Genomic DNA, 72,089 nt, shown 5'->3' on the forward strand with positions numbered 1-72,089 from the left:
TTAGGACATCGCTGGGCAGCTGACTGATGGGTAAAGACTGCCTCTGTGCTTGACAGTTGGAAGAATACTGTTATTCCTGACACAAAAGGCAAGGTAGCAAAAGTGAATGCAAAAACTATACGGGGATTAATTTGTTAAATGTGCCTGGGAAGGTATTTGTCATAATTTTGATTTAAAGGGTACACGAAGAGATATTGGCAAAATTTGGGAAGTGCAGTGCAACTTTATGCTGAGCAGGATTTTTGCTCTTCAATGGGTCACTAAAAGTATATGAATGTGAGGAAATGAAATGTATTTTGTGTTTGATGATTTACAAAAAATATATGATAAAGTACATCGTCTTAATTTACAGAACGTTACATGAATATGGAGTTGAAAGTTGGATGCTAAATGGAATGCTTATGGTGGCATTAGAGGTATATTGGGTGGGGATGTTAATATGCCTATTTTTGTATGCAGACAATGCTGTGTTTCTGATTAAGAATCAGAATAATTTCCAGCAAATGTTAGATTGAATGATGTGAGGACCATGAACTGGAAGAAATTTTAAGACATGCAAAAGCTGCTAGAGAGAATGTGCTTCTGGCCACATTATTTTATATATATGTTAACCAAAATATTGCATGTCTTTTTTTATTGTATAATCACTAGTGTATTTTGTTGTAGTTGCTGTAACTTACCAATAACAAAAGGAAAAAAAACCCCTAAGAAATGTGTTGAGTAAAGCCGCTGACCTGCAAGGCGCCTTTGTGCAAAAAATTGTTTGCTGCCAGAGCGTGAAGTCATGTCATGTGGCAGCTGTGGCTTCCTGGCATTCTCCCTTTTCTTCTACAGCGCATGTGCAGACAAGTGGAGGAGTAACTGGATGGGGTTCTTCTCCTACTGTTCCCGTCATTTGGCACCCCTCATGTCATAGCACCTTTGTGCAGTGGACAACTTGTGCACTGGTTTGCGGCAGCCCTTGGTGAAAATGAATGGGTGCTGAAAATGGTTTGAATATAAAATGGAGTGTCCAGTACAAAAGAAATAGGTTGAGATACTACACTTGATCTTAGCCAAAAGACCGAGAAGCCTTCAATGATTTGGCATACTGTGGGCTTTCCTTGCCAGCGTTATCTGCTTCAGGACTTAATAAAACTGGTTGAATTGAAGCAGAGGATTTGAGATTTAGGTAGCCAAAATGATAGAACCAGTATTTCCCACCTCTTTTATAACATGATTGCGTCTCCTCCCTGGACTGTCCACAGACATTTCTTCAGTCCTGCCCCTCAGAGGAGACTATTTACTGTGGCCTGAATTGGGATGTTACCTATTAGGGCAACAACCTGGCTTTGGTCCCAGGCCTGGGCTTGATGCAATCATTGTTTGTCTGGGCCCCTCTCTTGTCTGATTTTTGTTACCTGTAAGATTATTTCAGTCTGGACTGTCCATTTGGTTTAATGTTTTTATCTGTTTTTATTTTTTCTAATTTTGTATGCTGCCCAGAGTGCATTAGAGTTTGGCAGCTTATAAATTCAATCAATCAATCAAACTGGTAGATATGCGAGTCTCCAGTATGAAAACCATGCTTGTTTTTGTTTAGACATGGAGATAGAATTTGTTTCACATGTGCTACTAAAATGTCGGTGCTAGAACCAATGGTGATTGAACTTAATACTTCCAATTGTTAACAATTTTAATTGCCATTGTAATCAGGAGGCCATTACCCTCTTTTTGGATGAGCACTCTTTGAAACCTCTAAGGAGGCTGCAAAATTTCTATCAATAATTATAGCTCTTAGAAGCCACCTGGTTCCTCCCTCAGGTTATCAACTGTTAGCTGTTAATTCTGTTAGCTCAGAATTTTCTTGCAATTATTGCTTCCTTTATTGTATTTGTGGTATTGTCGGCCTTTTTCTTCAGTTTGGTCTTGGAGTGTAAACAAATTTGTTTGTATGTTGAAATTGTTTGGTCGTATGGATGAGGATCAAAATATAAGACGAATATAAAAAGTGAACGGTTGAGAAGAAAATACTGAGAAAGTTATCACTGGCAAAAATCAATGACCTTGGACAAAGAATGGAGAAGTTTAAAGAACAAAGGGCAATGTATGATGTGTATGAATGCAATGGAGACAAAGATGGTTTTTAAGGGTAGAAAGATTTGGAGAATCACAGTGAATATTTTGGCGGAAACTAAATTTAGATGTATTTCTTTTTTCTTAGCTTATGCCCTCTCTCAGTAGTTCTTGCAGTAACAATGCTCTCCCCAAAAGTGAATAGCTCAATAGATGTGCATGTCAACTGATCTCAGTTGAAAGTGATTTCCTTAGATTAGATTAGAGTGAAGTGATACTCTTCTCTAGATCTGATTGATGTGTTCCTTTAAAATATATTTTTGGGAACATTTTAAAGACCTTGCAGTGGCCAAATGGTAGTCCTCCTACCTTAAACATTTACAACAATTGATTTCATGAATCCAGAAGATTGATTAGTAACTCAATTATTGTAAATGTTTAAGGATAGGCAGAAATGTAGAATGCTTATCTTTGGATATTTCTTCTTAAAAGTGAGGAGCCAGTTTGGATTAGAGCAACAGAGGGCTGGCTTATCTTGATTTTATCGTTTTCTTGATTTTATATGGAGAGCTCTCTAACCATGAAATTCTTATCTTGCATTTTATTGTTTCTCTGATGGTTCAGGAATATGGTAACTCTCAGGATTAACTGTGTGGAACTTGCTCCTTCAATACACAGCTGTTTTTTTTTTTTAAATAATCCACCCTCAAAATATTAAAAACACAACCTCTTAATTTTTGGTTTTATTTTTATTATATTATAAAGATTAGTTCTCTAACTGAAAGTATAAAAATATGCTCCCCCAACAACAGTGTGTGTTCTTAATAGTTTTATATGCAGAGTGTAGCAAGGAACCTAAGACAGAAGTAATTTCTGTTCAGTGAAGGAAATCCACAAGCGGTTGTAAAGTTAATATCAAGATAATAAACAAGCAGTGCAATGTTATAAACATAAAGCAGCTTTACATTACAAAACACACACGGCTTTTTAAATACAGGAATAGCACCTTTTACATAAATTGAGAAATGTAAACGTGGTATGTAGATTCAAGTATATAAGTTATACACACCCTCTCCCCCCAGCAAACACTTGAGTACCAGAACATGAAGGTTTTAAAAGCCCTGAAATCCTGCACAATTTAGTGCTGTACGTACGCACCTGTGTCAGTGTAAGCTATGGACCCCTTTTTCTTGAAGCACTTTTGCCATAGCTTTATGGAAATAGTTATTGGAATCACAATTACTCCAGCATCCTATCAGGCAAGAGGCTCTTGGTCATCAAGCTTCATTCCTGCATACAACAGGGATAATCTTGCCAGTGCCTTTGATAAAAAGAACAAAATACATTTCCCCTTCCTCTATGTTTGCCCTGGATTTGATTTGGCTTTCCTCCCCAGTGTACCATAGCCCTTAGGATCCCGCTTTTGCTCATGCCACGAGAAGACCTTCAGCCTCCTTATTAGACCCAACAGGTAGAAGCTGCAAGACCGACAGAGATTGTGCTACTGGTGCACTTAGCAAAGGTTTAAACAGTTCAAACGCAGAGGAACTTCCCATCTCTTCCCAGGAAACAATGCCCTTTACTGGTCCAAATGTTCATGGCAGCATTTCACAAGCGTTAATGCCTCACAGATTGTTCTATCTGAACCCAAGAGTTTTGCGAAGCTGGATGCCTGAATAAATACATTAACCGAAGGAAGCTGTGCCAGTGAAATTAGTTCACTTTCAGTTTCCTTGTCCTATGAAACCAACATAGCCAACTTGCCCAAGAAGCAGGGAACATGAAAGGATAGTCAATTATAAAACAAAATAAAACACATTGTCTTTTATATTTGAGAGCTTTAAACCAGTCTTCGTCTTTCCCTACACTGAAACAAGGTGGTGAGAGACTGATAAGGAACAGGCACATTGCATGGTCTGTCTGCTAATAGCAATAGTCTGCTCTGAGCCTACAGTGGTATTGACTTGACAAGCTGATGAACAGAAACGCAAGTTGCTCCTTGCTGCAGTTCTTGCTGCAAGCAGAAAACTTCATTCCATTGGGCCACACTTGAATGCACACATATGTACTAGGATAAAGGCACATAAACCTGCAAATTCTGTAGTGTAAAGTATTTTTTAAATTAACAGTAAATCTCCCAATACAATTTTACTGCTGAGATTTAAGAAATGTAAGTCTTATCAAATACCCTCCTTGTAAGGTTCTTACAAGGAAATTATGTTCTCAATTTCAGCTCCACTAAAACTGTTCATCTTTAACCTTATTTTGGTAATATATTCCATTATTCAAAATTAAACATACTAAAGCCATAATTCTTCCTAAAACTTAATGAAATGATATATCAGAAAATGTGTCTGACCATAAGAAACATACATCATGAATTCAAAGTCATTCTAGGTTAAAAAAAGCCATTTACTTGATTATAAACTCAAAGTAACATGATAATTTTTAAAATCCAGTATCTGTCCCATTAAGGTATTTTAATCTATTACGTTTTTTAACACTATAGTAATTACTTTGTGAATATGAACTGCCCTCAAGTGTCAATATCCTAAACTTGTGGACTACCAGTTAAGACGTATTCTCTATTTCTCCTGTTCTTCTGTTAATTAAAAAAAATGGTGCATTGATTAATTTAACTCATATTAGGTTGCAGGTCTTCCATCTCCTACATCATATGTTCCTTCTGACCTCAATGTCACTCATGCCATAAATACTGTGCTTAAAGTGTTTCTTAATGAACATTAGGCATATTAATTGTGGAAGTCATACAACTACACAATACAGTCACATCAGTCAAAGATAATTCTTTCAGTTCCTTTGGCAGAATTGCAGATAAGATGAGCTCTGTGTAATGCTGTAAAAGAAGTCTGGCTCAAGGATTGTAGCTCACTCATATTTAAATTAGGGATGAGCTACATTTTGAAGTAAACATTTTAGAGGCTGATGATTCTTGAAACAACCTGTTAGCCTCTACAGTTTTAGGAACAAGCTTTTGTGACAACTAACGAACTTGAACATTTTGTGCAGAAAAAAAGACAACAGAAACTACAAAGTTCATTAATACAAAAATAAGTTCACAGTCATTTTGGCCTTAAAGTATTTCCTGTGAGTACATTCGTTCATTACTGTAGATTATTAGATTTTTTTCTTAACAAGTGCAGGAAAAATTGTACATCCGTCAGTCGCATTCAAGTACTCTGCAAAAGTCTGCTTTGAAGTTGCAAATGTTTTTGACTAAATCAGACTCAGCAGACTACACTACTGTTCTTGCTGCCTGTCCAGTCAACCCCCCCCCCCCACAGGATAAATAGAGCCCTTGTAAAGAGTGTTCCCACTATTTAAGTGCTAGCCAGCCCCGCTCCCCAAGTTTTAGACTTTGGATCACAGTTAAACTCGCTCATATCACTGATACATTTTATTTTTTCAGCCCTGGAATAGAATTTGATGCTTCCTTATATCTGCATCTGCATAATTAGAATTCTAATCAAAATTGATATTTATACAAGTAGGGTGATTCATGAGGGAGAAAGTTAACAATAATGGGCAATGCACAGTGGGCAAATGTGCCTATGGAACAATATTTTAAAACATTTTTTCTTTTTTTAATGCAATAATTGTTTTTTCTGTAATAAGCAGAAGACTTTTCTAAGCTACCCATATTGCAGTAATGGGATGGATCAGTCAGAGCTTTTGCTGGAGATTTCTAATCTTCTTTGAACAGAACTTGATGTTCTGCTCTGGTTGCCTTCATTTTTCCGCCATATAAGAGGATCTTCTAGGCTGCCAGGTGTCTTGAAAAATGTTTCTTGAGTTGTTGGACGCATATTCTTAGGAGTTAGTGGAGTTGTAGAAGGCTATTCACAGAATGAGACAAAACAGTTTAACAGAGATTTTATATATCAACCCATTCCCCTCCCACTCAGCAAAACTTTTAGCATTGTAAGAAATGCTCAATCCCATAGAAATGAACGCAACACTGATTTGTTAGACTTGAAACAATGGAACAAAGTTCTTATTAGAGTAAATGATTTGAGAGGCCTTACTCTGGTGGTAGAGTGTCTTCAAAGACCACTGTTTTTGTGATTGTCACATTAATCTTGTATTAATGATATTGGGTTCAGTTACCGTATTTTTCCGTCAATAAGACGCCCTCATGTACAAGATGCCCCCCATTTTTCCAACCCAAAATTAAGAAATCAATATTTTAAAGATAGTGCAGAACACATTTTTATTTAGTAATTAGGTAACATTTACCTGATACACTCGGTGGGAGAAGGTCCAAACCGTCTCTCTGCAGCTCTATTTCCAGGCTCTTTTGCATAACTGATTACATTCAATCACGAGTGAAACTGCCAATAGCTTGTCTCTGCAAACAGACTTCCTCTAACTGGTTTGTTCAGCATCAGCTGACGTCAGTTACATAAGGCTCGTGATTGGAGGAAGTCTGTTTGCAGAGACAGTATGGGCAGTTTCACTCGTGATTGGAGGCTCGTGATTGGAGGAAGCCTGTTTGGAGAGTCAAGCTATTTCACTCGTGATTGGAGGCTAGAAATAGGAGGAAGCCTGTTTGCAGAGACAAAGTATGGGCAGTTTTGCAACTGTGCGGTTCTCTCCTCGGCTTACTTCCTTGAATAAGACGCCCTTCAATTTTTAGCGTAAGGATTTTAGAAAAAAGTATCGTCTTATAGTCGGAAAAATACGGTAATCAGTGACCTGATTCTGTATGCCATCTTTATTTCACTTTGGTAGGCAAGCTAGAAGAAGGAATACCTTATGGTTGAATATACAATGGAACAGACAATGATTGAATATACAGGAGGGCTTTTGCCTACCTTCAGCTGGTGTATGAATTATAACTGTTCTTGGAGCAGAAGGCACTGACAACACTCATTCATCCCCTTGTCATTTCATGTTTCAACTACTGTGACATTCTCTTCCTGGGACTGCTCATCTTGAAACTGCTGTTAGTGAAAATTCAGCAGCCTGTATATTGGGCTGCGACAACTTGGCATTGTCATGTAACACCAATAGTGTGGGAGTTGCACTAATTTCAAATTGGCTTATGGGTACAATTCAAAGTGTCGGTTATAACCATTAAAGTCCCATGAGGTTTAGGGCCTGCTTATCTATTAGATGTCCAAATCATGCCTGCAGGGTTTTCACCTCCCACAAAGTTTTGCAGGAAGGGACTTGGGAGTAAGCTTTTTCTGCAAAATTCCCCACTTGTCAAATCAGATCTGCACTCCTGCTTTTAATATTCAGAAAACATCTGAACCAACATTCAGGAATTGAGACATGAGTAGTCAGAGGTACCTGGGTGTGAAATGAGATTCTAATGATGTAATGTCTGTTCTATTAGAGCTGTGATTGTTATAATACAATTACTTTTGTTATGCTTTTTTATGATTTGTGTTATGGTTATTGTATTATATTATTTGTATTTTGCCGCTTATTAACCACTTATAATCAAAATAATTGAAGCAGCATTAAATAAATAAATAAATAAATAAATAAATAAATAAATGTTGATAGTTGACCATAGTGCTTGAGTCTTATAATGAAAACAGAATTATTTTGGTCAAAAATTATGAGCAGAAGAATTTGTCCTCTGACCAAGGATTCTTAAGCTGAATAATAAGAAGAAGGAGGAGGAGGAGGAGGAGGAGGAGGAGGAGTCAATAGGTGGATAAAAACGCCAAATCCAGTCTAAACATCTGGCTGACTGGGTGGCCAACAACACCGTCCCCAGCAGTGTGGATATATATGCACTGCAGAATGCATGGGTCCTAAGAATGAGGTATTTCAAATATGCACAACTAAATTCGAGTTTCTATCTTCATATATGAGTAAGCACCTGAGTGGAGGACTTATAATCAGAAACTCCTGTTTACAACATAACAAAATAAAATATTTAGCAATAACCCTATGAACTTTAGTTGGCAGATATGTATCACAATTTTGGAAATAATAGAGCATCTGGCTTAAGTAGATATTTTTTATGTATGTTGAATGTTTTTGAATGTTACCTCCTTGCTTTATAATAAGCTTTCCCTTCTCACCTGTGGTAATTTCAGAAGGGTGACTGGATGTCCCATGCAAATTGATGGGTCTGTTTTAACGGAGTTGCAAGCAGATCCAAGGAGAGTATTCAGATGTACAGCTGAATGAAACTGCTGGTGTGGTTCCAGTGTAGGTAATTGTGATGAATTTGGAGTTACTACAGCAGGGGTTCCAATGAAAACAGGAGGTGTAGAAGTCAAGCCAGGCATACTAAAATTCACACAAGTGACATTTGGGAAAGAGCCAGAAGATGAAGAATGAAGTTGGCTTGTTACTGCTGAGGAATAGATAAGAGGGAATGGTGCCAATGCAGTAGATGGAACCATCATACAGGGAACATTAAGTGAAGGCATGCGGCTTGAAGGTAGGCTGACAGGAGCAGGAGCTTGGTTGGTAGGAAACAGGAAATTAAAACCATTTAATCCTAAAACAAAAGAAAGAAAGAAAAGGTATCAAGTACAGTAAGACCCTGTCTTCTCAAGGATAAAGACAAAATAACAATGGTGTGTAAACTTTCACATTCAAAACTTTGAGCTCAAAATACCATCTGAACCTCACTGAATATCACTGGATGTGTTCCAACCTTCTGAGAAATAAAACACAGCTTCAGGCATGGTTGTATCAGAATTAGAACACTTCTGGAAGAGTTAAACTGAAATGTATTAAGAAATTCAGTTATATATCTGCCATATTACGAATCTACCTGGACATTTTTCCTCAATTTTTAAAGTGTTGATGGCATTTTATTGAAAGATCTCTCTAGGAATTTATGGCTGGTCTGAAAATATATTTTGGCTGAATGCCAAGTTAACATGCATGTTTTCAGTTTAGTCCTTACCAGCTGTAGGCTGTACGTAGAGATACTGTGGTAGAAAAGATGGTTTGCCATTTTCCTGAGAAGCCTGTTCCTTTTCTTTCAAGTTTTCCTTTAAGTCTTTACTCCTATATGGTTCTTCTTGGTCCTGGGTTTCTGTTATGGCAGTTTCCAGAATGTCAGAAGTCCCTGATTCAAGTTGAAAGCCTCTTTGTTGGTCAAGGGAGCTGCAGATGTTGTCTGGAGAAGACTTTGCATCTACTGGCTGAATGGTCTTCTAAAAAAAATATACACAAATAACCTCACCTTGGGATATTCATTATTGTGTGAGACTCTGCCACAAATATTCTGTATCTAGCCTTGAAAGGTTAAACATAGCTCCTATTGGAGTCTTCCTTCCCAACTTTGAGGAAACTTTCACAGAGGTGCTGGGCAACAGGAGTTTATTCATGGAACATGCAGAAAGGAGTAAGAGCCAATATTCCTTTTCTAAATAAAAAACCAGCAAAGATAGTCCCCATAAAAGATGACCATGTGATATATAAGGGAGATGGAATCTATTATTTCATAAACACAAGAGCTATTCTTTGGGATGACTCCATGAAATAGTTTTGTATGTGTTCTGAATTCCTCTTACCTTAGATACTACTAATGAAATAGGGCCATCTCTCTGCTCCAGGCTTTGTCTTTTGGCTATAGGTTCCTCTTCAGCTGGCGCTGCAGTGGTAGGTACACATTTTTGAGAACTCCGCTTGCGATAGTTAGCTGGAGATTTGGCAGTTTCTGTTGAGCAGGGTGAAATGTGGCCCTCCAGGTCTTCACTTCTCTTTTCTGGAAAGCTTTCCCTTGGCTGGCTTTCATGAAGTTTGCCACACAACATATAAAGAGATGGAGATGGCAGGTAAACGAAAGGTTGGCTGGGGAGCACATTGGTTTTTCCAGTCTCAGTTTTGGAAGCTGGTACAACAGATGATGGTAAATTTTGATTGTTTCTTCCATTTGCTAAAGACCAATGTGGTGTGTTTGAGTTGGTCTTTTCAGGAAAGCGAGGGAAGGCATTAGCACAATAGTCTGAATCTTCTGGAACAGGAAGAACTGAGAAGGAAGGAATGATGCTCATATTTCTTGCTGCTTCAATACTTCTACTAGAAAGATTAAGGAAAATGATTGGACCAGAGTCATGGTACATTAAACTATTCCCATTCTAATATAATCTTTTTCAAACAGCTTTGGATATAACCCAAATATCTAGAGGCTTAGATAAATTAGACTATTTAGTTTAGATTATGATGGGAAGAAGATATGGGGAACTGAAAGAGATTCAGATAAGCAGCATCTAGGCAATAGAATTAGGTCTAAAAAAGGCCTGTGGTAAGTTGCAGACACAATGTGAATTAATATGCCTACTACTAGAACAAATCAGTTCCTTCACACAATAGTTAATCACTCCAATTAAAAATATCTCATTTATGCATTACATCTTTATGTAATTGACAAGGTTTCTACATATAAACATCATAAATATGATAGGTAGAAACAAATATGCTATAAGTTCATTTCATTCTAATGTCACTTTATATTGTGATATGTATATCTTCACTGTGAAGCCATAATCGGCCTATACCTAAGAGCAGCCCAACAAGAATGGCCACTGTACCCCATTCAATTCTTCATGAAACACAGATGTCTGCCCTCTGCCACTAAACTGCAGACCTCCCTCCATGGTAGATTATAATCAAGTGTAAAACAGAGCATCATTTCTTGCAAGACATCACTTTTGAATTTCTGTATACCTTTTATTATCTTCCAAGTTCTGGCAGCAAACAGATGCTAGGTTTATCATTTTGGAACAGTAATCGTCTAAGGAAAATCAGAAAATCAAATCAGTTACCAATGTGTGACTGCAATACACCAATGTGTGACTGTAATACAGAGTTATATGTGTGTGTGTGTATACACACACACACACCTTGTGATGCCTTTTTTAGAGAAACATGGGGAGCATCTAGGATTGACTAAGAGGAAAGAAAGGTCAGAGAAAATACATCCCACAATCTCTGATGACCTCTACCACAAAGGATCAGGAATACAACCTTTTATATATTTTCTAGACTTGTGTCCATAACGTGGCACTCAGGAATGCTAATATACCCACAAACACTTCCCCATTTGATCCACCTGACTTTTTATAATTTAGAAAAAAACCTTTTAATTAAAGAAATTCCAGCTTCCCGCATCTTTTTTACTTTCATTCATGTCTCTGGACCCTGAATAGGTCATGTAAACATGTTTAGAAAATAGAAACAGTAGGTTACCACCCCATCCTTTATTTGGAAATAAGTTCAGTAACCTGAAAAAAGGACAAAGGTAAACAAAGATAGGAGGTAGGATTGCAAAAGGAGAGAGCAAGATTATTTACAATCTGATAAGGTAACATACATCTGGTTATGTTACTCAGGCCAGACATTTTGGAATGGACCAAACTTTCACCAACTATTTTATGAAATTGCCCATAAAATGCCCCCCCAATTTCTATTTGTCCACTAGGTCTCCAAAGTTGGGGACCATCATTCTAGCCTTTGTGTCATTCTTATTGTCACTCACTATCCTTTTTGGGTAGTTTCAAATTAGTTTGGGTAATTTCAGCTCTAGGTATTTTCTGCCCCTTTTTACAACAATCACCCCACTTCTAGATCAGCACTGATTATTATTTATTGATTAAATTTTTTACTGCTATACTCTGCAAAGTAGGTACACTATACCTTACCTTGTCCTTCTCTTACAATCTCATTCACTCAAAGTCATGTCAGGACAATTTAAAATGTTAACTTTAGGTTTACTAAATACATAGAGCAAAGTGCTCATATATTTTATTTCTATTTGTTAACTAACACACATGGTTCCTAGGTTATCCAAGCTATGCTACCACAAAACTATTCTCCCTTCCAAACCTGCCAGTGTTACATTCCTTTTACAAATTACAGTATGAAATGGGAGCTGCAATAACTTTGTTCAGCTTGAGACCTGTGACAAGTTCCACCTCTCTATGGTTGTTATGCTCCTGAAAATTCACAGAATGCTATGTAATGTACCATGTCTTTGATGAGGTTCCTTTATGGATTTTATGGTATTGCCCCTGAAGTTGCACTGTGCTTTGATGATGCTTCAGGTAGCTTAGAAGTACACCAGAATTGCAGAAGCAATATACTACTCCTTTTCCTACCTCCAAGCTCAGCGGTAGGAAAAGGTGGCTAATGTCTGTCATGCTCACTATGAAAGGCATGGGAAATCAATTTGTGGATCTTTCTGAAGCTACTGCCCTAGCATTCAGAATAAATGTTCCAATTCTATTGCTCAGTCCCACTGTATCTAATGGAACTTACACTTCAGTGGATATTTTGCACCCTAAGACATGTGAAATACAAAGATCTCTGTAAGGTATGCACCCTGCAATTATTATCCAAAGTTCTAGTCCTGCCTTAGGTACAAAACCAGCTGGGTGACCTTGGGCCAATCACTCTCTCTCAGCCCTGGGGAGAAGGCAATGCCAAACTGCCAAACTGCCAAAATCTTGCCAAGAAAATAACAACAACAATTGCACAGACTTGTCCAGACAGTCACCAGGAGTCAACACTGATTCAAAGGCACAAATAAATAAAATTCTAACAAAGAATTAAAATTAATCAGTAGTGGAGTTTTTTGTGCTCTTTGAGCTTGGTTGTTTGTGCCTGCAGATGTTTCATTGCCCAACTAGGAAACATCAGCTGATTATGTTACCTAGTTGGGTAATGAAACATCTGTAAGCAAACCACTAGGCTCAGAGCATCAAGAACTCCACAGTTCAACCCTGAGCTACATATATTCTCTTTATTAATTAGTAGTCTAATTTTACCTTACAGACAGAAGCTGTCTTACCCAAAAATAAACACACAAACTTCTAGCTATTAATTGAAAGCTATTAGAAGAGCTATGGTTTTGGTAGAATACTTGTCCCAACATTTACCTTGCCTTTCTTTGTGTGGACTGCTTGGCTCAGAACTAACTTTTCTCTTGACCAGTTCAGAAGGCTGAGGAACGCTGAAAGAAGCATGGCGTGACAGTCGATCTTTTCTATTAGAGCAAGCTTGATGTGGAACACGTGTTGCTCTTTTCACTTCAGTAAGAGTAGCACAGGTTCGAACTTCCATTTTTGTATCACCTAAACAAATGCACTCAGGTTAGATTGGCTGGTCAAAGGATGATCTATTCTGTTATTTACTATACCATGAGGCCTGCAGTGAAACATATTATCCACTTTATTACTTTTTCTGCTCAATTTTCTACATGGAAAAAAATGAACCTATTTTTCCTTCTAACAGTATTCTTACCATAATTCATTTTTCTGCTTCCTGACTATTTGCCCATCATATGTAATGGTAAAATTACTCCTTGACTTGCTTCAGAATGTCACTGGCATTCTGGCAACTTGTTTGATAGGACTTATATTTGCTGAACAGTGTTTACATCCTCTCTCCATATCTGTTCTGTCATGTATCATTGCCATTTTAAATATTCATATGTTCACAAATTACTCACCCCTGATGTAGCCTTGGCACATCACGTGGATAGTAAAGTATTTAGATTAATAAGTAGATACTGGGCAAAACAAAATCATAGGCAGAACTATTTTTCTATCACCTGATAATGCCTATTGAATTTTTACAGGTTTATCTGGATATCATCAGTTTTCTTCATAAATCCAGAAATCAATGTAGGGCTATCTGGGAAGTGAATTGTTGGTAATGCAAAAATAGAAAAGTACCGTTATTTCCAGTGAATTCCACAGGCCCAATCCACTTGAAGGCTGGCTTACGACCTCTTTCTTCTGTTACATGCACTTTCTTTATGAGCCCAAGACTTGTCAAGACATTAGCAATATCATACAGTCTTCTTACCTTTGCTGAAAGGAAAACAGCTACAGTTCAGATGAATGAGGACATTACATATAAATGTAACAAGTTAGAAAAAAGCACTATTGCTGGAAAACTAAAATTATGGGGAATTGGCACAAAAATAACATGTCCCTCAGAATGTTGAGAGTCATTTGAATGAATAAATAAGTGGACAGACCCCTAGAAAACTTAATATGGTATATATTAAAGGATTTATCAGAGGGTAAAGTAATGCCAAGGTCTCTCAAGTTGGACTCAACCTCTGGTAGGTTCGTGGACATGACATGTAGTTTTCTTGACAACGAATCAGAAGCACAACATTTTAAGAGAACATAAAACTAATATTTCAAGTAATACTAGAGTTTTAATTTTTTAACACTGATTTTAATCAAGCAAGATTGCACATTATTTGAAATGTGTTAGTAACTTAGCCTGTGGCAAGAGATGTATTTGTTTTGTGTGACATCATTTCAGTAAACATCACAAGAAATTTCTATCACCATTTTGTTAGCATAATAAAGTTTGAAAGAGGCTTCCTTGGCATTTGTATATCATTCTTATTTCCAGTCAAAATTGCTCCAAAAAGACTAAAAAAACATATATATGTTCTCTTGTTCTGCCAATACAATCATTACTTTCCTTGCTGACCAAGATTATTCATTCCCCAGAAGCGATTCTTACTTTTAAACTTGCTGTGATCGGCTGTATCTTGGCTTTCTTCTATCAATATTTTTGCTGCTATGTCAAGAGTGACTATCTTGGTCTTGGAGACAAGGAACAGCATGACAAATTTCTGGCTCATAATCCTCAGTGACTTGTCCTTTCTGCTGTTTGCAGATGCTGTATTACAAACAGAACCCAAGTCTCAACATGTTACAATATTAACAGCCAAGAAAATATTATGAAGACTTGTGCAGGAAAAAAAAGAAACAAAATCCTTGTTGAAAAGCATGTTTTTAATGAGCAGAAAATAATTGCCTGTAACAGATGGATATCTGCACTTTAACTATCTCCAGGACAGATGAAAGGACTGTAAAATGATATCTTGAACAAGTGCAGTTGGAATGATTATTCATTAGGGATGTTCAATGCTTTGAATCTGAAACACCTTGTCATATCCTGCTAGTCCCTCCTTAACTCCAACACATATTTTTCTGGGATGACCCAGTTATTGTATACACCCATGAAAAATCATCACTACTTGAAGGAGGGTCTGACAGGTGTTGTGTACATGCCCATACCTATTCTAAAACTTCACTAATGCTTCAGATCTGACCTGCTACACTTCTCTATTATCCATCTATTATATCGGAACACAGAAGCATGGCATCAAGTTATGAAGCAATGGCTATAACTTGAGGGCAAAAGCACAAGAGTTGCTTAAATGTGATTGACCACTTGAATCTAAAGAAGACTATCATTTGAACGTAATGATTTATTTTAAAACTTAAAATAGAATAACATGGCATATACTTTTTACAGACAATTTTTAATATTACCAATTCCCTTCCTTAACTTACCAGACGGACAATCTGTCTCTGAGAAGTCAAGCAACTGTCGCTCTTGGAAATCTATAAAGCTCTCTTTTTTGTGTTCTCCAAATCTACACTCAAAGTCGAGTTCTTTCTGCTGGAAAGAAGTCATAAGTTCTTCATATTTTTGTAGCTCTCCTATTTCTTGGAGTTTTTTCAGAGTCTGGCTCAAGCTGTGACGACCATGCCAACAATACTGATTCTTAGCCACTCGGCTAACAAGATCAAGAGATTCCAGGACATTCACTATATCGTAAATCCGCCTGCGTTCAACTCCTAGATGTAGGAACCAAAGCATAACACAGAGAATATAATCAAAGCATTGTAGCAACAGAATCTTTGAGAGGGAAGACAAATGATGGAGGTTCTATTTCTAAATGCAGGGATCCCAAATTTTCCTCCTTAGCATCCAACTAGCTCTGTACATGAGGGGTAACAGAAATGCTACTATTTTGATGAGATTGTAATTGCAATAGTTTATATAATATTAAAAAAATAATATGGTAGTATGACAGAAACTTGGCCCCTAGGGGACCATTTATGGTAGTATAATTTTAAAAAATACTGCTGTGGATCACTCCTCAATAGAATGTGCAGAGCAGGTGTCAGAAGGCTTGTAGATCATAAGTTGCCTCCACACCACTAATATTATCCAGTTGCAGGAGAGAGCTACAGTAAGTTGTAGATTATGCTTTCACTGCACAGTGGGATTTTGATTTTGGTCTTATGCCTCCTGCCCAGGAATTTTGTATGTCCAGAACAACTGGCAGCGATGCTACTCATGTCAATAAATGTTTGTATCATTAATATAGAAGTGACCGGGTACCAAAAACTCTGGAAGTTAATGTGCTTGATTGTGAGGTAGCTATAAATACCAAAGTGCAAAAGGAATACTCTTTCTTGATAATAAACCTAACTGCAATGGAACTTCCTTCTGAGGTGTCATGCAAAGGACTGCATTGTAATCAAACGAGCAAGATCCCTTTTCATTTAAAGACACTCATTTGCAACTGATCATGTAAGAGCAATTCTCTATTCTATGTAATGTGGACAGTTGGTGTCACATTGGCTCTGTTTAAAATGTTATATTCTAATATGTTTGTATAAACAAGGAGTTACTGATCTATGAACAACACCCTAGAGCCCTGTCAGATTCCATACCCAAGTTCAGCTTAAGAAAGGATTGCCAATCCTGTATAGTGTTTCCAAGGGTGGACACCAACAATCTCTTAGAAGCAATTCATAATTTCTAAGTTCATATATATAGAGAAATGTAAATACTGAAAAATTACTATGCAAGAAGAATAGCAATCACAGATATGGTAGGTAGTTGCATTAGTAACTGTAGCCAGCAGTCTTAAGAGAAAGTAATAGCCAGATTGTGCTAGAGCTCCTATTAGGACTGCTTTCTGAGAATCTGAATTAGTTCCAGTGACAGGGAATTTTCAGACAAAGTCTATTTTTTATGCCAACAGCAAAAATGTCTAATATTCCTTAGTGAAAAGAACATGGGCTCTATGAGATGTATTATAAAAGGACTTAAAATGTCTCATAGTCTTGGAAATGTCCATACATTATCCTGTGAACATAAATATATTGATATTTGTAATGTTCAGAAAGAATTATACAAAATTGAATAATACTGTTGGAGGTAAGAAGCCTAGCACTATTACCCAGCAGTAATGCAACTTCAGGTATTATTATTACAAGTAGCAGCAACAGTCACTCCTTATTCATGACTCGAGTCCGAAAAATTTGAGATGGTTCACCTTGGAATATACATTGTGATGCACATTTTTCTTGAAGTTGATACAAATGTCAATAAAGCTAAGAATTCAGCTGGGAACACATTACTTTGAACCTGTGGTATATATACTTCCACTTACTATTTATTCTCCATATGAAGATTTACATTTGGAATAAAAGCATTCTTTCTATGTTTCACTACCCATGACTTAAACTGAAGGTGGCTGCATTAATGTGAGTTTGGGGAACTATAAAAAGTGTACATTGAGAGATCTGCAGGTACTTTGCCTTAACAGCAGATCTGGGGGATATAAGTCTTCACTGAAAATAATTTACTGCTCTTATCATATTTCTTGAGGCTTCATTTCTTGTTATATTTTTCATTAAACTTCCTACAGAAGAGAAATAACATTGCTATGCAAAACATTTATTTTAAGGCAATCTGCTATACAAACAACAAAAATGAAAAAAAAAGTCATACAAGCATATAATTATATGAAGCCAGAGACACATCAGTGGTCCAGTAATACCAGCTCACTTATAAAGACTTGGTAGCCCAATTTTGTTTAATGTAGTCTTCCCCAACCTGATATCCTCTTACTGGGTTGGACTACAACTCACAGCCATCTTGGCCATTTCATACTCAGCCTTGGGTGGCGATATATTCTGTGGAAAACTACCTCCTATCATTGCCCTTATCACCAGAGTAGGCCCAACCTGGCCTCATACCCTATTAAATTGTATTCACTCCTTGTCTTTTTTTAGCATTACGTTAGGGATCTCTATTGCTATTTCTTCAATTAACCAAGGGGACCTTCTGGACTGATAAACAGGGAAAAGCTGCTCAGGTGCAACCTCTAGAATATGGAAGAAACCAGAATACTGGATAGGATACTTTGGTTTCTTCCATATTCTAGAGGCTGACCAACCGCATGATGGAACTGCTCATGAAATTTCTGAGATATTTCCCAATGGTTTCTGAAAACCAGAATGAGTCATAAGGCACCTTGGGCACCCCATTTTAATGGGTTCTCCCTCCTGCAGGGGTTGGTGATGTGCACAAGCCTCAAAGTTATGAGAAAGAGATCTGTTCTTGACAAGGTGCTAGTGGCAATATCCTCCAGAAGATCACATCTCTGGGGTAAATGTCAAATCAAGTGGGGCCCATGATTATCTGGGATAAGTCCATTGTTGTCATGGTGGCTATGAAATCCTGACCCCATTCCTTAGGGAGAAAGCTGGAAATTCTCCAGCACTTCAGTTTCAGGAAATCAACCACCAGCCCAGCAATGAAGTTAAGCAGCTTGGGAAAGGAGGCTGCTGAGCAGCAGGCTGGGCAGTACAACAGCATCACTTCCAGTTTATCACTCAAGCTCAGCTTCACAAATACAGCCACACATCTGGCAACCTCTGGAGCATTTGGTGACAATCAAAATCTCCTGCAGGATTATTGCAATGCCCCTCCCCAGCCTTAGCATCATAGGTAATATAACCCCTGAAACCTGGGAAGGCAATTTTGAGACAGGGGAAACTCTTTCTCATCCTCACCCAACTAGGTTTCAGTAACAGGTGCCAGGTCTGCCCTCTTATCCACAAGGGCTACTGGTTTCAATGAAATTTGCTTCCAAATAACTGATTAGGTTATTGATTTATTTAATGGTATTTATACACCAATCTGTAACATAATTGCTCAAGTCATTCATTACAGGAATGGTTTAGAGCTTACAGCCCAAGAAATTAGTTAAATAATGCTTATTTTGGTTTCGTCTGATTTAATCCCATAAATTCATCTCCTGTGAAGAAAATGTTACTTTAGATTAAATACTTTCCTTGATGATCTTATTGATAAAGAACACTCTGGAGATTATGCGTGGCTTTCATTTACATCACTGAAAGTTTGTATCAAGAAATTAGAAGATGTAAATTGAGTTGGCTTAAAATGTGGACCATATGAAATCACTAAAAGAAATATGGAAGTTCTACAACTGATTATAAACAAATTATATAGTCCACATTTTAAAGCAAATCAACTCATTTCACATTTTCTAGACATTAGGTGGGTTGAAATAGTTTGGTTTTCATACTTGCCCAAATTAGCAATGCACTTAGTGGTTTCAAAAGCAGACTAAAAATCACAGTATATAATGCATGATATGATTATGTGTTGATGTGGAAGGGAAACAAGATGGACTTAACAGTGAACACGTGCCTGTGAAGTTAACACCATGAAACAGACTGATTTGAAACAGACGCTTTCAACTATGATTTCTCTATTGGAATGCTTTTTGGACTGATTCCTATGAAGGAATCACTTGGCAACATTACAAAAAATTCAGCAGCACTTTCTAGGAAAGCTAAGTAGAACACATGCAAATTACACAGAAGCACAATACATTTAAATAAGGCATATTCACAGCCCTGATGCCTGATATTAAGGTCAATATTTACTTCATTAGGAACATTCATTTTTGCAATCAATATTGTTTTGCCTGCATACATACCAAGACTGGAAGCCACTTCATCCAAAGAAATTGTTGTCTTCTCTGCTGATAAAGGGTAACTAGGATAGCGAGCTAAAAACTTTTGGCACAGCAGTCCTAAGCTTTTCTGTTTTCTGCTGGGTCTTTGCTTTTCATATTCATCTGTAGTTCCATCATCTACAGTATCACACTAGAAACAGATAGAATGGTCCTTTACAGCCATCTGTTACAGTACGCCAAAGCATTAGTTATATATAGTTGATTACTAATACACATACAAAGTGTTATATATGCTTTAGAAACTCATTTCTGAAAGCTAGATAATTTCAGCTGGCAAATTACATTACTTTTTTTTACTACAAACTGTATTAATATTCAGAAAAAAAATAATTTAGAAACATATTACTATACTTAGATAGGAAGCAGATTTGGTTTAGTGAAGTGTTTCACCTACAGTCTGAAACAAAAGCTTGCTCTGGAAAACCCAGGGAGAGTAGTTCAGCTCTCTGAGCAAGAACCATCAGCTAATTTGGTATTCATACATTTTATTCTTTCCTATATGAAAGCTTCTATGATACATATTTTCAGAATTGTCCTCGCTGGAATGAGAGAATAATGTTTTCAAGTCAACTACTGTCATCTCAATACCTCCTTTGGAGCAGCTGCTCAAATACTTCACAAGTAGATCTAAAGCTTAGGGACCAGCCCACTTTAATTTAGACTGCTTTGAGGAAATGCTTTATCCAAGATACCTATGGCAATGCCTGAAAGCCTATGCAGCATATTAAGCTGCCTTTACTGTCTGTCCCTGCTCATCTTCCTACTCTCATATACATCTCTTTTTCACAGTACCAAAGCTAGAAGTGTAGGGTTAATCTATTGGTAGACACCATGAGACCCATAAGCAGGGACATCTGCGGCAAGTTGAGATTTTGTCAAAACGATGAAATGTCTGTCATGATGTCGCAACAAAAGCTCCACCCCTCATGTACTTGCATGCAACATCGCAATGCCAAGTACAAAAGGGGGAGACTGATTGTGGCTCCCACCCACTAACTCATGGATATCTGTGATAGTAAGTAGTGATTCCTAAAATAGCATTGTAGTAAAAGTGAAGGTTTTGGGGAGCTAAATTGAATGAATATGTTAATTTTGTCTGGGAATGTTTCAATCTGGTTCTAAACTGATTGCAAGATTCTACTTAACTTTTTATGACCTTTCTTATTCTTAAACTTTACTAAGCATTATACACCAATTAAAAATGAAACACAGTAGGCCCTCCTCATTGGTTTACAGCAGTGACACAGGAAAGGGGGAAAGAGGAAACAAGCTATTTCTAGAAGGAACAGAAGAAATAGTCTCAGTAACAGAATCCCATGTTTTAACACCCAAAAGACAGTTTTCAAATCTTCTCACACTTCTGAGTCCCAGGGCTCCTGCAGTGCATTTAAAGACTTTAAAAAAAAAACCTAGCCCTGAGAGCTTTTATTTTCTTGAAAATTTATGAATGCATTTCTCACTATGAGTGGCCTGGGAGTGACAATTCCCAATAAGTTTAGCTGCCTCTCAAATCACTACATTTAATAAATTCTATATAGTACAGGCTGATTGGTTAATGTCCTTCCATTTTAAATAAATTATAGAATAAGGACCAACTTTTGTTTTAGTTACTATTCATGAATGCAATGACTGACATACTGTACGTAATTCTGTAATAGTATTTAACACAATACCCACTATATTTTAGTCTTTAAAAAAGAGGCCTGGTTCACAACAGTTGGGTTTGCCTTTTCTTATGTGTACTTTTGTTTTATAGCATCTAAATTAGAATCTAATACCATAGTACCTGTGACATCAGTAGACGAGATCCAGGGACACCCCACCACTGTTTTAAAGAACTTAAAACATTCATTACTTTTAAAAAAATTAAACATGGTAAAAAATGTGTGAGAAAATTAAGTCTTAAGTCTATGCATTGATAACATGAGATCTCAGTCATTTGAACCTGAAATGGTTGCTGTCCATTGTTCTAAAGCTTCCATGGAAAGTGATCTCATATATTTAAATGCAGAGAGGAAGTAATTTATGACATAATAAATCAAAACTGCATGTAAGGAGTGAAGTGTAAATAGGACAATGGCTGAAAATTATTACTGTAAACTATAATCCATTGTAAGAATTGCTTACAAAGAATTTAAAGCCCGAGAAGGTGCAGCAAAAGGGAAATGATAATCCAGAATAGAGGCATGCAGAATTCAGATCTGAAGCAAGCAAATCTTGCTTTAGATCTGTCCTAGGCACATCTGCTGTACTTGTCAGCAGCTTCTTGAAGGGATCATACCTTGACCTGGGCTCACAGGATAGCTACATGCACAGGCTTTGAAAATACATCTTTGAGTTCAGGAAGTATAACAGAGATGGCAATAGGTTGTCACTGCCCTGTGGCTGGTTCCTTAACTCCATCACACATATTTCTGAACCTGCAAAGCTCCCATGAGAGCCCAGGAAAAAACAAGGTTCCTTTAAGGAGCTGTAAAGAGATACATTAAAAACACACATGCTAGATACATCTGAAACACGCTTTGCCTGCTTCAGATCTGAATACCACACGGTAATAATCCAAAATAAATTATACATAACTAAAGAGAACAGAATGTAAATAAAGGTTACTGAGGTTGCAGATGTTAAGCAACAGCCGTTACATGCCTAAAGATAATATTATATAATTCAAATAGATAGCAGTTTAATTGTGACAATTTTCTCTGTGACAGGTCAGTTACCTGTGAGGAATCAGGGAGAGCATCACTGAATTCATTGTTCTCAATTGGTCTGAAGAGTTCTTTTTTCTTTTCCCTGTCCCGCATGTCAGGGCTAGCAGCACTAATAAGCATCTTTAGGTTAGCTGTTGGAGTCCATGGATCTGCTAGAGGCCTATCTGTCAGCTTCACAGGTGTAATTGGGCTTCTCTCAGGAGTACAATTTTTTTGTTTGGACAAATCGATAGGCTCATTTTTCATGGGAGTCTTTGGGGTCATTCTGGGTCGATCAAATATGTTTTCCTGTTAGAAAGAGGAGGCAATTGGAAAATTGAAAGGCAGCCAATTAACATTGCTGGACATGTAAATATATAGTAATTCCCAGGTTGTATGACATTCCAGCATCATACCAAGAATGACCTGCTCAGTACTTGTCAGCCTTACCAGGTAGACCACTCAGGAAACACAACCAGATAAGCTAATTCTACTTTATTGTAAAGCTACATTAACAGAATCTTGCAAGTCTGAAAGTACAATTCTCCTGCTGTCTCCTTTACAGTCCAAGAAACTGGGGGGGGGTCCCCCTTCTGAGCCTCTTGCCCCACCTACTAACCAACTGCAGGCTATGCTGCCTATTATCTGACTGTTTCCCAGGCAGCATCTCTTTGCCCTGTCTCCCAAGGACTTTCCCACATGCCATTACATCACCCAAGGCTATCAATGGCTCCTAGCCAAGATGACTAGATATTGCTTCTAGTATTGAGGGTAGTACACCTCTCAGAAAGGGTGATACTGTGCTCCTGTTCTTCTCATAGGCATCTCAAAACCATGTGGCTGACTTTCATGGGAACAAACGTGAAATAAGATAGTTCTAATCACATAAGGCTCTTCAAATGGCTTGCTCTGACTTTTATAGGAAGGGATAGAGATTACAATTTGGGAAGATAAGGAACCTACTCAAACCTCAGACATTTAAGTCACAAAGGATGGAGTCAAGTTTAGATCAATTTTTTTATTCATATTGGGAAGGAAGAAAACTAAAGAGCTGACTTGGAGCAAACCACCATCTAGGATCTTAGACTTTCCAGCTTCTTCAAAAAATACTTCCTAGAGGAGATGTAATGTATAGGGCACATCACATACCTTCCAGGCATATGAAGGCTCTTCCTGTATTTAATAAACATAGGACTTATCCAAGCATTGTGCTTGGCCATGATTTACTGTGGATGGAGTGGTGGGGACCAGAATATGTAATTTTATAATCAGAGAGCAATGGTTAGTGTCTCTAAAATTAATGCCTCCATATTTGAATAAATATGAATAAATGACATTCATTTAAATTGGACAAAATAGTTAGTGGCCTACACAGGAGGACACATCTGATTGGAGCAAAAATACCCATTCCAGATTCTGTTGCAGATAATATACATGGAGAGTCTGACTATTCCAGGCAATAGTTTACTTTTGAGAGAACTTAGTTAAAGCTATTTCTCTGCATAGCCTCATGTCATTTTCATATATACTGTTTCTTGTTCGTACTAGAATGTAGCAGTACTTAGAAAATTATTTGTAAGTATTGACATCTGATTACTTATACCGGAATTCCAAGCAAAATCAGCATTAACATTGTGCAATTAATCTTCCACTCATCTTAGAAAATATAAACATATATCCAACTGTACTGAAATCTTGACTATAATTAACTAAGTTAAAATACATTACCAAGTTGAGGTCAGATAAAGTATAAAAAAATTAGTAAAGGCTCAATGATTTATTTATTTCTTTTTAAAAAAACAAGGTTTAAAGTTACAGGTAACAGTTGCAAAAATATGTATAGATATCTAACAAAATTCTCTGATGAAATTCTCTGATGTAGTAAAGGCTCATCTTTGCTGTATATGGCATCACATCACATCTTGCATTAGTTAATTTACTAAATTGCATATTCAGTTTGATCTTAAAGACAGAGATGTGTACAATAATCACTTGATTTTATATGCTACTTCTTCTATCCCTCTGGTAGAACTTGTTTTTTGTATAAAGAGTGCAAGACTTTGAGGAAGCATGAATAGAATTTCCATCTCTCCTATCCACCTCTTGTTATTCAGTTCTGTTTGCAAGACATCCTAGTTTAGGCTGAACTGAAGTACCAAATCTTATTTGTTAAAAGCTTGTATTAGTACAAGTGGCAATATCAGTACAATGCCTTTTACTTAAGTATTATGCAACTGCTTAGAATGGTGGAACTTTACAAAGAAATGTTATTGAATTATTCTTATTAAGATGTCTAGCTTTGTTGAAGGAAGCATTGCGCAGCAGTCAACAAGCATTTAGACTTGTTTTGCCTGCTTAGTTGGTTAGTTTGAGAGATTCATTGTAGATAAAGAGTGTGTCAAAGGAGTCAAATCTGTTAGCAACCTGAGTGGGTTGAGCAGAAGCAGTTTGATAAAGAGAAGCAGATTATGCCTGTACTTTTATATATTAATCTTTTTGGGTTTTTCCCCCCCAGTTTTACAAATAACACGTAACTTTCAGAGCTAATAGTTCCATCAGCCGCTGCACATTTTTAAGTACTACTTAACAGGAGAACCTTGTCACTGTTGTTAGTATTTAAAACCATCTGTAATGTGATATTTTGTTCAACATACAAATGTTGTGTCTGAAGACCCATAAGAGATTTGCCTGTATTTTTGTTTTACTTTAATGAAGCTGGAGAAAAGTGCATTAAATTTATTGGAACAACTTTTTTTTAAATGATAGTGGTTTTTTTAAAAAAAACACTCAATTTGCCTTTTCTAAATTGCATAGCTAAAGCTGCATTTGTAAAATCAAAATAATTACTTGCATTAGTGAAAGCAGCTTCAAATACCAAAATAGAGAAACTGTTAAGCATCCAGGCTTCCAATGCTACTGAATCAATCAACACAGATTCCCATGCACAAACTTCATGAGAAAATTGGCATTTTCCAGTTTGGTCTGGTTCAAAGGCAGTGCTAATTAAAATTCTTATTTATCAGGAGAGAACCAGGAAGACTTCATTTCATATAAATTGGGGTTCTTAGCTTGATTTCTTCTAAACAAGCCTGAATCAACTCTCAAGTCTTTTGTTACACAGTGGTCTTACACACTCAGTTGGTTCCACTTTCAGTTGATTCTAGTATTCTCAAATAAGCAGCACAGCAACAAAAGAATTATGGAAACAAGGGGAGATATTGAGAAAATTGACTGAATTTTAAAATCTTATAACTCATAATACTGAACATATTACTGGGCACAATTTATAATCTATTATAACTCAGAAACAGAAGAAGTTAAAGATTGTATGTTTAATAGATGCAAAATCTGAGTAGAGTTATAGAGATGGGACAGTAAGAATTTCAATGGAAAAAGAATATTAAGTTCACCTCAAATATACTTAGAACTGGTATAAGATATTTTATTGCTGGTCTATTAGTCCAGTCATGATTGTTAAAATGAATAGCTTCTTTTCCCTGAAATGGTAGAAATGCAATGAAGAGAGTAGATCTTCCATATGTTGTAGGAATGTTAAAACTCTCAACAATATTGGAAATTAATTTTTTGTAGAATAGAAGAAATTTTGAAAGTTGTAATTCCATTCCAAACTTTTATTAAATTTCACCAAACACACTCCTTGAAAACACATTGAACTGGCTTTATATATGAAAACAGCTGCAAGGATTTTTATATGCTTATTATTGGAAATTATCTTTGATCCCCTCTATGGATGAATGGTTAATTAAACTGTGGGAATATACTTTCATGTCTAGAATAACTTTACATCTAAAATCTGATGTACAATTCAATCTTATTTGGAAACCATTTCTGGACTACAGTTCTATACATGGATTTGTGCCATATCCCAAATTTTGGTTCTAGAGTTTATATTTTAATCTGACATATAATCTATACATTATTTTTCAATTTATTGTTTATTATTTATAGCTTTCTTTCTGCCTCTTATTGATTTCAATTGTGATACAGTTAAATAGAGACAAGTCTTGACTAGAAATTGGGTATGAAATATCTTATAGTATTCTAAGTTATTAATGGTATTTTAGAATATATTAGCCATATGACATTTTAGATTTGCTGGTTATTCGAGATGCCTTGGTCATTCACCTGCGTTCTATTGCTTATATTGGTTTTTCCCCTTCCTTACTATATTTCTATATTCTTTTAAACTGTGTTTGTATCAGTACTATTTCTTTTCCTTTTTTCTTTAAATAATAATAATAATAATTTAAAAATAAATAAGCCAGAATCATAAACTGGTTTGTTTTGTTTCTGCTGACAGGTAAAGTCAAAAGCAATGAAGTAGCAAATGCCAATGTTTGCTTGTTTACTATTATGCCTTCACACTCAATCTTATCACAAACTTTCAGTTTAAGAAGAGACACCTATTTACCACTTTCCTTTATGTTTGCCAGAAGCATCTCTGTAGATTAATTTCATTAAGATTGCCTCCAAATATTGGTCCACAAAGGCCCATTTTGCTCTTCCCCAAAATTGGTAACATTAGTGGTTGCATTTACATATAATAATAATTAGAATAATAATAATAATAATTTATTAAACTTGTACATCGCCTGATTCCCAATAACTCTGGGAGGTTCATAACAATCAAAGAAATTACAATGAAATCAATAAAACATAAAAGATAAAATATGGCAGACTTGATGATGGGAGGGATCTCACTCTCCCTCGGCAATGGCCTGGCTGAAAAGTCAGGTCTTCACAGCTCTTCTGAACAATAGTAGAGTGGGGTCCATCTGGACTGGGGGGGGACCTCATTCCAGAGTTTAGGCGCTATCCTGCCCAGCCAGGATGACTGAATAAGCCACAATGGCTCAGTTTATATATTCCAGTTAGCCAGGTTAAGTATATGGTCTGCTACCAAAATGTGGTAACAAATTGCTAAATTATAGTGCTGTGTGTTTTGCAATATTTTAAACAAATAATAGGTACGTTGAGCATAACAAACCTATTTTACTAAAAAAAACCCACAACTCTTTCGACTCCCTCCCAAAATACTGAATTTTAATCCCAACACTCAGCTATATTACTTCTACGCTTCAAGTGGCCTTTGGAACCTCCTCAAAACTTTTTAAAAATGTTCTTCCTGGTTGCAAAAGCTGTATCATCCCTGCACTAAACCACAGGTTGGGTTTATGTAACTTGGTAAACCTAAAGCAAACAAAATATATTAGCCTAGAGTAAATTATTTCCTAGCCCCTTAACAGAGCAGAGATACCAAATTGATTTAAAAAAATAGAGCTAAGGCCAAGCTAAGAATTTAGCATTTTAAGAGAAAAGTACTCAACAGAAAAACAGTTGCAAGGTGTGTGGGTGGATTAGGACTACTCTTCCTTACTTTAATGGTAGAGCTAGTTAATAATTTAATGTAACAATAATTATCCACAGAATATTGCTGTAAACCCCTTCCCCCAACTTTATTGTTTGGCTTCATCAGTTCTGAATGTATCAAACCCACCACAATTTGAAACTTCTGGGGATAAAGCAAAAGACAATTTAAAAGAAAGCCCTATCCCTGCCAGCAGATTTTAAAGTAAAGAACTCCGAGTTTAGGAATCCAGCTCTACCTACTTACCTTTTGTGCACTTTCCCCATCTTCGTTTGTGTAATCTATCTTCCCGTGTCTCGGGCTAATCAGGTCTTTTAGTGTTAAACAATTCATCTCCATCTGTAAATGTGGAAGTAGCTCAATATCTTCAGCATCTTACATTCCCCCCTCCCCCACAAATTTCAGGTCCCGTATCCCACTTCCTCCCGCGAAATTATCTGAGCAAAAATTAGGAGTTCCCTAGGCGCGCAGAATTTACAACCAACCAAGCAGCCAACCAAAAAAGTTTGGCTTGAGCAGAAGGCGCCTGAGAATGAGCAGCCTCTGGCGAATCTGTCATTGACGTTCAGAGATACTCAGCCGGGATCGGTTACTTTTGGCGCAAAGAACCTGGACGAGGAATCCCGGCTTTGAAAGGAGCGGGACTCCGCAGGGCTCACCTCCCAGATCAAGGCGGGCACAATCCGGCTCGGCCCGTGCCCTGAGAGCGGGAGAAGGACCCCTCTCCCGGCTTAGCCCCAACGCCCCAACGGAGAAAGGCAATTCCCCGCTCTGCGGCGAGGTGGGAAAGCTCTGGGGATCAAGGCAACAGGGCCCCGAAAAAACAAGCCCGCCCTTCCCTCTGCCGACCACCTCCGCTCTCCTTCCCGCCCCCCGGACTGCAAAGGCTTACGTTTCTCGACACTCTTTCTCAGCGGGATCCCCTGGCTTCGGGCTCGGCGTCTCCAGGCTCGCTAAGGTCACCCCTGAGGGACATCGGAGATATTCAGAAGGGAAGAGGGACCCCGAATCCCACCTGCAACCTTTACCTCCGCCGCCGACGCGCCTCTACCGGCCGCTCCGCTACTGCCCTGGAGACTCCGCTAGGCGCTAAAGCTTCTATTCTGGCGCCTTGGAACATATTTTTACAATCCGGCCAATCAGGCGTTTACTGAAGGGGCGTCCCTCTAAGGTTCCCGCCAATCAGCTTAAAGCTCTGTTCGGAGAGTTGGCGCTAGACTCGGCGCGCTCTGTCTCAAGGTCCCGCGTCTTAGCCCTGGCAGCTCGGGCTGTTTCCCCGCCGCCGCTGCCGCCCTCTCCTCCTCCTCCTCTTCCTCTGGGTACCTGGGAAGCTCGAGGCGTAATTTAACAGTAAGGAGGGAGGGCAGGGCCGCCCAGCTGCTTTGTTCGCCAGGAGTGGATAGCTCAAGTGCAGCGCTGAAGAAGGGGGGGATGAGGCAAACAGATGGAGCTAAGAAACATGAAACTCGGGGACGCTGTGGAGGCTGGCGGCGACCCTTTGGTTTTCCCCGCTGCTGCAGTCTGCTATTTTGGCTTGCCCTTTGCGCTTCCTAAAAATCACTTTGGAAAGTTTGGAAAATGCACGCCCGGACACGTCCCGAAGAGCTTTGCCTCAGGAGTTGGTTCCCTGCTGATCCTTAGTAAAAGGAGAGTTAAATAAATTGCTAATCTCTTTTTACTGACAGAAGAGATTCCGAAAAACAGGCAAATTCATGCATACACTAGTTGCATGGTGCAGTGCACGATGCCGACAGAAGAAAGAAAATAACCTTGAAAATTCACCCATGATTTCACTTCTTACTTTCATACTTAGGGCATGATGACGGTTCTTCCACATGTTACCAATTTCCTGTGACTGGAAGAAAAGGGCCTTGAGTTGTAGACCCGTGGTCAGACTATTGTGCATGCAAATTGCATCTGGAAACACTGGTTGTGCTTTCTTGTGTGTACTCAAATGACAGAAACTAGTTGAACTGCCACAACTGCATGCCAGTTCCTTGTAGTTTTCCAAATGGCCATGCAGTGATTAAGTGGCAGATCTAGTTTACAAAGGATTTGGGGTGGGGTGGGGCTCTCCAATGCCCCCAGTGAAGTATACTGTAATATGTTTGCTAACCCTTTGTGTAAGATGGAAAATAAAGCCTTTAAAATAAGTGTGAAGTAATTCCAAAAATTAATTATATGCATGTTTTAAAAAATGTATATGGAGTATCCTGATGGTACCAAAATGTTTCTATGGGATGAATGTCGATTAAGATAGGACTTTTGATTTCCAATTGTGTTGGTAAACCAGACCAGAGACTATAGTGATTTAATGCATCCTAAGGACACCAGGCTGAAAACAGTTATGCTGTCCAAGAAAACAAATCTTCAGATTTGTAACTGAAGTATATTATAGACCTAGATAATGCCAAGCAAATTATCCAAGATCTAGTGGCACTTCTACACACTTATTTAGGCAACAAATACACTTGTTTTTCTGCCCATGGTATATAGTGGATAGTGAAATGTCTTCCTCGCAACTTTCTGTTTCTTACCTCATTTTCAGACTCATTAAAAAACCTCTTCAGTGGAGCAATTGGGAATCATTCTATAAAGTAAATCTCAGTATGGTTAACTGTAACAGTGGGGACAATTTTTTAAAATAACAAAGCCTCATTTAAGATTTGATTACATGCCATCAAGTCATTGCTGACTCTTAGCTAGATAGATTTTCTCCATTACGAAAGACCTCCAGTCTGTCCCCAATTTGGTCCTTCAGGTCTTCCAACAGTGCACCCATCCCCACTGTAACTTGAGTCCGTCCACCTTGCTGCTGGTCGTCCTCTTTCCTTCTACATTTTAGTTTTTCCTATTTGCTTCTTTCTGTGCAGGTCTTGCTAATGCAGCTTTCCTTCTTTATTCAGCAGTTTACAGTATTTGTACAGTAAATACAGACTATTTGGGGAGGGAGAAGGATGTCTATTAAACTCAATTGTCTCCTAAACCCAAATTTACATAACTGATATCATTTGCATCATTTATATAATGACATAATAGGGATTTTTATGCCATTTGTACCAATTTGATCATGTATGTCATTTGACATTGACATTTTGATGTTTAATTATGCAAAAGACATACATTGATGCAAATGACAAAAAGTCAATTGAACTCAATTTACATTCCATTTACATCGTGATATAATTGATGTTTTTACATCATTTGCATCAATTTTGTCACTTATGTAATGACGTAATTGACATTTATGCAGAAGACACAAATTGATGCAAATGACATTAAAGATGTCAATTACGTCATTACACAAATAACAAAAATTTGCCCAAATGATATCAATTATATAATTACACAATAATATAAATAATGCCAGCTGTCCATTCAGACCAACTTGTCCATTATTTTGGAGGTGAAATCCAAACACAAAATCCATCCATTAAGTATCATTGTATTATCATCTTAGATTACTTGTGATTTTTTAAAAAAAATACAAATGACAAGTTTAGTTAATTTGGTTCATGCTATACAGTATAATCCATTTCTGGGGCTTTAAAGAAGCTCACACTCTGTTGAATAGCATTCTCCAACATGCTCAGTGCATGGAAAACAGAAAAACTTTGCAAGGCTTAGAGTTGGCTAAATCAATTTATGGGATCTATCTATCTATCTATCTATCTATCTATCTATCTATCTATCTATCTATCTATCTATCTATCTATTTTATTAAAACATTTAAAGGAGCAGAATAAATAGCAACAAAAAAAGAAGATAGAGACATAGTGGTTAAAGATAAAAATGTAGTAAATTAACAAAGAGTTTACAATTATAAAACTTAAAATTCAATATTCCATTATTTCATTAATTCAATACAGAGAACTATATTCATTATGTCATCTTAAGAAATAACTCAAAATCTCTGTAATACTCTAAACATGATATTTATTTATTTATTTATTTATTTATTTTTCAAATTAATGTTGATATCACCGATGTTGGTCATTATTCCAGATATATGCACATAATTATGTAAAAGAAAAAAAAAGGAAAACAGAAATGTAATTTTTTTAAAAAAACTTAAAAAATCAGTAAAAACAATATTAGGAAGCTGTATTCCCTCCCATTGAACCTGACCAATGATTGCATCACAATATTTATACACACTGAAACAGTTTCTAATTACTGTGTTTATGTCACTTATTCCCCCCTTAAAAACTAGTCTAAGGTCTGAATTTGCCTTGTTGCATGACGTGATATGTATATAGGGGAGACATTTTTGCTTAAATTTAATCAAACTTCTGGTCTGGATGTACACTGTTAAATTTGCCATTGCTGCATATTTTCCAAGTTTGGTTTCCCAATCTGATATTGTTGGCAAAGTGTCTCTTTTCCAACGCTGAGCCAAATTTGCCCTTGTGACTGTCAGGATATATTTGAATAAACTGTGATATTTTTTGTTGCTTTGCTTTGGAACAATTCCAAGTAGAAAAAAATGAGATTTCACTCCATATGATAAAATGTTCTTTCTGTATCACAACATTTCCAGCAGTTTTTATTGTATGATTATGGATGGAGTAATGTACCATCTGTAAAACATTTTGTACCAGTTTTCTCTTACATTATAGCATGGAATAAATTTTACCAAGTTTTTCCATAAGTCTTCATCCTGTTGTATTGTAAATGTTTCTTTAAAATTTTGCATTCACTTTATCATACAATTTTTTACTTGTTCTTTCTCTTTGTCATGTTTTAATATATTATTATTATTACATTAGATTTATCTCTGCCCATCTCCCCTAATGGGGGACTCTGGGTGACTCACATAGTACAACATTCTAACATTTTACAACTTAACATTTTACAACATTTATCTTTATCTATCTAACATTTTACAACCTATTCTATATGGCCAGCAGCAGTCACAAGGGAGTCAGCACATCCGGGCTTTCTTCCTCTGTTGATTTTTTCCGCCAATCATGTCAGTTGCGTCCAGCGTCCAGTCGGGTCCAGCACCGGTTTCTGCTCCCCACGCAAAGCACCACCAGCGTTTTGTCCCACTGAAACGGGAGTACCTATTTATCTACTTGCAGATGGTATGCTTTCAAACTGCTAGGTGGGCAGGAGTTAGGATGAGTGATGGGAACTCACATTGTCATGCGGAGCTGGGCTTGAACCGCTGGAGTGCCGACCATTTCTGACCAGCAATTAAGATTGTTTTTTTTTATTCTTTCAGATAATTTTTAATTGGAATTTTTTACATAAGTCAATTTCAGTGACTCTTAATTAATGAATAGAATATTGATTAAATCTTAATTTTTGAATGAAAATTTTCAAAGATCTGATCACTTGAAATTTGCAACCAAATCAAAAAATTGTTCTGGTTATATTTTTAGGGCTCTTAACCACAAGAAATACTGTAATTTTCATTCAAGGTTGCTTATCAAAACATTTTTAGTGTATTTAATGTACTCTATTATATCTTCCTTTTTTAATGTAATTTTTAGTGTTATGAAAAATGTCTTAATGTTGAAGAAATTCAGGATGGATACAAATAGAAGCTAGTCCATGTTTGAAGTACAGTGTTTAAAACTTCATCATTTGGAATAATCCCACAACTTAATTGTGGAATGAGTTAATTGAATTATGTACTTTATATATCTATAAAAATTAATTCTATTTTAATATTTTATTTTATTAGTAATCTATCCTGCACATCCAGTGGAGGGCAATACCAGGCTGTCCTTCTCCGGGCCTGAAAGCTAACCAGTCCTTGGAAGAGGTGCCACCTGTGAATACAAGTAGTCCTCATTTAGTGACTGCCTCATTTAGTGACTGTTCACAGTTATGACAGTGATGAAAAAGTAACTTTACAACCAGTCCTCACATTTACCACTTTCACAGGTCTGTAAAGAAAAGGAAAGGAAAGCTGAAGTAAGTTCATGAGCAGAGTCACAGTTTCACTTAGCGACCACTTCACTTAATGACTGAGTTACCAGTCCCAATTATGGTTGCTAAACAAGGACTACCTGTATAAGGGCTAGGAAGGAAGCAGTGGAAAACCACTTTTGTACTTTCTGTACTTTTTTTGTACTTTTTTGTTCTATATCCATTACTTTTCAGCCATTATTACACAATATACAATTTTAAATAAAACACTTCACCATAAATTAGGTTCAGAACAGATAGGCTAGAAAAGGCATAATTTTTTAAAGAGCTTATCTTCATGTCCTGCTTACCATCTCACAAAGATGCCTTACCATTTTTGATGGATGTAGCATCATGAAGTTGTAGAGGCAGCTGTAGTTTGCTGATTTTGGCAGTGCTGTTTTCTGTCTTCTCCTGATAGCAAACTTCCCATGGGGATAATCTAGGGTGCCTTAGGGAGGACCTTGAAATGATGCAGTCAGGGACAGCTTTCTCCTCACTTGGATTGGCTGGAGAGCTCTGTTGCAGGACTGTCCCCTTCCTGTCTTTGATGGCTGGATTCTAGCTCCAGGAACTAGGGATGATTGTAGGCTAGCCTATCCCTGCATTGCCTGAAAAGGGTGATCTTTGTGGGTGGAAGGAAGAGAGAAAGAGATATTGGACACACCACAGGGAAGGTGAAGACTAAACAAACTGAAGTGGCTGTTTGCTCCAGGTTGGCATGTGTAGATCTGGCATGATTGCTAAGTTATATCAAGTTCTTCCAAGTGACCAAAATCATTAGGAGAGAGAGCCATTCATTAGCTTAAAAGGACAGGAGTAGTTCTTTGGGTAGCTTTTAGTCAGAATGCTTGCTTTTCAAAGGGGCATTGGTACAAAAGTATTGCAAAAGGAAAAGCAGGACTGAAGCCATGGGCTGAAGTACCACAGTGAAGAAATGTCATCTGGGTAAAAGTGAGGATGCTCTTTCCCCCGCCCCACGTTTTCCAGTGTTTCTCTGGCTTATCATTCATTTTCCTTTTGCACTTATTTTTTATCTTTTCCTTAAAAATAGATTGAAAGAAGAGTAGGGTCTGTGGGCAGCATCTCTGGGAAGAATATTGATCTCTTGATTTTCCATATCTTTCAAGAAAATATTCAACAATATATAAAGGCAACAATATTTTTCTCACAGCAAAAATAAATAAATAAATAAATAAAGCCTTGAACTTCAGATAATCTTCACTCTGAAAGACCCTAAGAAGGAAATCCTCAGTTTCCCCAACCTGCCCCACCACATGTTCAGGAGATCGATTGGTAATTGTTTTCCTGCCAGTGACTGGGTAGGAGGAGAAACGATGCCAGTGAAGCCACCAATTGCTGCCCTGAACTGTAGTGTATGAAAACCATAAGGATAGTAACAATGTCCTGCCTCACTGCTGAGGTACCATAAAGCTCAGCCATGGGTGCAGTGCAATTTATGCCAATGTATTTCTCTGCTGACTAAGAACAGGAAGAAAGCATGTGAAAGTGGTGCCCTATGACACCCAGCCAGTAACAGTCTCCCTAAGTTGTTAGAATGATGATTGGTCATTCTTTCAATTCAAGTAGCATCTAACCAGTTTTTAATTAAAATGCTCTGCTTCAGTGCCAGCTCAGAGTTATATGGCCCCCCTAGGCCACTTGACTAATGACACCACCTCCCACCAATGCAAAGATTTGCATTTTTAGAATGATTTGGAAAGAGGGATAGTATTGGTACCCACCAAGCATTGACACCCTAGGCCAGTTCCTACTTGTCCTTAGCCTAAAGCTGGCCCTGCTCTGCTTCCAACATGTCAGGGCAGCATACTTTGTTCCTCCCCTCCATCATAATCTGCAGTATCTCCATTTCTTGTTGAGGAGCTGAATTAATCAGCTATCACAAAATTACCAAGCTAGCCTATCCATTTTTGCCATTGTTGACGCAACAGATGGATTGAATGTTCACCCTTGCAATCTGAGTATTTCTGGCTAGTAACTTTGAGTAAACAATTGATTTCATTGAGCAATAATTAAACAACTGTGATGTGATAGTAATTAACACAGCTGTGCTACTAAGTAAAATATTGCACTTTAGTTTTTTGAGCAGCATGTGATTACACTGAATATAAATCTAACACTGAAATAAGGAAATTGTTAGCTTGATTAATAGAAAGCATAGGACATACAGTAGGTAGTTTTGGGTTGGTGAAAGCAGAGTCAGATGTGTGGATGTCTGTTAGCAAAGCAAGTCAGCATCAATGTAATTTATTTATTGTATATTATACAAAATTCATTACATAATTTATTACATAAATATAATTGTATATTTATCTCTGCTGGAAAACATAAAAAACAAGAACATTGGTTTTAAAACAGGCCCTGCACTGGTTGTCCAGAGGTTCCCACTTGCTGGTTTCAACCAATAAACCTGATATGGCTTGGTTTGATGGACTATGTTTTCTGTGTGGATTCAACTCATCCAGTGTGTCCTCTGAAAATATTAATAGTGTTTATTGTTCAGATTAACAGTGTAGTTCTATGAAGATATAATGGTATAGTGAGAAAATGCCATGGGGAGCAATTGTATCTTATTTTAATGTTTTGTCTTTCTCCCAACTCATTAAACATAGTGAGGGACAGTTATAACAGAGAAGTAGTTTTAAACACTATTTGGGTCTCAAGGGAATGAGTTGGCTTTAAATTTTGCAGATCCGTAAGCTCCCCAACATGTTTGCTGAACTTCCCGTCTTGTCAACAGATAGTCACAACAGAGCTTTCAACCCCTGCACTGGGTGATAGCCATGCCATCTTCCAGAAGTCTTCCTGTCTTCTGATAAAGCAACACTTCTGGCCCTTCAACCAGTTTCTGGATTGCACCACATGTCTCCTTAAACTTGACATTTTATTCATCTATCTGTCTGTCTGCCTGTCTATCATGAGTTTTATTACATATATGTGTGAACTTTTCTCTAACAGTTAGCTACAGTTGTAAAAATATGATTGTCTATTATAAGACAATATATCAGGATATGTGTTTTTATGCATGTATGTTAACATATTGCATGGCTTTCTAAGAAATACTTTGAATTTGCAGGATTGTTTTTAAAATGTATCCTAATAGAGGTCCTAAAAAAGTATATATCTTCCTGCCTGCCTGCCTTCCTCCCTTACTCCACCCTACCTGACCTCCAGAAGTGTAAGTCAGTGTCCATAGTACTCACTCCTCTAATTTCCCCTCCAATTTTCTGTGAGGTAGCCTGAGTGATAGTGGCTGCCCCAAGTCTAACAAAAAAAATTAAAATAATTTAACTAAAGCATGATGAAAAAGCTTTCAGTCTAATGTGTGCACTGTAAAAATAGCTTAACTAATTAAGAGAAATTAAGGGGTATTAAGTATAGAAGTCAGTTTAGGGTTATTTTATACCATTTGTCCTTCATGAAACAGTTTTCTACTTTATTGTGATTTTCTGTCTCTCTCCCACTTGCCTCTTTATAAAATCAAATAAAATATTTTGTAGCATTATACAATGGGCAGATAGAACGGAGGATATAAAGGGTTTAAAGAGTAGAATAGAATCATCTCTCATAAATTAATCCCCTAGTTAGTATTCAATCTGTCCTTTCCCCTCTACCGTTCTCTAAAGTGTATTCATTTGTCACTCACGACTCTTGTATGAATGTTAATATGTAGGAAACTGGCCAACACCTGCCATTTTCCAGTATTTGCAGGGAATGTGGCAAGTCACTTGTGTGCTTAAATTTACAGTAAGGCTCAAGTAAGACTCAATTTCTGAATTATTAAAAATCTCACATATCAGTGATGAAAGACAATTTAAGAACTATCAAGAATTTTGCCTGGAGATTTGGATCCACCGGTTTTCAACAGTGTTGCTTCTACATCAGTGAATATGATTAAAGTTAGATTAGATGTTTCAAACTTGAAATAAAATGTTACATCTTGGAAAGTTCTCCTGAGTCAGCTGAAATTGAGTGAAGTTTGATAGAACAAAACCTGAACTGATTTAGGCATTCTATGTTTTATCAAAGCAAACTTGAAATGATTTTTAGTGTTTTGGTTATGGGAAAGAGTGGGAACTGAGACCCAGCTTTTGGAGATGCAGCAATCCAGACAACCGCTACATTGCCACAAGACACAACAGTTTCCTACCACCCTGTGGCCACCCTAAATTTTTGCAGCCCAGATATGGTAGCCCAAACCCTAGCCTTCCTTGAACTCAAAGCAGTAGTATGGAAGTATTGAAAGAATTATGAAGATAGAGATTACTAGATGGCTAAGGCTGTGTTTTGAAATCTCTTTCAAATTTATTACCCTTTGCAAGGCAGGAGGACATCCTGGTAGCAAATACAAAGTACCAGTCAGTCCATGAATTGATTACTTTAAAAAATGTTTTAAAATAAACCTATGCCTAATCCTAATCTTGCAGAAAATCAGGAACATGAACTGTCTCTCTCCAGACCACTATATAGAGGTTCACCTGCACTGAAGATTTGCCATAATTTTTTTTTTTTTTTGGTCAGTAAGAGCCCTGGTGGCAAACTTAGGGCCAGCTGGGATGATCTGGTTGCTGGGTTCTTTAGAGCTTGGTTGCCTTTTGTATGTTGGGCCCACAAACAGTAGTTTGTGATCATGAAACCACAGTTGATCACAGCTGCCCAGACACCAGCTTTGAAGCATGAGGTTAATAGCTATGCTTACCTCTGTTGTGTGAGTCTTATCCAGCATCTTGCAGTATTCATCTGTGCCAGGGTCCTGCATCATAGAAAGTGCTGGGCCCTACAGTACAGTCTTCTCACTCTCACCTCATCCCACTTGTGCATAGTGAGGGAGAGACAAGAGCATGTGCCATTTTACCCAGAAAGAAGATAAACACAACCTGTAGTGGGAAAGAGAATCCAGGGAAATTAGAGAGCACACCATCTTGTAGCAATGGCTGTATGAAGTAGATTTGCTTCAGCAGTTGACAGCCCATTGGGCCTAATGTTGATTTACATCTGTAAAAAAAATGTAATGCAACAGAACTCTAAGAGTGTTTTGGATACGTTGGGTGGTGGATCACATGTTCTCTACTCAGATTATTATCTGAACGAATGCCTGCACCAAACATTTATAGCATCTCTACCCATGCATTGCTTTCTGTCCTTCATGGATTTTTGGTTGTTGTTCTCAAGGAGAATAGTCTTTTCTGCAATGCCTCAAAACTATGAAAGATATTTCATACGGCTATAAAATAAGAACTGTGCCTCCAATATCTCACCTCAGACATCAGTTTTCTTAGGCTGTTCCTAGTTTAGCAAGATCTAGATCACTGTTTTTCAACCTTGGCAACTTTAAGTTGTGTAGACTTCAACTCCCAGAATTCCCCAGGCACCATGAGTTGAAATCCACACATCTTAAACTTGCCAAGGTTGAAAAACACTGATCTAGAGGGACAAGGTCTCCCGCTTCTACTCTACAGGGACATTCTGTGTTTCTATCACAGCTTTTAATGCAAGAAGATGGGATATATAAGTATCAGCGTTATTTGATCTAAGATTTCCAGAGTTTGTGAAAAAATAAAATTTGAATTCTAGGTGATTGCTCACAGGAAGACCTTGATGTATGGTGTGTTTGTGTGTGTGTGTGTGTGTGGTGGTGGGGGAGGTTGAGTTAAAAACTGAGAATTCTATCTTGTGTAGGATGCAAGGCTGCAAGGCCTAAATAGGCAGAAGGAAGATAAGTAGGAAAGAAGACTGGGATGGCAACAAGCAGGCAGAGTTGCAGAGAAGGCAATAGCTGAGTCTTCAGTAATCTGCAAACCAGGACATACCCAGTGAAGATAACTGGACTATGCTGCCTGTATATACATAATTCTGGAAGTTACAGAAGAGACCATTCATATCCCAAACTACAGCTATCAAATTCAATTGTCAGCTGCTGGAATAACTACAGAGGGTTCACTGAGAAACAAAATGTTACACTTAAAGGGAAAGTTTGGTCATCTATTTTTTGTGTTGATGATCTTCAGATGCAAAGTGCATATTATCCCCATCTCTTCCAATCAGATAAATTTCTGCTAAATTCTGCACCATGGCAGCCTGATCCTCCCTATTCCAGAAGACTGATGCTGCAAATGTCAAATATAACCGCACATTTGAGTTATGTGTCTGGCTAGCAAGAAAGGAGTTTTTGTTTGAAGGATACATTGTTGCAAATATGGAAGACATCCAGGTTCCTTGTTCCTCTTGACACTGGATATAAAATTATTGCTGTATTTTCCTAATCTTTCTAATCTAACACACATACTCAAAAAAACCCACAACTGTTTTCATAGCCAATTGCTTTTACACTTCATGGCAGATGGCAAAAGTGAATGGAAAGTCTGCCTTTTATTAATGCCATTAGGAGTCATTGCACTAGTGAAATATCTAGAGCAGTGATTCTCAACCTTTTTGAAGCTGCCGCCCCCCTGAGGAGCGGAAAATTTTTCAATGCCACCTTTGTGAAAATCCTGTAATTTAGGGTATGGGGGGGGGGGAGTTACTGAATTATAAAAGGCAAAAATTTTAAGTAATTTTTTTCAGTAGACTTACACACCAAATTTGTTCGATTTAACTTGATACTTTTGCCCTGGAAGGTAATTGCATTCCTTTTATTAAAATTAAAATGACTAATGCAAAAAAAATGCTTAAATGCTCTTTTATGTAAATATGTTTATTTATTTTTTTATGCTCATTTTAAAAAAAATTTTAATTTTTAATTTTATTTTTTTTATTTTTTTTGCAAATGCTTTTTTAATGTTTAAAAATTCTTTATTCTTAATTAGATAATTAAAAAAACAGCAAAAAAATACACTAAAAGAGTAATATCAATGAAATATGCTTGATTATGTCAGTGGGACGGTTGTGCTTGATGGTTCAGAGCCATTTTCTGAACGTTTGGTTCAATATTGTTAGAGAGATGAAGGCGCAAGTCCCCTCTTTCCACAATTTGGAGTCGACTTCTTTTTTTTGTAATTAGATCAGTCACAGCACTGAATCCTCGCTCGACAAGGTAGGAGGAAGGGAAGGCAATTAAAAATTTTTTGATGATAGTCCACAGTCCTGGGTAGAGGCGATTGATGTTACTTTGAAGCCAAAATTCTGTGAGACAATCACCATTTCTCAAAATTAATAATTCACGACCACGATAAAGAACTAATAAGCGCACTTACCTAGCCGACTGGCCAAATAAACAATGAAAGTAAATCGAAACTGAGGGGAAAAAACAGAAATGAAGCGAACGAAAAGCAACTCAAGAAACACGGGTCAAATCAAACATTCATATTGAAAGGACGCTCAACGCACGCACTGCGATTAATCGCGCGGGAAGACAGCTGACGCACATGCTGTGATTAATCGTGCGGGAAAACAGCTGACGCATGCGCTGTGCTGGTTGGGATCGGAGAAGAATTGTAGTGTCGAGTTCTTCAAGGTCAGCCTACCTAGAATACAAATTCGTCTCACCATTCTTAGAAGTGCGTGAGGGCAGCCATCGTGTAAGTTCATTTTATTGCTGGTACAAATGGTGTAAACCAGATAATCGATTTAATAATTTTTTTGGGGAGTTTTAAAATTAAGTTCGAATGCCAAAACATGCCCACCGCCCCCCTACTGCCCAAAACAAGTTCACCGCCCCTCAGCATCCTCCCACTGCCCCCTGGGGGGCGGTACCACCCCCGTTGAGAACCAATGATCTAGAGTAACAGTCAAGAAAAAACAGGTTCAGTTAAGTTCCAGTGAACTTGGAGTAATTTGCTGTATTCATTCAGTACCACAGCCTATAATACGTGCATTGGCATTCTGACCAGCAGCATCTTGCTGTTTTTGTCAGAAATAGAAAACAGTGTAGTAACCTTGTGTCACAAGTTCCACCCTGTAGGGGTACAATTGCAATGCTACGACACATGTAGGAAAAAGTGAGGACTGCATTGTGAAAACGCTTCTATAACTCTACTCCTGAAGAAGCTGCTGCCTCTGACTTCATGCCTCCGTTCCCACACTGCATTAAAATATGATTTATTGATTATTTCACAATGACTGGATACACACACACTGTTAAACCAAAAGTCTGCTTATAAGCCACAATGGCTGGGTTTGCTCAATCAAAACCAATGCACACCTTAGGTCTTAGAGTGATGCCTGAATGCAGCTTATCTAATTTGGTTTTAATATGTTCTGATTGTATGTTTACAATTGTATGGCCTGATTATATGGCTTGACCATATCTTTATATGACCAAGCCAAAGTGATATAATTTCTGTATATAAAAATCCATTAGTTTTGCCATTGTTTAAACAGAACTTTGTGTTTTGTAATAATACATTGCTGTAAGATTTTAATGTGATGGGATGGGCATAGAAACCCAATATGAAAAGGCTACTAACTGCAAAGCATTCATGGCCTGTGATTTTGATTTAAATTCTTTGTCTCACTGCAGTATTATTAAGAAAAAGAGACTTTTAGTGAGTTTGGTTACACTATTACCAGTGCTTTACTGCTGTGATTGTATGTATGTTTCTGTTTGGGTAAGGGGAATTGACAGTGGTAGCTTTTAACTAATCACCCAAGACACAGACCTAACCATGTTATAATGTAGTGGTTGTCAGAAGAACAGTTAGGCATGTTACGTTCAATTGGCTGTCCGCTTCTCATCTTTAACAAAACCATAAACATCTGCTTTGGCCAGCTGTGAAGCATTTTTCTCTGTGATACTGTTACTGTAAAACCATTTCACACTGAAGGTTATTTGTAGTTAGGATGGAAAAATTAAGGGTTCATGTCTGGAATTCTGATCTAGGATTTAGCCTCTAGGGTGCTAAGGCTACCATTGGAATTGCAGACATTAAACTGCATAATTATGCTGCAGTGATGTTTTTTCTAGTCTGAGTGGATGAGCTGCAGAATGTGCAATCCAATATTCTAGTACCTTGGGGAATTAGTTTAGAGCTTAAAATTAATCTCTTACAGCTGCTTTGCTAAAGCAGGTGAAAAGTGAAAATAATTATTGGAGCTCTGTGACCTCTAATAATTGTGTGAAATCTTCAGAATATAGGCTGAAAGAGGTCACTAAGATGACTTGCAGTTTTCCGAAATAACATGCTGCTTGATGAGATAGCACTTTCTTCTTCTTCCCTTGAAGAAGGAGGCAATCAATTTTGTAGGCTTTGGTACAGTCTCCTCTTTTCAACACGTGCCTTGAATGAATGGCTCTTGAAACAAAATCAGAGTCCTAAATTCAATCAGGGGTCTGCAGGGACACATTCTCAGGCATATTTAAACTTGGTACAGAAAATCTGAAATTGGGAGGGGACTTCGGTATAAACACATGAATTATTCAGGAAAAAAATTAATATTGTAAAAGTTAAATGAAACTGTTTACTGTATAAACACCTGCAGAAAATTAAGCAAGTTAAAGAATTAATTAACATAGTACATGGGAGATTATGAATCACCACTCAAAGAGCTTTACATATCCTTCCGATAGACACGGATCCTATGCAAGAATAAACTGTATATGGGTATCAAAATCTTTGCCAATTCAAATGAAACATGCAACAATTGCAACTCTATAGCAACATCTGCAAGATCTTGCTGCTTTTATCCGAATGATGAAAGAGCTAAGCAAGCTCCATCTTTTCGGGGTATGCCTGCAACTTAGTGGTGCTTGTAGAAGAGGTGTGGGGCTTGCATCAAGATGCTGTGATGGTGCTCTCATCAGTTTGCCCCCCTAGTTCCCCCCTCACAGATATCACTGCACCTGTTACTACAACAGATCATGCACTAGTAATGTTAGAGCTAAAGCTAGACAGATCTGTCTTCCTTTACCCACATTAATTTCAACCTACCAGTGAAATAAGTATCTCAATCTTTAAGTAATTTTTAAAAAACAGTGTAAGACAAACATCTTTAACAAGGAGAGCCTATGAAAGCAGTAATAGAAGGAAAGTGCATAAATCAGATGAGTATAATTTTTAAAAAATTACTTAGCAAATTAAATCTCACAAAAAATTATTGACAAAATACAGTGAATCAGGCTCCAAAACATATAAACAATTAGAAGCAAAAAGAAAGGAATTAGATATCTTAAAGACTAATAAAAATCTCAGCATAACTTTTCTAAAGCAAAAATATGACTTGGATAATAATTCAAAATCGCTAGCAGACAATGAAAGCAAAAAGATATGTTAACTCAGCACAAAGGCCAAATTAATCCTGACACAAAAGTTTAATGCTGAATTTATGAATTTTTTGAAAATGTCATAGATATAAATAATCCAAAAACCTGAGAAAATTAATAACTACCTAGCTAAATTGAAAATGCCAGAATTCTCCACAGAGCATACCCAAAATTTGGGTGCACACGTTGATTGATTGATTTATTATGTGCCATCAAGTTGGTACCGCCTGTTAGTGACTACAGGAAGTCCTCAGTTAATGACCGTAATTGGGACCAGAAACTCCATCTCTAAGCGATGTGGTCATAAAGTGAAAAATCACATGACCCCCACCGACTTATGATGGCAGTTCTGGCAGTTCCAGTTGCAGTAGTTAAGCAAATCATGTGCGTTTGTTAAGTGTGATACCACATGACCGTGACTTGCAATGTCCTACTGGCTTCCCCACTGACTTTGCTTCTCAGAAGCTGGCTGTGAAGGTTGCAAATGGCAATCATGTGACCATGGGATGCTGCAGCTGTCATAATTGCCTGCCAGTTGCTCAGTGCCTGAATTGCAATCATGTGACTGCAGGAATGCTGTGATGGCCACAACTTTATGGACCAACTGTAAGTCTCTTCATTCAGTGCTGTAGTAACTTTGAATGGTTGTTGAATGAATGGTTGCTAAGTGAGGACTACCTGTACATACATTTAGTCTGGCATGATCCGTCCCCAATATAGTCCTTTAGGTCTTCTAATGCTGCACCCATCACCACTGTAACTGAGTACATCCACCTTGCCGCTGGTTGTCCTCTTTTCTTCCACATATCCCAGCTTTATAGACATCTCCAGAGCGCTAGGTCTTCGCCTAATGTGTTCAGTGTATGATAATTTGAACTGGTTTATTTGGGCCTTGAGTGAGAACTCTGGATTGATTTATTTGATGATCCATTTTCTTGACCATCCATGGTATTCTCAGAAGTCTTCTACAACCAGTTCACAAACATCAATACTCTTCCTGTCTTGCTTCTTCAAAGTCCAACTTTTGCTTCCATAGACTATCACAGGGAAAACTATTGTCTGTACTATTCTGATCTTGGTATAGACACATCACAGCATCTGAATATATTGTCCAAGGCTTCATTGTTACTCTACCAAGTGCTAGTCTGTGTGTATTTCATGATTGCTGATTCCTCTGCTGATGATTATTGATCCTAAAAGACAGAAGTTATCCACCAATTCAATAACTTCATTGCCAGTACTAAGGCTGGACTTGTTGTCATTAGTTTGGTTTTTATATTTGAACCTAATCCCATTTTCACTGTGCTCCTTGATTTTCATTATTAGAGCTTACAGATTCTTTGCATCTAGCAGATAGTGTCATCAGCATAGCACAGGTTTCTTCCTCCATTTTTAAAACTACGCTCATCTTCTACCAATCCAGTTTCCCTCAATATATATTTAGCGTAGGTTGAGTAAATAAAGGGTGAGTATACAGCCTTGTCTCACTCCTATGCCAACCTGGAGCCATTCTGTTTCACCATGTTCCATTCTGACAGTGGTTTCCTGGCCTGTGCATAGGTTTCACATGAGGACAATGAAATATTCTAGGATTCCTGTGTTTCTAAGTACATTCAGCTTGACATGATCCACCCAACTGAAGGCCTTCCTTTAAGCAATGAAGCACATATTGACTTCTTTTTGATATTCTTTGGTTTTTTCAATTATCCAGCATGTATCAGCAATAATGTCTTGTTCTTTGTTCCAATAATGTTCCTTGGCCTTTTCTAAAGCCAGCTTGAACATCTGTCATATCTCTTTCCATGTAAGGCTTAATCTGCATTGGATGGTCCTAAGCATTATTTTGCTAACATGTGAAGATAAGGCTATTGGTATGTAGACTGACTACTTCCAATCTGTTTGTCACTGTGCCATTTTCCAGATTTGCTGGTATACTTTGGATAGAACCTTTATTGATATTTCTGTAGATATTCCATCAATTCTTGTAGCCTTCCAGCTGATAATGACCAAAGTGCTGATCTAACTTCATCTTCTAACACTAGAGGTTCTCGTAAGTACAGAGTATCTTCTAAGGTATCTGGATGTTGATTTTTCCACAATACAGAATTTCAGTATACTTTGTCTGATCTTCTTGGAATCAGTTACTATCTGTCCTTTGGCATCATTTAGCATACCAATTCAAGGTTGGAATCTTGAAAGACTTTCCCTGTTTTTCTTGTCTCTTTCCATCTTTGATGTAATATTGCTTCTTGTCTTTTCAGCTCTCTGAAATTATTTGTTAAGTTTCTTCCTGAGATCTTTGTCTTTCTTGGCTTTCTCTTCACTTTTTTGGCAATTTCCAGTATTTGTTCTGACATCCAGTTTGCTTTTTTCTGTTTCTTGGTCTTTGGCAGTTTCTTTTCATATCCATCCTTAACAACTTCTTTGATTTCATTCCATAGTTCCTCTGGTTCCTGATCAATGAGATTCAGGACTTCAAAACAATTCCTGACATTGTCTTTAAAAATGGTGGGTACAGTATGTGGTCAAGGTCATATCATGGAAACTGGTTGGCTTTATTCTTCTGCTTTAGCTTGACTTGGATTTTGCACATGGGCAATTTATGATCTGTTCCACTGTCATCCCTGGCCACATCATTGCTATTTATAACTGAGCTCTTCCATCTCCTTCTACCAATAATATAGTCAATTTGATGCCTGTGATGTCCGTATATACAGATGTTCTTTTGGTTGTTTGAACACTGTGTTAGCAATGAAGAAATAATTGGATTGGCAAAAAGTGGTATGTTGGTCTCCTGCTTCTCTCTCTCTCTCTTCCTCTCTCCCTCTCTCCCTCTCTCTCTCTTATGCAATTTCTATAGCTGTCCATCTCAAACCAAGAGATTTTGGTTTCTTAGCACATATAGTTCAACTATATTTTCCTCCTTAATATTTCCAGCTTGGGCCTTTGGGTGTCCAACCACAAGCAGCACATCTTGCTTGTATGTTCTGTCAATTTCATATTGAACTTAACCATAAAATTAATCAATCTCCTCCTCTTCTGCATCAGTGATTGGAGCACACACTTGTATAATTGTCACATTAAAGGGTTGTTTGTGAAGTTTAAATTGATTGTATTTGGTCACTGATTGCATTACAGCCAAGTACTGTTCTTACTATATCCTTCTTGACTATGAAAGCAACACTGTTCCTTCTTTGCTTTTCATGTCCTCAGTAATAAACAGTATGATCTTCTGAATGAAAATGTCCAGTTCCAGTCCATTTCAGTTTGCTGATGTCTAAGGTGTCAATGAGTAGTCAATTCATTTCATCTTTCATAGTGTTGAGCTTTCCCATGGTCATGCTTCTTACTTCTGTGTTTGTACTATAACTGTGTCTTTGCAATTTGGGGTTTTCTTTTTTTGCATGGCAACATCAGGAACTAGATATCCCAAAGGCTTTAATTTAGTTACATCATAAACATAATTAGTAGTCTGAAAGACCCTCAGCTCTTCCTTAATTGCATCTAAGCTGAGGGGCCCATCATCCAACGCTATATTGTCAAGCATTTTGTTTTGTCTACACAAGTGGTTTTCTTAGTAAAATAGAGGAATGGTTTACCATTATCTTCCCCTGTGTGGTATAGGTAGTCCTTGTTTAATGACTGCCCTGTTTAGTGACTGTTCAAAGTTACAATGGTGCTGAAAAAGTAACCTTACGACCAGTCCTCACACTTATGACCGTCACAGCTTCCTTACAGTCACATGATTGAGATTCAGGCACTTCGCAACCAGTAGGCATCTTTAACTGTTGCACTGAGCCATGGTCATATGATTTCCATTTGTATACTTCACAGCTAGCTTCTGGCAAGCAGAGTCAATGGAGAAGCCAGCAATAAAATCACAAATCACAGTCACGTGATATCTTGCTTAATGACCATGGCAGAAGTGAGGTCGTAAGTCCATTGTAGTCATGTGATGTCTTACCACATTGCTTAGTGATGGAGTTGCCAACGACTACCTGTATGGAATAGTGCCTTTGCTGTTGTCACTGGGGGAATCACCTCCAGCATCTTTCTATATTGCTACTGCCCAGTATAAGTGCCTGCTTACTTTAGCTGGGCAGCTGGGATGATCTTTGTGCCTGTATTCACCCCTTGAATATGACTATACTGAATATCCACAGCATTATTGCTAATGTTATATTATATACTCTTGACATACATTTCTGGCATTCTTTGCTCAACCCTCCCAGGAACAACACCCCTCCCCCTGCACTGAGTCAATATAACAGGACTTTGTGGAGAGATACACTCTTTTGGAATTAGAAATCATTGACTTTTTACAAGTATGAAAAATGGAAAATTACAAGGTGACTTTAGAATCCATACAAGTTATAAAGGTATATAATTCCAGAGTTTGTAATAATATTAATCTATTGCAGCAGGGAGAATATCTCCCAGTATCCTGGTGAAATTCTATGATTACATTCATTCTGAAGCTTGATAAATACCTATAAGGGGACTCTTTTTGTAGACTTACTTGACTGCTTCATGTGGATTATAAATTATATTTTAAATTATAAACTAAGTATGATTTAATTAATTAAATTATAAACTAATTATAGGTAAAATTGTATATTTAGATCAGTCTGGATTTATTCGAAAAAGAAATATATCTAGCTTAAACAAAGTATTAAATATCATACATATTTGTAAAAGTAACTCAGTTTCCTTCCCCATAAGCTAGCTGGCTATATTGAAAACTTTGATTGTATAGAAAGACTATTTATGAAAAATCTTCTACAAAAAAACCACAACTTTTTTTTTAAAAAGAAAGTTGAAAATTGTCAGCCCTTGAGCTAGACCAGATCAGACCAGCTGCACAGAAGTCTAGGATGATACTGTATTGAGATAAACTATATAACAAAGTCTTGCAAGTCTGCCTGTGTTTTCCCTTCCCTCCCTCTTATAACCCAGGGATTCAGCGGGGAGCCAGTCTGAGCCTTTTTCTAATGCTCAGTGCGTACTTCTGCACCTGATGTTGTTTTAATGACTTCTGGATGGCTTTTTCAAGGACATTTCCATGGTTTCCTACAGATGTATAAATCTACAAAAGCACAATTAAGGATCAATAACTATGATTCAGCTGAATTTCTACTTTTCAGAGGCATTAAACAGGGATGTCCATTAGCCCCCTTACTATTTAATAATAGAAACATTAGCAATAATGCTGTGGATATTCAGTATAGTCATATTCAAGGGGTGAATACAGGGGGTAGAAACTATATGGTTCTTACTTTTTCAAGCCTAGTGCATTCATCTCAGTTTATTAAAGAAAAGAGCTCAAACATTTTGCTATTAGTTAATTATATTTTTAAAAAAACCCCTAAATTAATCTGCATCCATGTTCTTCCAAACCACAGAAAATCATACCTAGTATCTTAGAACTATCTAGTATTTAAATTCTTCAAATATTTAGGTGTAAATATATGTTAGAACTTTAAAAGGTTATTTAACATTAATCATGGAAAAAAATAAGCAAGGATATGAGGGCCTGGAATAAAAGTTCCTTAAATATTTTATGCTAAATTGCATCATGTAAAGTGATGACTTTTTCAAAACTTAATCTTTTTAATTCGGACCCCTTCTCAGTGTATATGCCAGATAAAATTATATCAATATCACGAAGAATAATAGAAGGATTTCATTTTAAATAATCAACACTGAGTATCAATGCAACACAATTAGCACACATCATCCCATTTATTCTGGAAAACTTGACGATACAATGGATGCAAACTGAAAAAAAATCCATATTTGGATAAACACATAAACACGATTTTCTTCCTTTTAAAAGATCTTTGCAAAATGAATAAATGAAGTAATGACTTCACTCAAGTCATGGTTCGATTGTGGAGGAAGAGTCACCTAGCACTTATAATGAGGGATTTATAATCCAGGTAGAATAAGAGACTTTTATAAAGATTTGGTAACTTACAGCAAGGAAGCTGTACAACAATAATTGGACTATAAAATGTTGTAGCCACTTTAGTTTAAGGTAAATTATTTTCTCCATATTAATAGGGTGGTGGAATTTGTTAACCAACAACTGTCAAATGTTGAGAAGACAATTATCAACTCTTTTCCGCAACCCAGAGGAACAATACCAAACATTTACTCTGTTAATTGCACATTAGGCTTGAAAAAAATGTGGAAGTTAAAAATAGACAAGCAATTGGAAGACACAGTATGGCCACCCTTGTGGAGATTTGGGGACTTCTTATCTGCTTCAATGTGGGAATTATGTTTTATTATTTTACACTGTTTAGCCTCTAAAAAGTTCACAGGATATCACAAAAATCTTTTATGAGTGCTCAAGAGGTTATGGTGAAAAAGGGACATTCTTCCATCTTTGGTGGGAATGTGATAGCTTTTCAAAGTTTTGAAGGGAGGAGTTTATCAAAATGAGAGGACTGGGGAGGAGCCAAATGTTTGCCTTGTTTGGCCATTTTTTTCAGGGTGAAGTTTTATGCAAAATAAGATCTTTAAGAATTGCAGAGGCACAGCATACCTATTTCAAGCTAAAACAAAACAAAACAAAACAAAACAAATTGGCCATGACACTGTTGGAGGGTGAGGGGGAAGCTTTTGAATGTGGCTTTCAAGTTGTCCACTGTGGCCTTTGGTATTATAGGAAGGCATTTTTTTCGAGTGAGCAGGTTAGCAATGGACCAATGGCATTATTCTCCCAACCAGGATTTAATGCATGATAATGTTCTTCTTTCCCATGACATTTTGCCAGTGCAAAGGACTGCTTTCTCCAGGTCATACAATCTCTTCCTCCACCTCCACCTCACTTTTCAGGAATCCATCTGCAGTGTTAATCAAGGGCTCTGGGTGGCAGCGGTGGGTGCTGGGCGCCCAAATTCCTTAAACTGGCACTGTATGCATTGAGACAATCAACTCTTGGGCCAAAATACAAATGTCATGGCTCTTTGAGGATTGCCCTGTTAGGATATTATAGACCAGGAGAGGTCCCATGCATTCATTATCAAAAGAAATAAAAGCTGTGCAGCACCACTGTTGGCTGAATTGCATGCTTATGCTATCCAATTTCATTACCCATCTTGTATTGAACAAAATAAACGGAAAAATGAAAAATCAATTAATCCTGTTCAGAAAATCCACAGAACTGCCAAATACACGTTCAGCTGTATAATAGATGTCTTTAATATAACCCTGCAAATAAAATATGAGTCAATAATAAGCAAAATAAATGTTATTCCCTCCAATCAGCTTTTTGAATCTGAGCACTAGCCTCCCACCCATCTCACGGTGGCTGAAAGAAGAAATTTGACTGAAGAGTCATTAACTTCTTATTTGTCTGAATGTTTTTGCGTCTGGAAGGAGCAATCAGTTATCATTTTTATAACTCACAATAGTCTCTTTTATATTTCAGTTACTGCTTTTGAATTGTTCACTCCATCTGATTGCAAACATACAATGAAACTTATAGAACAGGATAACAGCTTTAATCCATCTTGCTTTAAAGATTATAGATCAATAATTTCAACAATAAAATAAAAAGTAAAGTCACTTCTGTATCAGATACAAAGATGTTCTTGCCACACAGCTTATCTTCTGCCTCATAGAATTTTAATAGTAGTTTCCCACTTGAGATTTTTTTTTTCTAATTGTATGAAAACAGTTACAGAATGAAATCTGTAGTTAGGTCTATGTACTTACAGTGGTACCTTGGGTTACAAACTTAATTCGTTCCATGACTCTGGTCGCAGCCCGAATTGGTCGCAACCCGAAGCAAATTTTCCCATAAGGTTCAATGTAATTACCGTTAATCCATTCTGGCGTGGAGGACAGGGAGGCGGCTATTGCTTGGAGGGAGAGTCTCCCTCCCTACGACCACGTGTCAGGGGCAGAAAATGGCCACGGACCATGTGTCAGGGGTGGAAAATAGCCACGGATCACGTGTCAAGGGTGGAAAATGGCCACGGACCACGTGTCAAGGGTGGAAAAATGGCCGCAGACCATGTGTCAGGGGCGGAAAAATGCCCGCGGACCGTGTCACGGGAGGGAAAATGGCCGCGTATCCTGTTCGTACCCCGAGGTGGAATTCCCAAACCGAGGCAAAATTTTGCGGCCGGAGCTGGTTGTAACCCGAAAAGTTCGTTAACAGAAGCGTTCGTAACCCGAGGTTCCACTGTAATACTGAGAAGCTTAGAATCACCTTGAATATTTCCAAACATCCCACTAAACAGATGCCTTACTGAGACTCACTCTCCTCCCATTTTATCTTTGATAATACATTCTTCACCATGACAATCACTCTCTGATATCCTGTAAGTAGCCTTTAGGGAAGTAATGATGAGTTTCTGACTACAAGTGTGGCTCTGAAATAACCTTACCACTAATTAAAGGGGGTAAAAGTGGGAACTCTATGGATCAGTGGAAGAGAAAAATTCTTATTTATGGCTACATTTCATTGAGCCTCATCAGATGGAAAGCTAATGTATTTCACAAGATACTCTCCATCAAGGATTATAAGTATTGACATTCCTGTTCATTATGGTGCTCCGCTTTGAATGAGGCTTCCTTTTCAAAATCATTATATGGTAACTATCTTAATTTCAGAAATCAGCTTTCATATTCCATATGAAATACCCATGAAGTAAAGAAGGGGGTGGCCCTTTTTTCCAGACCTTGAAACTCCCCCAGGCCACTATTGCTGAAAATGAGATACTGTATGTGGTTTCCTGATCTGTTGAGGCAAGAATCACAAAACTGGTGAGGAAGGCCTCAAATAAGCTTAACATCGTATTAAAAATGCTTCTCCTTCTCAAAAAAACCAGTCAGGTTTTTGTGCATGCAAAGTGGGAGCACTGTTAAAACTCACTCTGTACTTTGCTCCTCATTTTATCTGCCCAAGCCTGCAATAGGCCTACAGTATATTGTACCACAAAATTGGGGAACCTCTATGATATACAGATTAAAAATTAATTACTAAAAGTGTTATATTTATTTCTTGCCCAACCCTACCACTGATGAAATAATTAGCTTTATTCATAGGCATTTATTGTTTTAGGGGATCACAATGCCACAAAGTTCGAGAACCACTTTGGAATGATTCAAAGCATTGGGAATTTCCTCTGCAGTCACTGGTCCGAAGCATAAATGGATTTTACTAGTCACCCTAAATAAATTAAAGCCTGAGAAATCTTTAATCAGTGTAATGAGGAGTAAGTCAATCATTTTAGAGCTTTTTGGCTATTTCAGCAAAGTTGAAGAATTTAAAGAAGTATGCATTTTTTAAGCTGGGGGTTCCAAATTGAATTCAAAGTCCAGTACTATTTATTGAGGCTATTTTGTTCTTTCACAATTGCTAGTCTATTGTTACTTTTATAATTTATTTATTTATTTATTCAAATTTATTATAGCCACCCAACTCCCAACCCCATAATCTTTATTTTTAGATTGAAACTTTCAGTAAAGATAATTTTTGTCTATTTTATGTATAAAGTTTTTAAAAATGCAAAAATGACTTTTTAAAAAAATGTTCTCCTACACAACTGCTTTATGAGAATGCTCACCAAGGAAGGGCAATTGGAGCAGTGGGTTTTAGCATTTGGTGTTAGTTCTGGGAATCATATTTTACGCCCTACGTTAAAGTTTGAGGTGATGAGCCACAATTGCTTCCATTTTATACTACATTGCTGGTGTCATGGGACGAGAGTCTTTGATTTCTGCTATGCTATAATGCTTTGCAGGTAGACATGGTCTTGCTGATTTCAGGGGCTTTGCTATCTATGGCCCTTTCAAATTTTCCTTAGCATTTATATTAGAAAGATGAATGTGCTAATTAACCTATCCTAATAATATTTAGCATATTTGCAACCATTTTGGAATATTCAAATCATTTCATGGGCAAGAATAATGTGTTCCCAAAGGATAATTAAAAAAAAAAAGGGAAGGCAGTGATGTTACACTTACAATAAGGATGAGACAAATGCCTGATTCCCACAACTGTACTGTGGTATGTTTAGGTATGACTTATATGAACTCAGCCACTGTGGTTTGTAAACCATAGTTTATGGCTGTACTTTGTAGTTTATAAACCCTGCTTTATGACTTAGCTAGTTAAGAAACTGCAGCCAACGGTGGTTTCTGCAATAATCATTAATTAAACAAATTTGTGGACCTAGTCATAGTGGCTGTAGCCATATATTCAGATGAAATTTGGTTCAGGAACATCCTGCTTCGTAGCCGCCTTCTCATAAATCATTTTAATATGTTTTTTCAGATTATCTGAACAAAGGAGTGTAATAACGCTAATGTGCCCTCTCTGATGTCAACACATTTGCTATGCTTATATGTCTTCTGTCAATCCACTGACTCTACAGTCCTTCAGTGGTTGCTAAATGGCAACGCCCAGCTTTCTTCAACATTGGCCATACTAGCTTAGTCTGCTGACAGTTTGACAACATCTGGCTCCTGGTTCCTTACCCTGGAATTCATGGAGGTTCAGATAAACTTTATCATGTATGGAGAATATTTGAAGAATATTTGAAGTATTCACACATTAACCTCAATGTGTGAATACTGTCCATATGTATTAGCCTGAGATTCTACTTTAATAGAGAATCTATGGACATGAGGTTCCCTTTCATGCTGTCCAAACTTGTGGTCAGGAGAGATGACTGATGAGCACATCAGAGGAGAAGGCAAGACTAATTCCTGTAATTGGGGTCCTGTTTTTTGCATATAGTTTTATAGATATAGATTCTGCATACACAAATGAATTTGAGGAGAAGCAGTACAAAGCTACTTCCCTTCAAAGTATTCAGCCTCCACCATGGGAAAAGGGTGTGAAAATAGGCACATCAGTAGCAAATATATTTGCATGTACTGAAATGGTTCATTAATATCGTGTTTCTGGCATCATTCTGTGATATAATAGCAAATAAACAGTTGCAGCTGGATTGATGTGATGGAAACCATCACAGTTTGTAAGAATAGAAAAGTGTGGAGAGGTATGGTTAATGGTCTTGGTGTAAACTGGATTATTTCTTTATTTAATGGTAGTTATAACCCACTGAACCCCAAAGGACTCTGGGCAGTGTACAAGATTAAACAAAAGGAGAAACATTACCATAAATACAAAAGAAATAACAAAAGAAAAGCACCGGTAAAACCCAGAGTAAGCACTCACAGTCAGTCAGCTGAGTCTAAAAGATGCTGATATAAAAATTTAAATCTGCTTCCAGCATTGCACCAAGGCGTGGGCTGTTTCTATTTCTGTTCCAAAAAGTGGACATTATTACGAAGAAGTCTTGCCATCTCAGCCCTACCCCATTTTTTTTTATTATTATTATTATTATTATTATTATTATTATTATTATTATTATTTGCCTTACTATTTCTTACATCTTTTCTTTTTTGTGACTTTGGGTCAGTCTTAACTCCTAGCAACTACATGGCAAATCTGTGAAGTTTCCTTGACAAGATTTTCTGAAGTGGTTTACCACTGCCTTCCTCCTGGGGTGGAGGGAGGACGACTGGCCCAAGGTCAGCTTAGGCTTCATGCCTAAGACGGGGCTAGAACTCACTGACTTACGGTTTCTAGCTCAGTGTCTTTAACCGCTGCATCAAACAGGCTCTCCTCATTTTCTGTGCTTTGCATAATACTACTTATTGCAAAGACGAATAATATGATGGGTACATATGTATGTTTTCTTTAATTCATCATATGACAGTAGTTGATGAATGCACTTTTCTCCCTTAAATACGCTGCTCATTGATTTATTTGAATGATACATATGTTTAATGTTTTTATACTGGTAGAAATGATTCCCTTCTTAGATAGTTTTAAATACAAACATTGTGTAATCTGTATTGTCCTGCATAGAATATATTTCAGAATAAGCAAGCAGAATAAATATGGCTTGCAAACATTGCAGTAGTTATGGCAAGATAGTTGATTATTAAAATAGAACAGAGAATAATAAACAATAATTCATATAAAAGATAATAGTAATCTCAGTGAGATTCAATAGCTAATTTGTGTATGCCAGTACTTGGCAGTTACAAAAACATGTTTTTCTAAATGTTAAGGTAGAGAATTGAGGTCTGCTCAGATCCAGTTTTGCAACGAACAGGATCCATGACTGGATTTGTTCTCTGATTCATACATTGCAGTCAGGTGACTAAGCCACGGATTTACCACAATTGTCTAGGCTAGCACAACATGCTAACTTTTTTTTTTTTTTTTGCAATTTACAATGGTCAGCTTCCTACAATACACTAAGCCCAAACCACAAAACCTACTTATGGCTTAGGACAATGTATGACTTGAGCTACAGTCCCTAATACCCAATTAATAATAATGTTTATAAAGCATGCTTTTTTTTTCTTTTTTAAATCTTAACTGCCATTTAGTTCTGAGGAGGAAAAAAGCCCTCTACATTAAATATGTCTTTACTGCATTGCAGATGTGATAGTAATCCTACCATGCTATTTTTGGTGTGACCAAAAATAACATGGTAGGATTTTGGTTTCAGGTTGATTATGGAGTGGTGTGCATTCTATTTAACAATAGTAAAAACAAAACCACACCCTGAACAGTAGCATTTTGCATTGCTGTTTCCTAGGTGGACATTTCCCATCTCCCTTGAAAAGAGAAATGATGGGATGAAAAAAGCTCATGAAGGCAAACTTAACATAAAGGAATATGTGGGCACAAAACAACTTTTCCATTACTTCATCCTGTGATGCTGTAACATTTAGATATCCACTTCCATGTAACTCAGGCAAACCTTTGCTTCCTTCACTTTAAATCACTAAGCCAGAACTATCAGTAAAAAAAAAAAAAAAAAAAAAGGAATGTGGCCTTTCTTGTACAGTAATAAAGCTTTAACTATCACAGTAATAATGTGACAGAGCCTTGGAAAAGTAGTTCCCACATCATAGCTGTAATATATCAATGGCTCCCTAGGGCTCTTGTTTCCTGCAACTGGGACTGGACCAGTTTCCTATATTAGTACACACTGCCACCATCTGACAAATATTATTAACTCAAAGCCATATCAAAAGGTTAGTGGAAGTTGTAGAGTAAGAGAAACAGACTTTAATGACTAAACACATTCAAGAAGATACGAGCCACAAAGGCCACATTCTCTGTGTTTAAAGATTTAAATGGATTGTTTATTTATCTTTCATAATTATAGTTCCACCTTTGCACTACTATTAGAACTCCAAATATAATACTGTTATAGATTTGAACACTGGTCAAGATGATCTCTTCCTTCAAAGTTTTCAGTGAATAGAACTTTCCTTGTTCTATTGAAAGTGAACGTTCCATTGTTTCAAGACTTAATAGGGGGGTCCCTATTAAGTCTTGAAACAATAGGCACCAAGTAGTATTCTGGTGTCCTGTTTCAATGAGAGCTGGGTTTCCCAAGAAAGCATTAGAGATAGGCAGGCGTGATTCATCTTTCTTCCTTCGCTAGATGTAGGAGTGAGTGGGTGAAATATTGGGACAGATGGAAAGCTGCCCATAAGGATGATAGTCATTTCTTTTGGTAATTTTAATTCTTTCCTAATGGTGCAATGATGCATTTGACAGATGAGTGTATTTTAGCTTAGCAGTTATTTCATAACATTACTGCCCACCGTTGAGCAGAAACAACACAGTGAGGTTCAGTCACACACTGGAGCCACAGTATTATGTAATGTATCTCCTGGCTCTTGGCTGATCAGCTACCAGCCAAGATGCCAAGCTTTATTATTCTTGCATGTGTAGCACTGTATGAGGAGTAATATTGTTTAAGATATCTCCTTTTCACTATCAAGCATCAAACCAGCATGATGCATTACCCTATCAAGTTAATGTTTACAGAAGCAGGTGTGAGCTCACAATCTGTTCACAGCTATTACATTTTAGTGTAATAAAATTTTTAGGGAAAAGTAAGAAGTAGCAAAGGCCCCACATACGTACAAAATCTAGCAACTACTTTTTGATTTACAATCAATCAATGAATAAGTACAATCACCATAGAAAACCAGGATATACCGTATTTGTCCGTCAGTAAGACACCCCATGTACAAGACGACCCCCACTTTTCCAACCTAAAATTAAGAAATCAATATTTTAAAGATAGTGCAGAACACATTTTTATTTAGTAATTAGTTAACATTACCTGATACACTCAGTGGGAGGAGGTCCAAACCGTCTCTCTGCAGCTCTATTTCCATGCTCTTTTGCATAACTGATTACATTCAATCACGAGTGAAACTGCCGATAGCTTGTCTCTGCAAAGAGACTTCCTCTAATTGGTTTGTTCAGCATCAGCTGACGTCAGTTACATAAGGCTTGTGATTGGAGGAAGTCTGTTTGGGAGACAAGCTATTTCACTCGTGATTGGAGGCTAGCAATAGGAGGAAGCCTGTCTGCAGAGACAAAGTATGGGCAGTTTTGCAACCGGGCGGTTCTCTCCTCGGCTTACTTCCTTGAATAAGACGCCCTTCAATTTTTAGCGTAAGGATTTTAGAAAAAAGTATTGTCTTATAGTCAGAAAAATACGGTATATATTTTGCACATGTCTTGAGATTAGCTATAACTCAGTGGAAAAGAGCTGTTAAATGCAGAAAAGTCATATCCTTTAAATTGAAAGAATACTAGATATTTATTTTGTTTTAAAACATTTGAGAAAACATATATTTTAATAGTATTCTATTTTAGCATATATATTTTTTTCTTTTTCTTTTTGGTGCCATTTTCTATCTAATTTTTACTTGGATAGCCTGGTCATGAAATATCTGCAGGAAAACAACTAAACTCAGACAACACCAATAACCAAATGATTTTTGCTCGCTACTAGTTCTATTCCTTAAACTTACAATTGCTTGGGAAATTAACAGGAAACAATCTGTGGATAATACAGGAACTGAATTTCATTGTTTTCCATGGTTCTTAAGTATAGAATATATGTTTATTGCAGAGGTGGACAGGGGGCAAAGAACAGCATGAAAAAGTTTGCAAGAGTGTTGTAGAACTGAACAGTAGTTCACGTACCTTAGAAAATTGGTGTTGGCGTTATATAATTTGGGGAAGGACGTTTGTTCTTTTAATACTTAAAAAAGTTAAGAACTTTGGAGATAGATATGAGAGATGGTATCCTGGTTGCTGTGGGTTATTCAACAGGCATATCCCCATGTTACCTTTTTTTTCCTGCATGCAAGGCTCCATTCTGTCTAGCTTAAAAGGCTTGGGAGGATTCTGAGTTATTTGGGAAGAACTGTTTTGGCAGAAGAAGAAGTTTGCATAAAACCTGAGAAAAGGAGACACCAGTCTGATGGCTGGTAACACAATCAAGGGAATTAGCAGTGCAACTGTGTCCTTTGGAATGACAAACTTTTAGTTCAGTATCTTCTCACTGTGGAAAGCTGTAGAGACTCCTCACTGAAGCTTTTTAATAAGCATAAATAAATACTAGAATACCATCTAAACTTTATCTTCAGGGAAACACTGGCACCTAGACACTTCTTAAAGAAAACAAACAAATATAGGACTTTGCTGTGGGAACTTTATAGGCTATATGGTAAATAAAGGTGTTCCTTGTTTAACAACCACTCGTTCAGCAATCATTCAAACTTGTGATGGTGCTGAATGAGTGATACTTACGACTGGTCCTCGGAGTTCTGCCTGTTGCAGCATCCCTGTGGTCATGTAATCACGATCTGGGTGCTTGGTGCCTGGCTCGTGAATACATTGCAGCATCCTGTGATCATGTGGTTGCCATTTGCTTCCGACAAGCAAAGTCAATGGGGAAGCCGGCAGGAGGTTGCAAATGGCAACCATGTGACATCCTCGACCATGTGACATCACCCATGATGATTTGCTTAATGATGGGAACTGGGAATGCTGGAATTGCTGTCGCTAAGTGGTGCTGTCATGTGAAGTTGTGCTTTATGTCCACATCACTTAGTGATGGCACTTATAATCCAAATTGCTGTTGTTAACTGAGGACTACCTATATGGGGCCAGTCCACTAAGGTGCAACAGATTAATAGAATTTGGGTCTATTTTGTTTTAGTTTTTTCTATGTGGCCCTTAGCTGTTTAACTGTTGCTGTTGCTGCACATAAACAGACCCAAATATTCTGGTCTTGGATGAAAAGGGGGCCAAGAGGCCTGAAACTATGCAGAGCCTGGGCCAAGAAGAGAAAGCTCATTTATAGATTTTAGCTGTTTAAATCCATGCTGTGGGACAGGCTGATTAGGTCATTGTTACGTTGCGGTTCTGTGAATGTGTTGTTACATACTTTTATGTGACCAGGTAATATTGCATTTAAATGTAGCCTAATACCCACACTTTTACATTTATTAAAAACATTTGTCACTTCCAAGGAGATAAAAAGTACACATTTAACTAACAGTGCTTCTGTTGTTAAAAGCTATAAATAGCATACAGTGTCTCTCTAAATAATATATCAGAAAGACCACAAGCACATAAACAACAGTCTTCAGGATCATGAAATCTTACCCAGGCCCACCCCCTTTCAGTATGAAAATAAAACACCTTCTTAACCCGTCTTCCAAACCAGGGTGCCATCCTGGTAGGGGATGAGATGAGGCCTACCTTGATTGCACAGGAGCCTAACCTTGATATCTGTAGACAGGAAGATGCTGGCTCAAGGCAGTAATTGTCACTTCTATATTGGCAAGGTCTGGCTGCCTTGTGGCCTGAAGGGGTCCTCTGGCTTCCCCTGGAGGAAAGTCGTGGCTCAACCTACCTGCCAATTCCTGGGATCACGTCCCCACATCTGCTGGCCTGGTTGGGAGAAAAGGAACCCCTCAACTGAAATGCTTATACACCAGAATTAGAGTTGGGCAAGAAACAGAGGAGGGTAGGAAATCTTCCAGGGATTTCAATGTGTTTATTTTTTAATAATCTATCCCCCTTTGTATAGTTTCTCATCAAATTGCTATTGGGATTGTCTTGAAAAACAGGGGACAAATCCTGCACAGCAGCATATGAAGTGTAGGAGAGACAGAGTGCTAGTTATGTATATTATTTTCTCTTTCTGTTGTGGAGAGGAGAAAGGTTTTATTTTTTTATTTATTAATCAAACGTACTGTATATAGCTGCCCCTCTCAATTCATGACTCTGGGTGGCTCACAAACAGTTAAAAACAATATAAAAACAAGCAAACAATGCAACAGTTTAAAACAATAAAAACCATATAATACCATATAAAAACCATATCACAAAATTCAACATTCATAGCCGAGGTGAGCACATCCATCCATAATAGTCAATACAGCCACTGCATGGACTCTACCACACTTCCAGGTCCCCATGCCCATCGGCGAAACCATGTTTTCAGGTGAAAAGCAGGCAGAGTTGGGGCCACTTTGATCTTTAGGGGGCTGATGTTCCACAGGTGGGAGCCACAACAGAATTTTTTTCCTCCTGGGCCCCACCAGATGACACTTCTGTCAGGACCTGGAGTTTATTTATTTGTGGAATGGATTTAGTGAAAATTAAGAGGACAGGACAAGGCACTCAGCTGCTGGCCACACAGGAATATTAAATGAACACTGGTTGGAAGATCTCCATGTTCAGCTTTTGAACAGAAAAAGCAAGCTCTGATTGACAGTTCTGTGCAAACTCCCAAAGAAATAAGCAAGACTGTGCTTGCTGCATCCTGCTGTCTGCGTAGATCTGCAAATAGTCAAAATTGCCCGGCTCAATCTTGGGTGCATTTTAAATTGAATTAAGAAGGGAGGTAGAAAGGTTAGTCACCTGGAAATCTCTTAATATTTATCTTTAAATTTCTGAAACCTGGAATAGGATTCACACTTCCATTAACAATAAAGAGGTATTTTTGTAAGGATAAAATAAGGATTTTTTAGGCACTTCATTGCTAAACAGCTTGTGCCATCAACTGAACTGATAAAGGGTCTTCCTTGAAATGCAGATAAGTGAATTATGTTTACAAACACCTATCTATTCCTATGCTTAATAAATTAGCAAATCTTGTTAATGCACAACATTTCTTCAGCTTCAATTTCAACTACTTTTTTAAAAAACACAATATCTAACCATTAAAATCGGTTAGCATCTGGAATTCAGAACACCATGTTTACCTTTCATAATATGCTTAATAGGAGTCTAGCCTATCAGAATTGCAATAGAAAAGATTCATGTTAAGAAATTTTCAGTAAGTTTCTGGTATATCATTTTGCCAGATAAATCTCAAGTGAATTCCCCCCCCCCCCGCCCATATTCTTGCTTTTAAATGATCATTATGGCTTATGACTTAGGGTGAAAAAAAGAAAGAAAAACTATTTGGAAGCCTGTAATTCAACTGTTCAGTACATAATTCTGCACTGCAGATGTGTAGCCAACAAACTATGTTGATTCCCAGTGTTAAAGACCAATAAATTTATAATCCCACTGTGTGCTAAAGGAATACAGATGCTATGATACATCCATTAACTAGATCATAAATAATTTCATGATGGTGCATATTTATTCTGTGTACGTCTCTATTTGCATGAAAATAGCCTTATCATGAAAAACAATTTCCGATTTTTTAGAGCATGCTAGTTAGGTAAGAATGATGGGTTGTTTACTGAGTATTTCCTCAACCTGATTAATCCCCATGCAGAATCTGAAGTCTTTTTGAAACTAAAACAATTTGCGGAAATCAGCTCAAAATCAGGTAAGAGATCTTACTCCCTCGCTGTTTATGTCAAGATAAGTGTTTAAAGTATATTTTCTCTGGCTGATGGATGTCAGATGATTAGAGAGAAATGTCGCACCTGCTAGTGATCCAAGATAACCAGCAAGGAAGCAGTACCAAAGCATCATGGAATTACATATACAATGCAACCGCAAGACACTGACCTCCAGGTCTTCATTGTTTATATAAAAGGAACTAAATACATTTGAAAGGAGCTAAATATAAATCTTACATCTTGTTCAAAATCCAAATATCTTCTTCCAAATAATCAAAATCACCTAATTCCCAGTGAAAGCCACTTCTAAGCCAAAGGACAAAAGATGATAAATCACCTTGCTTTGAACAGGAAGTTCAAGCATCAGCATGATTCTGACTGCTTTGAAGAAAGCACAGAATTAATCTTCTTGCAGCTCTGTATGCGAGGCACCAGCATAGAAGACTACGCTGGAAAGCTTTGTCTTGACGGACTTTAGATGTGGGGTCGTGTAAAGATTTGGACTGTCTCAAGGGAGCAACAAGCTGGACAGGGTTCTTTCTGGCCTTTAGTGATGGCAACAGGCAGAAAACATGCGGAAAGGTAAAGAGGCTGTATGAAGTGCCAGGGCTGATGATTAACATAAAAGGAAGAAACAAAGCAGAAACGTGCAAATCTCATTCTTGTACATCTTTGATTCCTTTCTTCTCAGAAGGAATACAGGGTCACACTAGATACACATGTGACTATGTGTTATGTAACTAACAACCGTTTTATACCACTCATGAGAAATATATTACCTGGTGATGTATATTCAAAGAAGTATAAAATCTAAAAAATAAAATGTGTGATTTAAGGGGAAACTAGCATATATATTAACAATACAAAACACACATAACGTTCCAAGTAAGTTAAAGTAAATAAAAGCGATGGTAATGCTCAAGAGCTAGCAACCCCTGAAACATGCTTTTAAAACTGAAACGTCAGAGAAATTGCAAAAGAACATCTTCACCTGGTGCTGAAGAAATAGGATCCAGATATTTTTTTTGGTACTTCGACACTCTAATGGTCATGAGGTGATATAATGCAATATATGCAATATACAGCAAAGATTCTATCTGACTAAAAATGTTGATACACTGGATTATTTTAGTAATTGTTTAAACTAAGGACCAAACTCTCTTTAGTATTTTGTATGGTAATCTATCAAGAGAGTCCTAAGGGCTATTTTTCAGAATACTATTAATTGAGCTGACCTTTACAATAGAAACAATATTGCACTGTTACCAATAAAAATATTCATTTAATTAAAGAAAAAGGGTATCTAATTCTAATGTGTCTTAATGCAAACAAAGAGCAAATTGCAACTGAAGTTAGTTGTTCACATAGCCCTTCCATTAAATCAATAAATTATTATGAATTTTGCCTATTATTTTCTGCCTCCTTGTACAAAACGTTTGCAGCCTTTTCCATGTAGATAGTTCCTATCTTATATCCAGTTCCCATTTCTAACTCCCTACTTCTCCTTCTTTCCATAGATACTTTAAAGCTATTAATAATCTCCAGGCTCTATGGACAGATTTATACATAGGAATATTTTGGATATCAACCAGGGATGACATTCCATAATTGTCTTCTTATAGTGCCAATTTGTCCCAAGGAGGTCGTCATGGGCTAAAATATATATCTACATCTATCTATCTATCTATCTATCTATCTATCTATCTATCTATCTATCTATCTATCTATCATATTGAAAATATTAGTTATCAGGACTAGGTAGCTGAATATTAATTTTATATGTCAAGGTGCAGCTGCATACCCCAACCCCCATGCAAGCTATGGAATAATAGTGCTATGTGCATTATCCCTGAGAATATGGAAAGAATTCCAGAATATAAAATAAAATCTGTGTAAACCACGTTGGATTTTAACATAAGCCAATCTAGTGTATTAGGCCAACATAAGCGTACTATAGAAGAATGCATACAGACATAACTCCATGGTTTAACTTAATTCTAAATAGGCATCATGGGAAAGGAAAAAAAAAAGAACATTGTAAGATCTTATTTGTACATTATGAAGTACTGCACCCAGGAGGGGCAGATAATTGCCCATTCCCGTGATCTATCATATGAGTACTCAGAAAGACACAGTGGATATTTCCAGGAGCAAGGGTCTTCCCATGCAAAAGACCCTGCCCTTTTTTTTGTCAGGACAACAGTACCATCTTGACTTTGGGATCTTCACAGAGTAGGAGGCAGTTGTAAGGCTTGGCATGGAAAAGTATCAGACCCAACATGCCAGTAATAAAAGTTGGTAATTATTCCAGTCTGGAAAATGTAATTGACAAAGGATATCTAACATATAGTGGATTTTTAGAAATTCAAGCTATGTATTATATATTTTATGAGAAAAGGGCAGTCAGTGAGGCTTAGGAAGAATTAATTGGCGATTGGAGGGGAGAAGTGAGGGAATAAGAAAGAGATAAAACAAACAGTAATTTTAAAACTGAATGAACCTAGCTGGGATTTTTACTTTGCAAGGTGAGAAAGGAATATACCACAGCAGCTCTTTAAAGGAATATTCTGTATATATCAAGTAAAAGAGTATTGCTGGTTCCTTTTCCTTTATTTCTTTTTCTCCTTTACAATATTCATGTCTCTGACTATTAGAATGAAATCTAGCACGAGCCCAGCATTAATGCAGTACATTGAATGTAGTTCCAAAGCAAATAGTTTGATTTGCTGCAGTCTGATCCAGTTGCATAGAAGAGTTGTCCATAGAAACATAGAATTGGAAAGGCCCATTTAGACCATTGACTCCAACCCCCATTCAGTGCAAGAACCCAAACTAAAGCGTCCCTGACAGATAGCTGTCTAGACTTTGTCTGAATACCTCCAGGAAAGCAGAGTCTACCATCTCTCTAAGTGATAGGCTCTGTTGTCAAATTGCTTTTACTGTTAGGAAATTTTCTCTGTCAGTCAGTATCTGTCTTCCTGTAACTTAAATCCATTATTCTGTGTCCTGAACTCTGAGCAGATATCTTAGAGAACAGATCTTGGTCTTCTTTTATAAGATATCATTTCAGGCACTGGAAGAATGGTATCATATCCTCAAACTTCTCTTCTCAGGGCTAAACATTCCCATTTCCTTAAATCTTAGTTTCTAGCATCCTGATGATCCTCCTTGTCCTTCTCCAAAACTGCTGCAGTTTGTCTAAATCCTTCTTAAAGTGTAGTGCCCAGAACTGGCCATTACCCAGGGTAGAGTTTGACCAAAATAAAATAAAGTGATACTGTCATTTTCCCATGATTTAGTAAAACCTAAACATTTTCTTTTGGGGAACAATATCACACTGCTGACTTACAACCAGTTTGTAATCAACTGTTATTCTAATATCTGTTTCACAAGTGTCACCCATTCCTTAGCTGTGTGTGTGATTTCTGTTTCCTAGGTGAAGAACTTTGCATTTCTCTGTTAAATTTCACTTTGCTATTTCCAACCTATTTCTCTAACCTATCAATCCAATTTTAAAATGTATTTGTGTCAGCTAGAGTATTAGTTATCTCGTTGAATATTGTATCATCCACAAATTAGACAAGTATTTCCTCCACCTCTTTGTCCAAATCAGTGTTTCTCAGCCTTGGTAGCTTTAAGATGTGTGGACTTCAACTCCCAGAATTCCCCAGCCAGCCATGCTGGCTGGGTAATTCTGGGAGTTGAAGTCCACACATCTTAGAGTTGCCAAGGTTGAGAAACACTGGTCCAAATCATTAATAGAAATGTTGAAGAGCACAGGATAAGCCCGCGTGGCACTCCACTCAATACCTGCCTCCTGTTTGATGGAGAAACATTAATGAGCATTCCTTGGGTATCATTCTGAACAAGCTATGTGTCTACTCCATTGCCCCATGCTTTACTAGCCTTCCAGTTAGAATGTCATGCAGCCCTTTGTAGATACTTTGCTAAAATAATTATATCTATAGAGTTCCCACAATTTATCATGGAAGTCATCCAACAAAAACATGAGATAAGGAAGGCCTGGTAAGAACTGTCCTTCACAAATCCATGCTTATTTTTTTGTAATAACTCCATATTGAGTACAGATTGATTGCTTTATGATTTGCACTAGAATTTTCCCAAGTACTGGTGTCAGTCTGACTGATCTGTAGTTTCCTGGATATTCCTTTTATCCTTTAGGATAATGTTTGCCCTTCTCCAGTTGTCTGGCACTTAACCCATGGTCTAGGATCTTTCAAAGGTAATGGAAAGAGGCTTGATTGGACCATCTGCTAGTTCTTTTAGTACCTTAAGATGTAATTCATTTAACCCTGATTTTAACTTAGAGGTATTCCCTGACTGATATTGGTTTCAAGCATCAGTCCTATCTTTTTATCTTGTTCTTCACAATTACTTGGCAGAATGTATATTTTCTTTTGGAAAAAGACTGAGGCAAAGTACAAGTCAACTAGCTTTCCTTTTCTTTGTTAAGTGTTAGTACATTGCAGACTTCAATGAGCAGCTAGGACTGTTTTCCTTCTCTTCCTTTTATTTTGAAAATTTCTGGAGAAGCCCTTTTTATTGTTCTTGACCAACTCTTCCCTATTAAGTAGCACCAGATCAAGGCTACCTGATCCTCTTGTTCCTTCTCCCACCTTCTGACAAAGTTGTCAGCAAAACAAGTAAAGATTTTGTAGAATGACCATGGTTAGCAAAATTAATCTCCCACTAGATGTCAGGGTATTAAAATCTCCATCTCTTTTATTTCATGACTCTTTGAAAGATCTTTATAGGTTAAAACCAGCCCTTTGGTGCTGGGTTACATCTCTCCACTAAAGTTGGCCTGACCACTTTGATTGTACCAGGAGAACCAGCTGGTTGTCTCCCATTTTCAGGATGTTGGCGGGGGGGGGGGGGGCAAAACCTGGAAGCATTGCTTTTCAGTGATGGGGCCAGCCCTCCTGTTGAAAGCTCATTTGCCTCATTTTTGTGAAAAAAGTTGAAAATACAGCTTTTCTGGAATGTTTCTGGGATTTGATGCCATGTATTGTTTTGGAGTTTTTAACTTGTATTTATAAAATAGATGCATTCCATGTTCTTATCTTTGTGAATCACCCATAGTCTTTTGTGATTATGACAGGATATAAATTTGATAAATGATTAAATATGAGAAATGCATATTCTAGGCCAGACTCCTTTGTTTATAACCACCAAGCAGCAACAGCAAGTGAAAATATGTCAGTAGAATGGTGCTTCAGAAACAAACAAAAAATCCTCCAGTATGTTTGCCTGCCATCATATATCCTACTCAATCGTTGACCCTGACAAACTAGGGAGTATGACTAGAATTTGAAATTTTCACACTGACCAACAAGTCTGCCTCTGGAGCTCCCCTGCTGAGGAACTTGGTGGGAGAGTGAAAATGGGACTGCTGTTGCTTGTAGAAGGAGGTGTATAGGAACTTGGAATAACAATAATTCAAATTAAGAACTTGGACAATAGCTAGCCTATCATACACATTATTCAGCTTCATAATAAAGGGGCCTATCTTATATCATATGATGGCAGGGATGGAAGGAAGTTTGTTTTGATTTTATTTAGTTTAGGATCACATTTGTGCATTCTTACCATTTCTCCCCCTGCTATATATTCAAATTCCGTTATCTCTATGTTTCGCGTAAGCATGTGCAAATGCACAAAATATACTCAGTCTTCTGTAATTTAGTTCTCTTATGAAAAAGGAAGATATTAATTATTTGGGGATCAATTACTTTGTTGTCTTTAAGTATCAATTCCTCATTTGAAAACATAATTAACATTCAGGTGTACAAAATATGCAGAAAAGCTAGTAGGCAATTAAAAAGGTAATATAAAAAGTAGGGGCTATGCGATGCCTTTAACATAATATAATTAGATTTTATGCACTAACAGTTTTAACAAGAATGGACTCATTTTTGTAATGCCCACGATCTGGTTTTAAAATGCAAGTTCTACCTTCCTGCTTCGGTTCTGTCATACTTCTTTCAGCATATAGATGGGATGGACGCATAATTTGCTGCTAGAGAAATTTAATGATGAACTTAATTCTAGAAATAAGCCTGCATTGTTGCCAGTAACATGCCTCTAATATTAAGAACATAAGATTGATACAAAAAATCTTGTTTTTGAATAGTGCTTAGAAATAGACATTGTTCCAAACTACCACATATCTTTTCCAGATATTCTCTGCATGCCCCTTACATTCTGTTATCATAGTGAGATAACAAAAGGCATTTACCTTTACTCTTATCATTCACCCATTTACTCTTACTCCTAATCGTATTTATTCTGTGTGGTTAGAATTTCCAACTAAATGTGGTTAGAATTTCCAACTAAGAACAACAGCTGAAATATTTGTGTTTTCTTTTGTTCTAATGTACAGCCATTTTGTGTAAGGCAGAAAATAAAACATAAATATAACCATTTTGTTATTAAATGCAATTGTGTATGGAACTATATTGGAAGTCAAACAACTTAAAATATAACTTATCCAAATACAATTTCATCCACTTAAACGTCTTCCTTTGCAGTATGTTCTGAAATGTATCAGAGCTCATTATCCATTTATTTCCTTTGGTCTACAGAAGACAAATTACCAATAGGGTTTTTTTCCCCCCAAGGAAGAAAATGAATTGTTTGGATAGTTCATTGCATAGAAGTGAACAAAGATATCATCTTGTAAGAATCCTCCAATGGTATCTAAAACCCGGAATGCCTGGGAGGATTGCAAATAGATTAATACTTTCCATAATTTATCCATCCAGAAAGTTCCTATTCATCTTTACAAATAAAATATTTTTTAAAAAGCTGATTATTTACAAATGCTCCCTATTAAGATAAATGTGGATAGTCTACAGGCTTCCATGAATGAAGGTGGATTTGAACCTGGGCTTCCTAATACAATGTTTCTTAAAGTGTGGTCCGAGGACCCCTGGTGTTCCCCCAAGACCCTCTCAGGGGTCCACTTAATCAAAATTATTTGCCAGATATTGAAGATATTTGCAGAAAATTAAAATATCACTCTTCTCATTATTATTTTTATTTGTTAAAAAAATAAGCTTTTTCATGAAAAATATTTCATGTTAATATCTAATGGGTTTCATATTGTTATTTTTACATGATTCAATAAATAAATATCCTATGAATACATCGATTTTAATTTTTAATACAGTAAATGTTGATAAATATAACCCATACAAACAAAAGTTCTTTTGGGGTCCTCCATAATTTTTAAAAGTGGGTTGGGATCCTGAGAGCAAAAGGTTTAAGAAACACTGTCCTAATACAATATCTTAATTTCTACACTACAGTGGCTTATACCTATAGGGAACTGTTTATTAGTATTAATTCTACCTTCCAATGTTCTAAGGGTATTTTTTGTTGGGTATTAAATATTGTGGAAATATCAATCCTTTTATTATTTTTTCCAGATTATGTTGTCAGCCAAGGAATTCCTATATATCTACTCTATCTACTCTGATGTATCTGTCTATCCACAGGATACATGTAGACAGATGTTACAGATAACATACCGGCCAAGCAAGTTACATACACAAATTTACTAATCATTGAAGATATGGAATATAATATTATTAGATAAATTGTTTATCATAGTGCAGTGACAATTTATGCACAACCTTATAAGTTATGTCAACTTGTTATGTAATGTACTACGTATGTCAATAGTTACCTATAGATTATTCACTATTACTCTAATTTAAATATCAATTATATTAAAATATGTTTGTATTATTCACCATTTACCTATTTTGAAATAATGATAAAAAACAAATTATTGGGAAAAAAATATTAAAACCCCACATTCTGTTTTTTATAGCTGCTGGTCAGTGGCTTCCAGAACATCCACAGATACAGTAAGAAGACTTTGTTATCTTTTAGCAGAATCAGATATCAGTCACTATTTATATTCCAGCAGCATTTGATTTGTAATCCCAGTATAATTAACCTGGTGAATAAATTTCATGAATGAATCTTCAGAAAAACAGATATTTCCTACAACTAGGAATCTAGTTAACTAAAAGCTCTAATATTATTTAAGATATGCAATGAACATCTTAATATGTTGATGTGAGAGAAGAAAACTATCAAAGATTCATAAACCAAATATTCTAACCTTATATTACTATCTAAGCTTGTTGAAAATGTTTGTTGAAATTTGTCAATAATTCATTGTAAAATAACATCCAGAGACACGTAATACCTTAGAATCATGCTTATCTAGGAATTACTGTCAGAAATTATAATCTAAACATTAGATTATCATATTTGACACCAAAGCTCAGAAAAGAGTGAGATTACCATTTTGAAATAACTTTCATTTTGGATGCAGAAATATCAACTAACTGAACCTTCCCTCCTTCCCTTCCCTTCCTTGTAGCAGTATCCATCATATTCACATTTTTTTCCCTTTTTCTATTTTTCTCTATATATAGCAACTGAAATTTCGAGCAAACATATAGGTTTGATTTTAGGGGTAGGTTGATTTTTCTCAAAGGCACAATTCTAATTTCATTGAGAACAAGCAAGGCATCACAGATTATATTGTTATCTCATTGTGAAACAACTTGGGTCCTGAAGGTAAATGGACTGCCTCTTCAGAAATTTAATTCAACACATTATGTCTAACTCTGGCTCCTTAAACGTTCGTCACCTAGACTTTCATCCTGCCATTTGTCTAAGAACAGAGGCATTGTCATGCAGAGAGCATGACAGCTACTCTAGAAGATATATTTTTTCAGCAAAAGAACTGAAGTTACCGTATGTAAATACATATTTGCATAGGTCTTATATATGGAGATAGCATTTGTTCAGCTTCACATAATATGATAAGCCACAACACTTCAGTTTAGCTGCAAAAATCTGGATTATCCATATATGGCAACCCCCCCCCAAAAAAAAATGAAACAAAAAACCTCTCTGACTCTATCTAATGTTTTACAGCCCAGATATGATTCTCTTCTATTGGAACAGATATGATATGCCTGTTAAAGTGTAGTATATGACAAGTAGGAAAATGGTGCTTCTATTAATATTTTTAGCTTATTGTGCACAGCCAATGACTGCTGGCTACTAAGCAATTTTAGGTCATCAACGTATTTTATATATTACAACATTCAAATTCAATTAACTATATTAGCTTGGTTTTAAGTTGCTCCCAGCAGCTTCCACAGATGTCTCTCTTTCATCAGAAAGACAAAAGCAGCGTCGCATCTCAAGCTCTCTGTCCCTTTTGAGTGTGCACACAATGATGAAGCATTTATAGAAAAGGAATGTGGTTCTGCTGCAATGGAACACTGCACTGCTGCGGTCACCTTGCCCCCTCTTGCCCCACAAGGCATCCCACGGCTGGTCAAATGACAAAAGGAACATTGCACTGACAGGACTCAAGCTCTCCTTTTTTCTGCACATCTTGTG

The 72,089-nt window shown here is 37.1% G+C and overlaps 1 protein-coding gene and 1 long non-coding RNA gene across 2 annotated transcripts; both read right to left on the reverse strand.

Moving 5' to 3' along the window:
• Positions 1–2,665: 2,665 nt before the first annotated feature.
• Positions 2,666–28,835, reverse strand: E2F7 (E2F transcription factor 7). Its single transcript, XM_007425233.4, has 13 exons — positions 28,653–28,835; positions 28,007–28,099; positions 22,402–22,680; positions 19,643–19,811; positions 15,384–15,671; positions 14,545–14,703; positions 13,734–13,871; positions 12,936–13,130; positions 10,726–10,792; positions 9,570–10,077; positions 8,957–9,209; positions 8,118–8,542; positions 2,666–5,912 (listed from the first exon to the last, which is right to left on the reverse strand). The coding sequence occupies exons 2-13, from the start codon at positions 28,097–28,099 to the stop codon at positions 5,736–5,738; spliced, it is 2,751 nt and encodes a 916-aa protein (XP_007425295.2). The 5' UTR covers positions 28,653–28,835; the 3' UTR covers positions 2,666–5,735.
• A 2,912-nt stretch (positions 28,836–31,747) lies between these two features.
• Positions 31,748–58,198, reverse strand: LOC148215918 (uncharacterized). Its single transcript, XR_015796322.1, has 4 exons — positions 58,088–58,198; positions 38,400–38,577; positions 34,012–34,304; positions 31,748–33,657 (listed from the first exon to the last, which is right to left on the reverse strand). It is a non-coding gene; the product is annotated as an uncharacterized LOC148215918 (long non-coding RNA).
• Positions 58,199–72,089: the final 13,891 nt, after the last annotated feature.

Source organism: Python bivittatus, unplaced genomic scaffold (assembly GCF_059951505.1).
Source record: "Python bivittatus isolate LINGU-HERP-01145 unplaced genomic scaffold, Pbiv_v1 ctg000330_np1212, whole genome shotgun sequence".
NCBI classification, from domain to species: Eukaryota; Metazoa; Chordata; class Lepidosauria; order Squamata; family Pythonidae; genus Python; species Python bivittatus.

Coding starts and splice junctions, on each gene's coding strand:
- E2F7 (XM_007425233.4), bottom strand. CDS start 28,099: ATGGAGATGAATTGTTTAACACTAAAAGACCTGATTAGCCCGAGACAC. Junction 22,681..28,006: donor ATGGGGAAAGTGCACAAAAG/GTAAGTAGGTAG, acceptor TCTTTCTAACAG/GAAAACATATTTGATCGACC. Junction 5,913..8,117: donor CCCTTCTGAAATTACCACAG/GTGAGAAGGGAA, acceptor TTCTGTGAATAG/CCTTCTACAACTCCACTAAC.